Below are 60,948 nucleotides of genomic sequence, written 5' to 3'. Positions count from 1 at the left end.
CACAATATTTGGTACTGAGGTAATCCAAAAGTATTTCAATATTGTGATACTTGGATTAGGTTAACGATTTCATTTTTTTTAACAGGTCATCAGTAAAATATATTTTTAAAGTAATCCTCCTGACTCTGATAGTGAAACAACTCTATGGTTAAACTTAAGGCACCAAAAAACTGGATAAGTTTAGGTGAATTTCATGGTTTGGGTTAAATTGTGTGTTTAGTGAAGGTGGAAGGAGCTTCAGTAGTTGTGGTAAAAAGATGGTGATGTTCGTTAGAATTTGGCCGACCATGAACAAGTGCTTTGAAGCACAAGCGATGTCGGCAGATTAATCAGTCTCAGTTTTTTCCTGCTCCAAATTATCTTTACTATATGAGCCTAATTAGTTATTTCAGGCTTCGGTGGGTGCTGCTATTGTTGTGTGATGCTATACAACCTCTTCGTGAACTCGGGGTAGATGCATTTGCCGTGTAATTACGTGTAACCTTATGGATCGGGTGCACGCGACCTCAGATGACTGTAAGCAACAGCACATGAAGGGCGCTCCTGCTTCTGCTGCGCTGTGACTTCTTACAAAATGCAAACACTGAATGCAAAGGACGGTGGATCAGCCACATCAAAGGAACACTTAGATGGTGAGTCACTTAATGTGTAGGGTAATGATGAAGTTAATTTTGGCACTGTTACAGTAAGCAAACATGTTTGGCTCAGGATGATCATCTATCTGACATGAGCTCACTGGGTAAGAATAAGCGAGTGCTGCTTTCCCACAACGGTACGTTACCTTAAATGTCATCAGAAGACATTGTGTAATGTTTTGTTGATCTCAAGGAACCTGTTTTGCTCTTGTATGTTATATAAAATATGACATAGATTTCTGAGGTGCAAGATATTCAGGAAACATTAAAGCTAGACACTGTCAAAGTAAATAAGCATGTTATCTGATCTGATAAGGGATCTGAGTGACTGAAAACATCTTCAATAGACCTACAAGGCCTACAGAATAGAGATGCAGTTTCGGGGGAAGTCATGTCTACATGCAAACCATCAGGTATATTTGAATAACTACTGGAGCCCAAAGAGATGAGCCAGTCATTCACGGGAAAGAAAAAAAAAGATTAGGGTTGTTCTGGTGTGCAAAAGGTTCCAGATACTGACTATACAATCCCAGCATTCCCTCTTTCTCATTTTTTGCTATAAATATCGTGCAAAAATATCACTCCTTCTTGAGAACTGTGTTGTGAAACCGCATTTTGAGGGGTGTTTGATTTTTACTCTTTGGTTATACTGGAAAATATATTTTAAAAGATCAAACCAACCTCCTGGTGATTACACTCTTTATTAAATGTAGACATCATCTCTGTCAGATGGAAAAGCTGATGATGTTGACGTCTTATAGTTGACAAAATGTTAAATTTTTTCATTTTCAGACACTTGATAGTAGTACTGTTTGTCAGGGGTGGAAGTAATTCATTACAAATACTCAAATTACTGTAATTAAGTAGGTTTTTGGGGAGGTACTTATACTTTTATGAGGAGATTTTCAAGTCTGTACTTTTACTTGTACTTAAGTATGCATTACAAGATGTAATCTACTCAGTTACTTTTAAAATCATAGTTGAGTACAGAGTACAATTTGAATTAATATATAAAATTTTCATCTGCATTTCAGTAACCAATCAGGTGATCTGATCGCAAACAGACCAATGAAAACAAAGACAAACGGCTGAAAAACAAAACAAGATACTGCAGCAGCACACATTTGGAGTGAGGATGTTAATGATTAATGATTGATTGATTAATTGCTATTGAGAATTTAATGTAAAAATGTATAAATGGATATTTAATCAATGACTGCACCTCATCTGACATTGTGATTTGTTGTAACCTTAAACTTAAAATGAGAATGTAAAAAAAACAAAAAAAAAAACAATAATCAATCAAAATCAATAGAAAATGGAGGGAAAAAGTGTCTTGTATCTAATAAATTATAAATGATTAATCGATTATTAGTGTTTTCAACTACTGGTGAAGGAAAACACACAAAATTTGCAACCCTAGTTTGGAGAAGTGACATAAAAGTAAAAAGTAACTAATACTCTGAGTAGTTTTGCGGCGAATACTTTTACTTAAGTATAACACCAGCACTTTCACTTGTACTTGAGTAATATTTTAGCAATGTAACAGTACTTGTACTTGATTGAAGATTTCCAGTACTCTGTCCACCATTGCTGTGTGTTGAAAATAGAAAGTTTACTAGTGCTTGAGAAGTATTCCTGCTGTATTAGATATTAGACATTCATAAAAAAAAAGATTTTACAAAAAAATGATGATGATAATCATGTGTTATATACCTATGTTTATCAGTAGGTATAATTAGAATTAGATTTGGAAGTCTTGAAGATGTGAATTTTTGTCTGGGACGCGTGTTTTCTGGCACAGAGCAAGTTTAGAAATTAAACAAATAAAGCAAATCAAAACATTGCATAAATTACATATATTTCAGATGTATAAATTGTAAAAGAATACATTTTCATCAAAAATTGAAAGTGGAGTGTTGATGTTTTTGACATGATTTGTGGGTGATATATTTTTTAAAAAGAAAAAGAAACGTGTTTATTTTGTGTAGAAGAATACAGTTTTTTTTCAGTCTCCTCTCATGTTTGTCATCTTCTGGCCCCACAGTGCCTACTTTGGAAATTACTGTTCTGTTTGATGCAGATAACCAGTGAGAGTTATCACAGTACATTCCACTGACTTGATTTGGTGTGTACAGAGATGAAGCGTTCACTAGTGCTTAAAAAAAGTGTAGACAAGCTGAAAGTGCCTTGAAACGTCAGGTGGAATGTGCTCATTTTATCAACAAAACCATTATTGTTCGTTACCATTAACCACAGAGATTTTGATGTCTAAATCACAGACAGCGTAACTTCTTGTTTCTCATGTACGTGGCAACAGAAGCAACAACAAATAATGAGTCCTGCTGCAGCGCAGTTTGTCACAACCTCTGGGTGGGTCACATCACACACAGCCAGAACAAAATTACTGCCAAATTATTGTAGCGTCTGTGGGGATAAACAATTCTGGATCAAAAACACACCTTGATGGTGAGTCACTTAATACATCTGTTACGTTAATCAAGCTCAGTGCTTGATTAAATGCCAGCATTCTCTCAATATTTTGCAAGAATGAGTAAGTGTTTGTTCTACTGCTTTCCCATGATTTTAATTTCATCTTGTCCTGCTACGGATGGAGGAATGACTGGGGCTTCTTGGTTTTGGGCTTTTATCCGTGGGGTGTCTCAATTTTTCTGACACACTCGTTTGTTGTGGATGGAGAGCTGCTTTTTCCTCTGTTCTGTCTGCACTTTCTCAGCACAGTCAACTTTATTACCCTCTTTAATTATATTTTTAAAAAAAAATCCACTAAGAAATAGAGGAAAAATTACAAATGTTGAAGCGTACTCTGATCACTTGTCCAGTGAGGTAACCTCAGACTAATCATAGTAATAACAATGACAATCTCTCCTATTCATCAGGTAAGAGAGTTAGGGCCATATCTTACACTGCGAGACGCAGTGGATTTAATTTATTCAAGTTGTGTCCAAATCCACCCTTGCCATATTGAGTCTGGGGTGCAGGGGTATCCTGCCCTGTCCCGCCCCTTATGCCAGCAGCACACGGTGGGATACACCTATCAGCTGTGCCCAAGTGCCCTGATTAATTCATGGGTGCGTTTAGGCTGAATAAACCAAACAGAAAATCGGCTCGCATCACCTTTAAGAAGCAGGTGCACCAGGAGTGCAAGTGTCGGCTGCATGATGATGAAGATGGTTAATTATCATTTAATTAATCATTAATAATATTCTGTTATTACAGGGTAAGTATCATCTACTGAACAATTATCTGGACATTTGGGGTGAATTTAGAGAGAAATTCTAATGTAGTTATTCAACTTAGCTACTGGGCACCTATTTGTATTAGTATTACTATTACTACAATTATTAAGTTCTCCCCTAATTACATATACACAGTAACTGCAGGACAGGACATGCAGCCTGTAATGCAGTGTATTACCAATGATACTTAGAAGAAGAAGAAAAAGAAGAAAATTTATTTATATTATACTATATATAATAGTATTTATTCATACTTAAAGTAAATTTAAATGTCCTTAATTACTTATATCTAAATGTGAATTTGTGCATAATACCACAAGGACAAAGTGGACAGAGTAATAAACCTAACAACAAACATAAAACATTATATTGTGCTAAACAATTTCTCGATATTTGGTACTAATCCAAAAGTACTTCAATGTAGTGATACTTACTTACTTATTAGGTTACTGATTATGTGGCCTGGAGCCAATTCAAATCTATGAATTTACCCTTTAAAATACCAATAACACATAAATAGAGATTAAGAGCATTTTAAGAGCAACTAAAAGTAATTTAAAAATGTTTTAAGAGTAATTAAAAAGGCTGGCAATGACACCTAGGGATTTACAGAGCCCTGGGACTCTAAAAGGCCTAGAGGTTCTTTTAAAATCAGGGTTGAGCAGAGTTAAAAATTAAACAAAGAGTAAATGTTAGCAGATTTATTACAATGAAAACACAGAAAAAAAAACAGATTATGCCTAAAAGGTCTATTAAGTCCTTGCAGAACCCATCTGCCAGTTCTGCGAAATTGATTTATGTAATGTGGGTCTAGACCAGGGGTGTCCAAAGTTTTTTCAGTGAGGGCCAAATGCAGAAAAATAAACAAAGGGCTGGGCCACACACTATAGGTAGCATATTGACACGTGAATACTGTGTGTATTTCTAACTCACCTATACTGTGAAGAATGTTGCCCTTAGTGGGAGCAGTGATGCTGTGCTTTGGACTGAAGGATGGCTGACAAGTCAGGAGAAAGTTTGGTGGTTGAGACACAAAGGACTTCACAGAGATGGCTATCAGTCATTCTGGTTCTCAGTCTGCTTTTGTTCAGATTCAACAGAGAAAATGTTTGTTCACAAATGTATGTTGAGCCGAAAAGGCTCATCATTCTTTTTGCATGGCGTCTCATCAGAGGAAACTTGGCATTATCCAAACTCTGATAGAAGTCAGGGAGGGAGAGAAGCTGATGTTGACTCTTCAGAGAATCATCACACTGCATTTCAATAAGTTCTAACTGCAGACTCTCTTCCACTTCTTCTGCATCCACTAGGAAGGGGGTCGAGAACAGCTTGATTTCTTTCTCAATGACAGAAAAATCTTGGAAACGCTGGTTGAATTCTGTCGTGAGAGATGCAATCACAGACACATATTTCTCCTTTTTAGCAGAAAGGTCGACCTTTGGAAAAGCGGACTTGATTTCTGACAGCGCGGGGAAGTGTGCAGCATTAAAGGTTCGTAGTTGTGTCTCAAACAGAAGGCTTTCATGTGCCCATACAGGTGTGGCACCAGCTGTTCTTTGCCTTGTAGGCTTTTGTTCAGTGTATTCAGATGATGAGTAAGATCCACTAAAAATGCCAGGTCTGCCAGCCATAGAGGGTCACTCAACTCATCAAGATGCCAGCCCTTCTCTTTCAAAAACTCTTTTACTTTGGTGCGCACCATCGATGCCATTCCTTTGCGCTCGCCTGTCATAACCGGGGCTCCATCCGTTGTTACTCCACATAGCTTGTCCCATTTTAGCCCCATCTTTTCAACTTAGGCTCATCATATCAAGCAGCTCCTCCGTACAGCAAAAATTATCACCACCTCCCCGCAAAAAAATTAACAGCTGTGCGGTGTCTGTGGCATCTGTGCTCTCTCATGCAATCGAGTAAAAATCAAAAGCACAAGCTTTGTCTCTCAGCTGATCTTTCAAGTTAGCTGACAAGTCCTCGATTCGCCGCACCACTGTATTTCTGGACAAGCTCACGTTGTTGAATTCCTGCATTTTTTCTGGGCACATTATTTCTGTAACTTTGATGAGACACTGCTTTATGAAATCACCGTCTGAGAACGGTTTGCTGTGCTGGGCTATAAGTTTAGCAACTTCATAGCTTGCTGCTGTGGCGGTTTCCTGTATTTTGTTGGCATGAAAAAAAAAATTGTTGTTGAGTTTGCAGGCTAGCTGCCATTTGCTTGACTTTCTGTGTTCGTTCGGCACGGATGTACGATGTGTAGCTCTGATGTTTGGTCTCATAGTGCCGACGGACGTTATACTCTTTCATCACAGCAGCAGCTTCATTGCAAATCAAACAGACACACTTTCTGTTGATTTCTTTGAAGAAATACTAATTTTCCCACCATGTCTGAAATCTTCTGCACTCACTTGCTATTTTGCGTTTCTTCAGTTCTGCCATTTCTGGTGACTCACGGTAAAACTTTTTCTGTGCTGAATTTTGTTTAGTGGGGAAGCACGGTTGGCTCCATCTAGTGTTAAAACTGAGAAGTGCAACAGAGTTGAGCTCAAGCTTCATGTGTGGGCCATATCCAATTATATTTTCAGAATTTGCTGTGGGCCAATAATAAGCGGCCCGCGGGCCGTAGTTTGGACACCCCTGGTCTAGACAAAGTATTTAAATCATGAAGTTATTTTGAGAAGTGATGGTGTATTTTAGGACAGCCAATAGTTACTTTCCTTACTGAGGAGTTGGCAACACTGCCGGCCTTCCTCTTCCCACAGCACCTCCTCTGCTGCTCTGGTCGTCCTGGGGAAGAAGACAAATCAAAACCAGTTCTGTGGAGACACAACAGCCCCAAATCGCATCCCTTTGCCTGACCCTGCAGCTGGGCCCTTCCAGTACCCCCCGCAAACAAGGTTAAAAAATACTCAGAGTTTTCCAGGGCAGTGGCAAAACTACCGACCCAGGCTGGAGTATTCTCGCCAGATGGGTATAGGATGCTGCGCTTCAGGCTCCAGTGTCTTCGTCATCCAGGCTGTGTGTTCGGGGTGTGTTTGGGTGGCTGCAGTCTTGTCTGGCTCGGTGTGGTCGCTCTGCATTGTGCTTCCATTTTCCTCCTGTCAGCTTCCTGCACGACGCACCTGTTGCTCATCCTCTGACTGCTGCCTGGGGTTTGGTCAGTGTCCGTTGCTTTCAGGGACAATAGAAAAAAACAACACTGCAAGCAAAAATAATCACCCTATACAATAAAAACACAATCCAATAAAACTTCTGATTAAAACCATCAACACAGCAACTTAAAACACATTGGGTTAAAGTTTGTGTTTAGATAAGGTGAGGTTAGAAATCATTGACATCTAAAAGTAACCGGCATTTGACGTTGCGTAATGTTTTGTTTACCTATAAATCTGCCTTCAATGCAAATAAGGAACCTGTTTTGCATTTGTATATCGTATAAAATATAACATAGCATCCTGAGGTGTCAACAGACATGACCTGGCAAGACAAAGGACAGAGGAATGCTATGGTGTGGAAGGGAAAATACATGTGACAAGGTAATGACACATCTTAAGTTAAAAAAAAATATTCAGGGAGTGGTAAACAAACACAGCAGCAGACACAAAGATTTACAACCTGATGTTTCTGATGATGGTAAATAACCATGCTCTGCCCACAATGGATCTCATTAGAGATGAAAGCAACTGAAAATACCTTTCAGACAGAGGTGCAGTTTCGCAGCTTGTCATTTCTACTTGCAACCCATCAGGGATATTTGAATAATTATTGGTGCCAAAAGAAGTAAAAATGAGCCAGTAATAATACGGGACAAATATAAGGGCCACCCTGGTGTGCAAAGGGTTTAAGATACTGACTCTATAGTTCCAGCATTCCTGGTTTCATTTCTTTTCTAACATATCACTCATTCTTGAGTATTGGGACAAAATGGTGTTTTGATATTTACTCTTCAATTATGCTGGGAAAATATATTTTAAAAGATCAACGAGACAACCTCCTAGTGATTTTCTATTAAATCAACTCCATCGAATCTGACTAAAACATACTCCAATAATCAATGATAGGTCTTAGTGAAATGTAGACAAACCTGGATAATTTAGTGAGGTGAGCTCATCCTCGTCATGTGTTTTGGCTGATTTGGTATAAGTGCGAAATAAATTTCATAATAACCTTCGAGGATATCGTAAATCAAGTGGTCTGAGTCAGAACTTGGCTCTGTTTTCAGCCTTAAGGGAATCTGGCCCATGATGGTAGACTTAAACCAATCACAGGCCACGTAGAGACCGGGCGCTCTGGTGCAGCTACACGTGCGCGCTCACTTCGGTGAGATCATGAATCAATGAAAGCTGAAACTCCCACAGAAAAAAAGTTGCTTTAAAACAGATTTACCAGAAAGAGAATCTTAAAAAAGAGTCCAGCTAAGCCCAGGAGTTTGTCTGCTCATCTGGTTACTTTCGACTTTACCTTCAGTTGCGTTCAGTCTGTCGTGCAGCTTTTGCTGAGGGCTGAGAGGACCGGGCTGGGCCGAGACACAGAGCCGACAGACAGACAGCTGCTCAGAGCCGGGGACAGACACGTGAAGAAATCACGGACCGGCAAAGGGAGAGCTCAGAGTTTGTTTTTTAAACTTTGGGGATTAAAAAGTGGATTTATCTTCATGTATTGCAACCCAAAAGTCTGCGGTTATACAAACTTAAGTCACATGTATGCTTTGAGTAGAGATAAATTTTAAAATACTGATTGAGCCAACTCGAATATTTTCAGTAATTGCAACTTTAGTAATTTTCATTCTCCCCTCTCACTGCAATAAGTTAACAGAACTGAAAAATACATAAGTATAAAAACACATTATTTTATTTTCAGTAAACTCAGTATAGTAATAAATAAAATAGATTTTCAAAACATTTTAAAATATGTGTTTTTGGGACCTTTTTTCACTCATGAGTTTAATGAAAGAAAATTATACTGGTGCTAAAGTTTTTTAATTAATAGAACCTCTAAAGTTAATTTGAGCATTTGGATTTACAGTGTACCCAATAACTTGAGGGTGTTTCTAAAGGTCAAAGTTTAAAGTTTATCTAAAGAAGAAAAGTAAATTATCTCAAGAAAAGATTAGTCGTTGGTAAAACTTTTTAAAAAAAACTTTAGAGTTTGATTTGTGGTCAAAAGCTGCCTTGAAGTTTTTCAGTTTTACAGTGTGCAGTAGTACTCCCTGAGAACTGAAAAAGGATTATGGGTGGTGAATTATGAAACACAGGTAAAATAAAACACTGTAAGAAGTTGATAAAAACATTAGATAGCAGAGGTGAAGAGGTAAACCCATTCCAGTAAGCATTCAGAATGAGCAGAGAGGTATTTTGGCACAAGACAATTTTATTGCGGTACCTGGCAGGAAGGAGGCGTAGACTAACATCCGAGCCAATATGCAAATCTTTCTGCAATGAACGCTGTACCTTGAGAATGTATATTACGCACTGTGCCTGTTCTTTCCTGATCCTCTTCATTCCTTCAGGGTGTTATTTCTGCAGGAAACCACCCGACACGATACCGTGGCAATTACTGCCGAAAGAACAGGCTTCTCTTATGTAATGTATTGGCCTGCCCTTACGCAGATACAGGACATAAAACGCTTGTTGATCTGAAGTGTTCCATACAAAAGAGTTTATTAAAGTAAGCACACATGAGATAGAAGCTTTCCATGACACATCCCTGAGACAGGTGTTCTGACATGTCAAAATGTATTCCAGCACACTAGCATCTGCATAGTGATAAACAAACCCCTGTTTTTACAGTTGCATAGTCATTTACATGTACATATGTTTTTTATCGTTGTGAATAGCCAGAGGAAAGTAAAAGTTCAAAATAAGATCTCGTCTTTGTCTCATCTTAGCTCAAGTTCTTTTTCTGTCTCACTGCACTGATCTTAAATTTGGCTTAAATAATCAGCTCTTGAGATAACAGTGAGATCTAAAAGAAAACTTGCTTGTCTGAAATGAGATCTAGATTTAATCTCAGTGGTCAGATTAAAGTTGTGTTGCTCCAAATGGCCATCAAGGAGAAACCTCTGAGACACCTACAAGCTTTGGCAAAAGATCTGCTTTTCCTTTGTTTTGCTCCCTTTTTCTGGTGGGGGTTGGGGGTTTAGGAGAAAAAGGAGACTTCAATAAGTTCAAAATAAGAATTGCATTTATTTCTCATAAGACAACTGTGTGAAACAAAATTTTCCTCTGGGTATAGCATAATTTCACATACGATATCACAAAGCTCATTACAGTTTACGACACTGACTGTAAAAAAAGGTTTTGTCCAATATACGGAAAAATTTAATGAAGTTCATTCAAGAGTAATCAAATCTTATAAAGATAAGAACTTATAAAAAGTAGATCAAGCATGTTTAGATCAAGCAGGGTCACAAGAAACCAAAGTGCAAGTGAGCAGAAATGCATGTTTACATGTTTCCCCCCTTCTTTGAATCTTGCAACCTGTTTAACTTATCTTTAATGAGGAGTATTCATGAAACAAGCTGAAAGAAAAAGTCCATCAGTCCTCTGTGCAGTGACATATCTGAACTTGATCATCAAAAAAGGCCCAAGTCTTTGTGTGTTTCTGTCTGGAAACTTAAATATCATAACTGGATGATACCCGGACACATGACACTTAGACATCAAAACATTTTCCTCGCACACACACATATAAAAAAAAAGCAATAAAACACAGTACCAATTTCTGTACAGTCTGTTGCACAAGACACATCTCTGTAAGTCACAGGCTGCTTCATGGTGGAGTCACGAACGAACAAGTCTGCACAGGATGTTTGGTTGTTTCATTACAACAAAGGCACTTAACCTGAAATAACACGCAAACCCACCCGTGGTTGGAGCACCATTCACTCCACCTGCCTGGCTTTTCCCATGAATACACATACACAATTCATATTGAATAGAAAAAAAAAACAGAACTGATGATATTGACTGGAATGTTGTAACACATCCAAGATTTAATGTTAACATTCTTCAAATATGTTGATTTTCTATTTGGAAAGCAATTCAGTAGAAATATTGTGCGTGTAACTTGATACCCTAACATGCATCATGTCATCATAAGAACCATTTTCTCAACTTTAAGACTGCAGAAAACATAAATCAGAAAACTGAATATACATGTATCTCAATTAGGGCTGGGAACCAAACTTTCATGGCACTGTCCTTGTTCTCTCAGTCAGTGCTAACAAAATCATAAATGCTAATGCTGGTGATTGGCTGTCTAATGTTACAGGCATGCATCAAAAGCACAACGTTAACGTCATACCCAGAGACGGGGATAACACACAGATATCTAACATTAAGTGAGCTTTTTGCTGCTTCTTAGCTAGCCAGTACAGCTACACTGTTAGCTCAGTTCACCACATCGTCCCAGGTTCGTCCACTCCCTGCCATGGCAGGGAAGGATAACCTCGAGCCGAGGCAGAGAGCATTTCTGACGGCTAACGACTTGACTCCATCAGGCTAGGCTGTGTCGCATCACAGCTGAACCAGTACGACACATTGCTTGTGATTCCACCTGCACAACGGCAGCGCTACAAATATGGCCAAAGTCTATTTTTGACAGATGCCATATCAACATGAACAGGGCAGATTGAGTGGGCAGTCACACTCAGAAAAATCACAGAGAATCCTGTCAATTTTCAAAGTAAAAGACTCCATCAGTTTCTTCATTTTAGTCCAGTTGAGTGAAGTGTCTAAAGTAAAAAGAGTTTCTCCAACTGCTCCCAGGTCATTTAACGGTTTTGAAATGAGCAATTGTACCATAATTTGTGTAATATAATTTATTTTTGTTAAAAGGGATTTTGTAAAATTTTCCGGGAACGGGTGTTGAAGTCAAGATACCATATCAGTATGAACAGAAAGCTTGTTTAGGTGCATATGTTGGTGTAAAGTAGAAGCTGTAGTAAGAACAAGCATGTACATGCACTTTCATTCCTTGTCAAACTGCTGCAGCACACCCTCCACCAATTAACTGACATCCACATACACAGTGCCTCTGATGAATATACTTGGGCATTGCCTTGCCAGAAGTTTGAAGTGCATTAAAAAGTCTTGTTTCCCACATCACAATTCTGTGACTTTTTCCTCTGTCACCACCTTGTGGTAGGTTGGGGTTGTGGTTATTGTTGTGGTGGAGGAATCCCATAAGTTGCTCTGAGAGCCAGCGAGTGGGTTGCCCTGGCTGTAGAGGACTCTTGTAGATGCAGAGATATCACTTTTCTGGGATAGGCCTCCTGCCTCCTGGACAAGCTGCCCTCCATTGTTTACTGGCCCTCCGACCACCAGGACGTTCTGAGATCCTGAAAGCCCCCCTGCCGGTAGAGTGCCCCCTTTCACAAGGGTGGCCTTGCTCCCCTTCAACACTTTCACTGACCCTGCAGGGACCTTGCCTTCTACGACCATCATGGTCTGTGAGCCAGAGAAGTTTCCAGTGTGGATCAGGTTGCCTGCTGGGACACCGCCGTTCCCCAACAGCACCATGCCTGGGCCCTGAGCTTGTCCGCTGGACATCAGTGTCCGCCCCTGAACGACCATACCTTGGGCAGGTGTGGTCTGGGCGCCATTAACCAGCACCATGCCCTGCAGGTTGGTGGCTGGTGCTCCAGCCAGCAACATGGTGTTCTGAACTTGTGGCTGGACCACGTAGTGCACCGGCTGCACAGGGGTGGTGGTATAGTAGACAGGCTGCTGTTGCGGTAGCAGGAGCACCTGGCCTTGATTTGCAATCCCTTTATTCACCATATTCACTGTAGTCATCCCTTGTTTCACCGTGGCTGTGCTTTCCTTCACCATCTGAGGAAGCACAGATGTGTCCTTGACCACAGTCTCCACTTTTTTGGACACAGTCGGCTGCGGCTGGGGTGGAGGGGGTAGCTTTTGGGTAGTCACCACACTTGATACTGAGCTCTGAGTGTTGATGGAGGCAGCAGGAGGAGGAGTGAACATTGGTTTGACTGAGCTCTGAGTGTTGATGGAGACAGTAGGAGGAGTAACCACTGATTTGACTTCAGCTGTGATCTTCTTGCCTCCGCATACCTCAGCCAGGGTCTTGAACTTTGGCCCAAGGTCATCAAGGAACTGCAGGTCGTTGTCAGACTCCAGGAGGCTGCAGCAGCCGACTGAGCCAGCAGGGGAGCCCTGGCCCTCATAGTCATAAACCAAGAAACAGTCCTTCACTCCAAGGTTCTCATTTCCACTGGCCACTTTCTGTTGAAATAGAAAAAGGTGGTGTGATTAACATTTGATTAACATAACATCAAAACTATGCCCAGAATGACAAAAGCCTGCTATGGGTAACAGCAAGCTAAGAGTAAAATACTTTGAATGAACCCTCACCTGAGTGTAGTATTCTTCCAGGAAATGGTGTGGCAGAGCCATGCCGTCATAAAGGTCTGCACCTACTCCAGATTCCCTGCTCTCAAACTCAGAGTAGAAGCCACTGGCGTTCGGCTGGTTCATCATCCCCCAGGTCCCTTCTCTTGTTAAACATTCTTGATACATGGGTCCATTCATTCCATCAATGGAAGTGGCAGATTTCTGGAAATCCATACCTGCCATGGGAGCCATTGCCATCATGGACGTCATGCCCATACCTATTTTGACTGGATCACCATCCACTTGTGGCATGTTCAGCAGTGGCACCTCCTATGTAAGACCAAATGTTAGAACAGAGTAAACAGCTACCCAGCAGTCAAAACACAGCCTGCATGTAATCAGTATGTATGGCAATGTTCTTTGATGGTAGAATGTAACAGTTCAGAACAGTCCTCAATGGTGGCGTTCATTTATGTGTTGGTCTTACTGTGTTCTCTCCCTGGCCCTCAGTGCGGTAGTTAATGAGATGTGATTTGGTGTCGAAAGGCATCTCAGCAAAGCCCCCTGGCAGACCCACAGCATCCCCACATTGGCAGAAGAGCAGCAGCAGAGGAATAACTGTAAAAACAACAACAGCAAAGTTTTAAGGTGGTATTATACTTTTCGCTTCTGTCATTGTGATATTTAGTTCATCATCAGAAGGTGTACACATAGGCTCTGACTGGACATCCACTTCCACCCGATTTCTTGTGACCACACAGACCCATCTGTGATGTTGAGACCATGGGTCTGCACAGATGAATTCATTTCATACTTTTATTATGAAATGTAGGACCTCAGACCTCTCAAAATGGTGGTTGAGACCACATGCTCTTTTGTCCGCTGGATCGCCGGCTAACAAAGCACAGACTTTCTCCTTCATGGACTGGCAACGTAACAGGGTATAGCATTAATTAACAGTGCATATGACTGAGCATAGGACTCTATAACTTTTGTAAGCATGACATACATTGATTTGAGGTATTGTTGTAATGTCTGTTCATAGTTAGGTTATTGGGTAGCCACACTGCTAAATGATGTTAGTTTCCATTTTCAAAGGGTAGTGCCCGGAGGAGGATTTAATGCAAGTATAATCCTGTTATTTAATATAAATATGAATTATTTTTGATAATCAACAGTAATATTACATATTGTGGTGCCCTGTGTGAGGCTATGCACCTCTACAGCAGAATTTGTCCATGCAGCTATTGTGGAACATGTGAACAAGTGAACTCCAGAAAGATAGTGTACAGTAGAGCCCTTTGTCTAACTTAATGGCTCCAGAAGTCTGATGTGGGGACTGCAGTGATTTGTGGTCCCCCAAAAAAGGAGAAGCAGTTTCAGTTTTCTTCACACAATATAACATGATTATGTCTTCTCTTGTAATAAGAATCCTGTAGATGTTTCTTAGCAACCCTAGTTTTTATAAGCATTCCACTGTAGGTTGTAAAGGATCTGACATTTCTTTTCCTTGTCTGACAGTCAGGTCTCTTAGTGTGTTGTCACGTTTGGCTGCTGCCACCTGCTGGTCATACTCAAAATTACATCTAAAAGTCTCTAATGGGTTACAGCTAAGGACAGTAAGTGCTGAAGTATCACATTCTATTTATGCCTGTTGTGCTCAGTTCAGAGGAAAACTTGAACACAACATAGAAGTGACTCCCCTCTTTTCCCACTCCTAAGGGTGACCAGTGCCGCAGCAGATGCAGTCCAACAAAGAACATTTAATTTGTTATTCACATGTTACGTGGTAGATAGGTGTCAGGGTGATAAATTACCTGGGGATAAACTAACTGACTTACTTTCCCTCAAAACAAAATAAAAGAAAGACAGGTATCTTACCTGACTCCCTAACATAAACAAGAGAAAACGGAAATGTGGAAATGAAAGGGCTTCCCACCCCTACAGCTACCAGGACTGCTTTTTTAGAAGGTATTTACATTTTGGAAAAAGAGTGACAAGTTAATCATAACACTAGGTTTCACAAAACAGCACAGCACAGCTGGACTGGTTTGGACGGTGTGGCACGGTCAGGTTGGGAGTCAGGAAACAGAAGAGTGACCCTGATACCGGCAGGTGCCATTTTAAAGTAGACGGCCTCTGTCACCACATGGTGGGGAAAAAGCGACAGAAAAAAACAACAGAACAGCACCACCCCCTGTCATGGAGGGGAAATACCAAACACAAACATATTGCCATACAATACAAAACCCCTCTTGACCCACGTCATATCATATCACATATTTGCCTACTTTTGAAATTGAGGCTCATAACAATATTTCGGAGCAAAAAAGTCTGATATATAACATGAACATTTTTTAATTTTTCATGTGTATAGTATCAGTCTTCAAAAGGCTCTACATTCATTAGGTAACAACCTATTTATTCAGAATATTTCTTTTATGTATTGGTGCTCCATATACTAATATATCATCCTTTGTATTATTTCACACTTGAAATGATATGTACACTGTCTACAACCTAGTTTTCGTCTTGGTTCTGTCTGTTATCACGACCCTTCATCAAAATGAGCATTACTTCATACTTACGTAGCAAAAGCAGTGCGCCCAGTGCTAGCAGTCCAATGCCTGCAGGTCCTAACTCTGCTCCTCCTTTGGTGCTGATCTGACCATCAGAGCCCCGTATTCCACACTTCACTCCATCCTCACAAGTACAAACTTGAACCTTCACTTTCTGTGGTTCTGGACAGGACTGTCCCTGCTCGTCGGTCACCAAAAATTCCACCTCATAGGAACCAGGCCACATGGACTCTTCGGCCCTCAGGATAACTGCAGTGTCTGACAAGACAAACACACTCATTATGCTTTGCTGTAAAGTTAAGAGTATTCTGGATTTAAAGCTCAAGCTTAAATTCAAGTTTAATCACAAGGTTCCAGACATTTCGGCAGTCCACTGGATGCATGCCAGACATGCAGTCAAAATAATGTTAGTGCTAGTTTAAGGTCATACCATGCTTTTACTCCTGTCATTTGTGAAGCTTAAAGCAACTTGTATCAGATATAAGAAACATTTCACTTTAGCAACTTCTAGCTGTAAAAGAAACAACTTGTTGCAAATAATTGGCAGTATTCTCACCATTGTATTTCTCTACATGCCATTTGCCCCTGGTGCCCTCTGGGATGATACGAAAGTCAAAAGGAGGTCCATTAGGGTAAGCATCCTCATCTTTAGCATTCACGTAGATGGAATTATCCGAAGTACACATATTCTGGACGGTACTGGTCAGGGTGGGGCAGTGGTCATTAAAATCTTCCACCTGGATGGCTATGGTGCCGGTGGCTGTTTTACCGTTTGGGTCTGTTGGTAAAAAAAAAAAAAAAAAAACAGAAATAAGAAGAGATCATTCAACATTTATTTCCATGCTTCAGAGGCAAGTTCGGAGACTTTGCTCCCCCTGTTGCTCGACGACAGGTGCGCACAACTCCTTACACTGCTAGAGGTGGGACCTAATGGCGCTCTCAGATTGAAGATGAAGTAATTCTTCTCCTCTCTTTTTATTTACCACAGTCTACTGATGTTAGTGGTAGCTAGTCAACAACTTGCACACTAACTGTGAGTGGGTGTGCCTGGGTATATGATAATCAGGAGTGAAAGTTACTTATTACAAATACTCAAATTACTGTAATTAACTGGATTTTTTTGGGGTACTTGTACTTTCATGAATCAGTGGCCGTGGCAGTAATTGCTCCACATTTGTTGAATAAGGAAAGTTAAACTTAGACTTAAAATGAGAAAACAAGACACAAATGTTCAGTGTATATTATTGTGCATGTTAGCATTTCCAATTACTTGCACAAAATTTGCAACCCTAGTTTGTAGAGGTGACCCAAGACCCAAGCCCAAGACAAGAAGATCTTAAAATAGTCTTTTTATGTCTCACTGCACTGATCTTAAATTGTGTCTTAAATAATCAGCCAATGAGATAACAGTGCGATCTAAAACAAAACTTGATTTTCTTAAATGAGATTTTAAATTTGTTTCAGTGGTAAAGTCTTGCTGCTATATCAAGGGGAAACCTCTGAGACACCTGTGAGCTCAGAAGAAGATTCTTTCGTTTTGCTCATTTTAGGACAAACAGATGAGACTTCAGTAAGTCAAAATAAGAATTTCATCTCATAAGACAAAGAAAATATGACTGTGGGAAAATTCTCAACTATGACTACTAGTCTGACATGTAAAACAAATGCTGAAGTTGATGCATGGTGTACCTTCTGGAATGCACAGCACTTCAGCGAGATATGTCCCATTGACCAGTAACGGAGATTCTCTGTCAGGTTGCTTGTTCAGTCTGATCTCAGCTGTCTCTGGATCGATGGTTAGCCAGTTGCCAGGGTCTGAGCCCTTGGCATACCTACAGCAAAAATAAGCTGGGTCAGTTGTTGTCGAAGTCGAGGATGTAGTTTCAACTGCAGATGCTTTCGGGTGTGTTTACTGTGTGTACTGACCTGACATTCGTAGCTGGTTTCCCGGTGTCTCCATCTATTGCAGGGTATTTGTCAATGACATCATTAATGTTCACGGTGCTTCCCTCTGAGATGGGAATAGCTTTGACTTTGGGGTCAAAACGTGCCCCGTCAGGCTTGTTCTTCACGTTGATTTTGATCGGATAGGTTTTAAACTTGGTTCCGCCCTGCCATGTTGTTCCCCAGGTCCCACCTCCTGTACCAGTGCCAGTCGTTCCCGCTGTTCCCCCTCCTGTGCCGGCGCCGGTTGCTCCCGCTGCTCCCCCTCCAGTTCCCCCTCCTCCTCCTCCTCCTCCTCCTCCTCCTCCTCCACCTCCTCCGAGATTTATTCCAACATTAGTGCTTCCCACAGACCCATCAAATTGTGGAGCCTTGTTCCTCACAGCCAGTCCTAGTTCAAGGTTCTTTACATCCTCATAATCAACAGCCTGTAAAACAGCACACACAAGCACAATGAACACAGATTATTACTGTAACAACAGATATAAACATTTGTCATATTACCATAGTCACCGCTAACTGCTGCTTACTGTACTCTTTGCTTTATTTACTTTATTATTTATTTATTTATTTATTTACTACATTTGAACACAAATATCTGTGCTTTCTACTCCTTACAATTTCAAAACAGGTTTGTTGCTTCAGTTTCGATGCTGAACTATTGGCTATTTTTATTTAACATCATTGCACACTGCCCTCTCAACATCAAAACTGATTTAAACCTAAGTGGATGACATAATAACACATACAAAGAGCAATTACATTGATGTAACAAGAAGAATACAACATCAAACAAAAACAACAAAATATACGAGACAAAAAACAATGTAAAAGACGTAACAAGACAAAAATCAACATAAAAGACATAACAAGACGATAATCAGCATAAGAAATGTAACAAGACCTTCCGTGTCAGGGAGTTAAGAAATGGTCTAAACAGCAAAATCTGTTTTTCTAATAATCATGAACATTTAATTTCACTCAGATCTTTGTGGGTGCTTAACTAGATTAGACTCATATATGGATTTTACTATTTAAAGCCACATTTCCAGAAGCCTTAAGCTAATTTCTACCTGAGGTAAGTTTTCCTACACATAAAAAGTTGATTAGTAGATGGGATTACAACTTGATATAAGTTTAACGTTACAGTTTGTGTTAAGGGTAGCCATACAGTATTTGACACCCCTGATCTAAAGGGTAGGGACATCTTAATGTAGGGGAGGGGGTTGCTCAAATTCCTGGTCCTGGTTACTATTTTGCCTTGTTTGTTTTTGAGCTACTGCATTTTTTTTTTTCAGTCATGTCAACATTCACTCCTTTCATAATATGCTAGTTACTTATGTTACTTTGTTGTCAAGCATGATCACTGCATTTACCACATTTATCCCACAAAAGACTGAGGGGCACATGCATTTCTTCTGAATTAAAATCGCTCATTCAGCAGTACCTTGTCGAGCATTAGGATGCCCTCGTTGGTCTTGGGGTCTGTTTTAATGCTGAAGTACCCCGCCTCGTTGCCTCGGACGATGTCAAACACAGCTTCCCAGTTGTCTGTGCCCTTCAGATCCAGGTCCTCTGCTTTGAGTCTCATCACCTCCACGCCCTTTGCGTTCTCCTCAATGCTGCCTTCATACTGCAGGTAAAACACACAATGAGATGAAAAAGCCAGGGTTCATTTCAGCAGTATTAGTTTTAACATTTCTTTGGCTTTCATGTGGGACAAAAGCATGTCAAACTACCTCCTCTTTTTCCAGAGTGGGAAGGTTGTCATTCACATCTTGGACATTAATGGTAAAGGTGGCGGTGGAGGAGTGTCCTCCTGGTTTGCCATTTAAGTCTTGAGCTTTCACCGTCAGAATGTACTTGTCTACTCTCTGGAGGTAAAAAAAACAATGGTCACACATTACTTACAGAGACTGTATCACACATTACTGCAGGCATTGAAACGGCACTAACATGAGGTGTCAATTACCACCTATATAAGGTTTGCTGCATGGACCTCGGACACAGTAGCAACGCTCACAAATTCTAGCATTAACAGGAAATGAATTTGTTAATGTCTGGTCCGATCAAAAGTCAGAATTAAAGTGGGAAGACAGGGCCTTACTGTATGTTTTGCTCAAATTGCCAATCCCTCTGAGAATGGTGAGGTCATGTATCTTTAAGTAGTGCTGCAAAGAGTGTCACATTACTAAAATATTACTCGATTATGAGTAAAAGTACTAGTGTGAGAGAAATACTTGAGTATTGTTCTCAAAAACTCATCATATCATCAATAATTAATAAGATGCAAAACACATTTTGTTGCAATTGTTTTTCTCATTTTCAGAATTTTTCTTATTTTAAATTGAAGTTTCTTCATTTAACAAATGGCTCCATCAGACAAAACAATGTTAATTATTATATTTTTAATCTGTTAAATTCTTATCAGTGATTAATTGATTAATGATTATCCATTTTTTCATTGGCCTGTTCGTGATCAGATCACCTTACTGGCTACAAAAACGCTGATTTTAAGTAACTAAGGAGATTACATGGTGTAAAGGATACTTAAGTATGAGTAAAAGTACAGATTTGGAAAATGTACTCATAAAAGTACAAGTAGAAGTTACTTCTAGAGCTGGCTTTACTATCTAATGTAGCGTATGTGTAGAACTATGTGCTATATTTCAGTGTCAGAGACTTGTGTCAAAAGATTTAGGACAAATCAGTGTAACAGCTGGTGTTATATTTGCAGAAGTCGTCGCTGCACATGAAGGTGTCACCCCGGTGAACATCCAAGACAAAACATCTTGTGGGTAAGTCACTACAAGTTATTGTTCAAGTTACTGGGAAACAGTGTTGGGGCTGGTGCTGGTCAGGGAGCATGCAATAGGTTCTTTGCTATTTCCACCAGCCTGCTGCTGGAAACAGGATCCTTAAGAGGAGAAACCAAATCAATGAGCTGAAAGAGGCTGGAGTTGGGTGGGTTCATCACTTTCAGCAACCTTTTCACTTCACTACACATAGCCATTTGATTCATTGATATGTTAAAAGTGACTTGAAGCAGCATTTTTCACATAACAGTAGTATGTATAGGTCACCATGCTGTGTTAGCAGAAGAAGAGAGAGAAGTACACTGGTCACAGAGGGAGCTTGACTGGATTAGCTGACACTGATCAGCAGATGGAGTGCAGAATTTTAGTCCTCTGGAATTGCGATTAGCTGTGTGGATGCGTTGGTATAGTGCATACCTCTCTGTCCAGGTCAGATCCTTTGACGTAGACGTTCCCATCGTGGGCAATGTGAAACATGCCATCGGGTGGATTTTGATCTATGAGGCTGTAGGCGATTTCAGAGTTCTTATTCCCCGGTTCATCAGCATCAGTTGCAAGTAGTTTCATAACAAGGGTCCCTGTAAATAACAGAATTAAACAGAACAGTGTTTCTCGTTATAAAAAAACACCTGCAGTGTCTCAGTGAGTAAGGCCAACCCTGAGGCCAAATATACTATATGTGATTGTGACCTTAAAGACACCCTTTTTATGAGTGGTTTTATTTGTCCCGTGCCTACACGTGTCAGTGCATGTGCTTGCAGGTGATGTAACACAAACTCTTGCCAATGGTTGCGTAATGTTTCTCTGATCAACAGGTGGCAGCATTGGACTGCCAAGAAATGCAGCAAAGCACCAACAAAGGCAGCGTTTTGGTGAGTGGTATTTTATTTCATTTATTCTTTAATTAAGCCACAAATAAAAATGTGTCTGTACTACCATGTACATCATTTCTGCACTATCAGTGCATATTTTCAGGTGCTTTGATCCTTTATACTGTGCAATATTTCACACAGGTGAAATTTTGATTTTTAATTGCACTGGGCAATATTCAATTCTTATATCAGGTGTGCAATAATCAGGTGTATCATGCGATGCAATGGTGTAAATTCAACTGCTGAGTCTCTGTATTGTACATACTGTTTCTATTTCCCCTATTTATTCCCTATTTAGTTCTCATTATTTCTTTTTATTTTTCCTCTTACTCATATTTTTATATTTTATTTCTATATATATATATATATATATATATATTTTATCAATCCTTCTTTATATTTTTGCTATCCACTCTACCACTGTAAATGTCCCTGTTGTGGGACTAATGAAGAAATATCTCATCTTATATCTTTACCTTCACACAACAGGATAGACTTTTGTGAGAACTGCGGACAAGAGCAGAAACACTAACCTGGAGGACTGCGCTCATTCACGCCCACAGGTTTGATGACTCCAAACACTGGAGGGTTGTCGTTCTCATCTACAACCTTGAACAGTAAGTCAACGTTGTCCTCTACCCGCTGGCCATTTCTGTACTTGGCAATACCCGACAGCTGAAACAGAAAACGCAAATGTTTTAATCAGGTGCTGTCGCAAATATAAAAAGTCCGCATCGCAAAAGGCTAGTTAAAACTGATTCTTTAGGGTTTGTGTGTAATTTATGAAATGTTTTATTTCCTAAACATGCTCTGTGTCAGAAGACATCCTTGTCCCAGACAAGAATTTACGACTTCAAACAACATAAATATGTCTTAAAACTAACAATACCTACTGGTAACATAAGTGTAAAAATATGCCTTAATAACCATCTTTGTTTTGAAATTTCTTTTTCATGAAAATGTTGGCCCTTTAAAGTTCTCTTGGATTTCTGTCAACAACAATTTTTACAAAAGCATAAATTAATGAGGCATAAAATTTTTTTGCTATATCCTAAGGACCTTTGTTTCACTTCCTGGTTTAAAAAAGGCTGGAAAACTGTCCGAGCACTGGTAAACTTTCTATTTTTCAACAAATTCATTAAATAATATTGCTATCAGATGCGTCTCAACCATAACATGTCAACTCTGTAGCCGAAGGAATAAGAATTATGGTTTTATCAACTCTGTAAGATGTCAGCTCAGTCAGACTTTCCATCTGAGAGAGCTGATGTCTACATTTAATAAAAAATGTAATCACCAGGAGGTTGGCCTGTTACAAGGGTTAATAGCCATAAGTTTGATCTTTTAAAATACATTTTCAAGTATAATTGAAGAGTAGAAGTCAAAACTCCCTCAAAATATTGTTTTCCCCCCCAAAGTTCAAGAATTAGATAAATATTAAATGTGGTAATAGCTGAATCTGAAGAAGGGGAAAATGACACCAAAGTCAGAAGTTCTCATGAAATAGAAAAGAGTATGACTCACGTTGTACAAAGCGATCTCCTCCCTGTCAAGTTTTTGTGTCAGACGAATGACTCCAGTGTCAGGGTTACACACAAACACATGGAAGGGGGCCAGGTTTGCGCCAACGCCCTCTATAGAGTAAAGAATATTCCCTTTGCCATCATCGAAATCTGAGTGAATCTGAAAGACAAAGAAGAAAAGTTGATTTAGCCAAACACAGTTTTAGTCCTATTTATTTTGCTGATGCCCCCCCCAACAAATAAACACACACACACACACACACACACACACACACACACACACACACACACACACACACACACACAGCCTGTCAAATGACCATCTAGCCTAAGACAATGACTCACCTTGGCAACAACAGAATCATTACTGTAGTCTCTATTTTCATCCAGTTGTTTCCTCGGGGGAATCCAGAGGGCTTTCACCACTGCAGCGGCCTAAAGACATAATACAACAGATGTTGTTATTACATCACAGTGAACCCTTGTCAGTAAGGGTTGACATATCGGGTGTTATCATGAGTACAACTATGAAAAATAAATACAAAATGTTGATGATGACAACTTTTCTACATTTATAGATAATCTTCCTGAAAAAATGTTCTCAAATTTGATACCCATCATGGAAGCATAATCCTTGTGCATTTTATGTGTAGTATAGCAATATAATGTTTTTGTGGCATCTGAGTATGCTGAACTGCCAACTCCATCAAATACAAGTGCTCAGCTTCCACAGACCACAGACTGTATGGGTTTTAATGTAGCTGCTGTGGCAGTGGTCAAATCATCCGTCACTTGTGGCAAATAAAATCATACAATTTTTTTTTTTTTTTTGATACCCAGTCCTAGTCATAACCCTGTAGCTTAGTCAAGAGTCAGATTAAAGCACTGTCATGGACTGCATTATCAGGAATCCAGCGTTTTGTTTTTTTCAGGTCATATAGTAAATCTGACTGTTCATTGTTTGTTGGCCAAACTAGTCAACATCTTTGCACATACCAACAACCCCGATTATACAGTCATTTGCTACTGATTTTAAATGTGACTGTTGTTGATTTAGTCCTGTTTTTTTTATGTCTGTGCTAACAAGAGGGGGGAAGGGAACTACCTGATTGACAACTGTATGTTCACAACTGATCACTGATTTTACATATCAAAAACACACACACTAAAAAAAAATATTCTCACTATAGTCTGGACACAATATGTGATATTTTCCTTTTAAAAGACAATGTCTAATTCTTATGTTTATTAACAATTATTATTATTCCTCTTGTCATCCTGTTTAAATCTAAATTGTATCTAATATTTTATACAAATTTATCTAATTTTGTATAAACACTAGTGAATGAAATGCCAGCTTGGCCATGGCAAAGATGAGCTCTGCATGCTCACTCTTCCATACCGTAACAGAGCCGCTGTTGAGTGTGAGAGAGCTATAGATAAAAAGGACTGTTTGAGTATAGATACTGAGATTTCCGCGTTGCAGATAGTGTCAGATTAGAAGCTTTAGAGCCTGTCTAGTCATATCAGGTGCCTGTGACAGTCCGACTGGAGGCAGGGGCGTTTCCAGACTTTTTTGACTAGGATGGAAGTGGGGCGCTGGTTTATGCAGGGGTTGCATGCATGTAAGCACACATGCACGTTAATGCATCATTTCTCATATCTACTTTAATTACTAACATTAGTGTTCTTCTTTTTAAGAGATAAATAGTCTTAACAATGACAACACAACCGATTGACACCATAAAAAAACATAATATAAAGCTTTCACACTTTATTCTTTAAGTCTTTAAAAAGAAATTGTACCTTTTCATCCTTCACACTCAATGATGAAAAGTACTTTTATTTTTATGATTTATTATTTAAGCACATTAAAAGTAGGGAACATACAAAATAAAACATTGAAAAACATTCATCAAACATTGGTTCAAACTTACTGGGCAGATAACCAATCATACATGGGGTTAAAAAGCTTATTTTGGAAGTTAAAAAGAGGAAGTTCAGCCTATTCTTTGCTGATATCCTTGGTAGGAACAAATCAGGTAACACCTCTGGACGGTGTCCCAAACCCTTTGCAGCAGGAAGGCAGCATACCACACCTCCATTGCACCCTGTGGCCCTAGTGCCCCCATGTCTGACAAATTGCAGCAAAATCCTCATTTGGATGATTAAGGGTCCTCCAGGTTTCCAATCCACTGGAGAAAACATGATGCAGCACCATAGAGGCTGCCCTACATGCTACAAAATTGGTTAGACTCAACGTGCTTCTAAATAGTTAAATAGTGATGTGGTAACCTAAAATAGGACTTAAATAAAACAACTGGGATTAGAACTGTTTCACCATAAATACGTTACAACTTTCAGTGTGCTGCCCCGTCACATACAGCTGTGCCTTTTTTATTTTTTGCCCCTCAGACAGCCTGAGTCTGCCAATGCTGGAATCTAATCTAATCTAATCTAAGTTAATCATGCCAGAGGGTCCACAATCTCATGTGATTTCATGAAGAACACGATCTTGCATGATTTCATGACCGGTGTAAACAAGCAGCATGTCTATTTTTCAGCAAGAACTGGAGGTGAGATTTTAACTGTCAGCTTTATTCAACAGTAGTATGCAATGTCATCTTCTGTGTTTATATTGTTAAATGTAGTGGATTGTTCGTGTCAAGTCGGTAAGACTATGTCGGTAACTGCCTCAAACTAGAGGATTATTTGGGCAGATATTCTGGTCAGACCAGCCTCGAATCGAGAACATCCCATGCGATTGTTGGGAGTGGCGAATCGGACCCAAAAAGCTGACTTTAAAACATAAATGATGATGATAACACATTTTTACACTTATGTTTATCAGTATGTGTTGATAGTTTTGGATTTTGAAGGATTTTTAACACATTCTTTAAACCATGTCACTGGAACAATAGAATTTGCCTGTGTTTTAGTAAAGTGAAGCCTGGTGGACAGCCTGGACTAGCAGGCAGTTTGCAGGTTAAACCCCACAAACTTGAGAGGGCTATGCAGCTTATTGAGCTGCATCATGTTATATTGAATTGTATATTCACTAAACTGTTAACAGTGGAAGAGTTAGAGTGTTTTTAGCCTCAGGTTGCTTTATTTCTCTGCCAAGTTGGAGAGATCACAGCTGTCAGATATTCAATTCATCTTGTTATTAAAGGTAGGAGGTTGACAAGAGCATTTTCTTCCATTGGAATGCTCATAATTATGTCTGTGTACAATACAAACACGGTACGAAGTGAGATATTGTCAGGGCCTGCGTGTAAAAGCATCCACCTGTGTTCAGAGGGCAGGGCGACACACCCTGCGCACCACTCCCATGAGATTTAACTAGGCCCCGTGTGCTCAATCAGTGTATGGGCATGTCAGGATGACAGAAGCAGTGTGATGAGAAAATAAGAAGGGCGTAACCTCACATCTTATAGTGAGAAAGAAGAACTGAAAAACCGCAGAACACAAAGGATATATTAAGTCAACCCTAACTATCGGAACTATTTGTCCTCACAATGCATTTGAGAGAACATCTTGCTATTTGTTGCTCGCTTGAATATGTTATTGCATGGTGTGTTAGAGTCTGCACAACTAATACTAAAGAGTGTTAAACGCAACAAGAAAACAAAATAAGTGACATTCCACCAGTGGTTCCGAAATGGTGTGATGAGTCTCACTGTTGTCCAGGTGTGCTGTGGGATTTTATTGACAACCATACATTATTATTGCAATATACAACTATACACACATTTACGTTACTGTGGCATGTGAACGTGGCAGTGAATGGATTTATCTAAAGGTGGCGATGAAAGCAGTAACTTTATTTTCCAATCTTCATCTTCAACATATTTCCAAATACCTGTCTTTTTCCATTGAACATAAGCCCACCTAAAATGTGACAGGATCAGATCATTAAATTATATGCACTAGAGCGTAATATCTTGCTACATTCACTTGCACTCAGACTTCAAAGTTTCAATCTTGTACATTTAAATCCAGCCCAACTTTTCATATATACTTTTTAATAAAGAACTGTCAAAAACTTCTAGATCCACCCCTAAGACTAAACATTAAATTATGATTAAGTTATAATCTACTGTATGAGTACTTAGTACACACTCATTTTCCAATAGCAAGGCAATTGCTTACACACTAAAATGAATAATAACACACAGTAAGTGAAACCTGCTATTCAAGGAGCAGAGACTCAGCCCAGATAGGCTTTGACCAAGGCTTAGAAATAACAGATAGACAGATGTATGAATTCATCTGTTGCGTAAAGCAGTTTACTTCTTGACTATCTTAAACAGGACTATGGCACAATGAATTCTGGGTAAATTACAACCTTTTTCAAAAATAGCCTACAGAGTGGCCGCATCCAACCACTTAGCTCTGTTTACCCCAACAGAAAATATGTCTTTTGGAGGAAGTCAACAGTTATGAGGACATTTGTTTGAACCTGTTTTCCTCTGTTTTTGTTGTTGGGTGCTATTGATCAGATGGTGGCTTTGACTGTTACCATGGTAACTGTGTCAGCCTGGGGGTAAGGTTTACTCTAACAATACCTGACTATTGTCATTAGAAAAGTAGAAATGTTCAAAGTGTTTCAGATTGAGCACAGTAGTGTGTTGGCAAAATGAGTCCTGTTTTCAAAACTATACTTACGCAATTAGAAAAAAACTGTAAAAAAAAAAAAAAAAAAACCTTCTGTCATTGCAAACCTCCACCCATGCTCATAGGCATAGGCATTGTTGCCTCTGTTGGTAAGGTTGGCTGTAGATGTTCTTTTGCATGTGTGTTCCTTGGTATTTTGGAGCATCCCTTGTTGTGCTTTGAGCACAAAAAGTGAAAAGAAACACTGCATTGTGCAACAGAATTGCTGTGTTAACTTGTTCTGATTGAAATCATCCTCTGGATTCCTGATAAATGGTGTTGACTAATCTGGAGCCAAAAAAAAGCCTCAGTCTCTAATAACACTGGAATTTCATCATGGATTACTGCTGAATTATATTTGTGGTACAATCCAAATGAAAGTTACTTATTGAGAACCACAGAAATTATGTGCAGTAAATGTTCAGCGTGTGATCGATGCATGAAGCTGAATTAGGCACAAATATATGTTGAGTCATCTGTAGTCCACTCTCTCCTGTAAGGTTTTCGATGCATCATAAGACATCATGAGGTGTTTTCATGTTGTGTCTTCTGTTGATATGATGACTAAGGGTTTATACATGACTCAAATTATATGAAACTGTCATGAATCTGTTGTCATCAAAACTGTTTTTGATCATTAAAAATAAGATTTACTGCAGTGTTTTGGGCCTTCACTTCTTCTAGAGCAGTGGTTCTCAACTTTGGCATAGGGACCCCCAAGAGGGTTGTGAGATGGTTTGCAGAATAGAATAAAGTATTGTGGCAAACAGCATGGAAGGAGAGCCAGGCAATAGGTCTCAGTGACATGAAGTCAGCCTCTTAATCATATTCAAGCACTCAAAACTATGCAAAATACAGCCTCAAGAAATGAACAGCCTCCTCACTGACAGCTGAAACTATGAACCAGCTCAAAAATGACATACCAACATAAACAACCACATTCTGAACAAACAAAACTTATATTTTATAACATAAAATAGCAAACTTAACCAACTACTCAGCCCAGAAAGCATGATGGGAAATGGGTAATTCTTTTTATGTTATACCTCAAGGTGGAAAAGTGTCCGAAACAACATTTTTTTTTGCGTTGGCTGTGTAACCTGATCATTCTGCAGGGTCGAGATCCACTGCTCTGGATTGTTGAATTAACATATTTGTCCAGCTCTTTGTTCACATGAGACAGTACCAAGTTGATGGATGAAAAGTGTTGCAATCTCTCTGTCTGACAGCACAGCCGAAACCTGTGTTGCCATGGCAGCCAGGTAAGTCAACATGGACAAGATAATTGATGTGAGGGAGAGAGCACACCTAACCTCCATGTTTCATCAAGAGAGTGTGATCTGGTCAGGGATTTAATCTGCTAAACGGCATTTGAAATAATTATCTACAAGCTGATTTATTACAAAAATGTAATTTTTTTAAAGGTAGACTCAACAGGATTTGTCTGGACTGTTCCTAAAAGCATCAGGACGTCAAATATCAATGTCATGGGCTGGTGAAACATCTAGAGCATACTTAAACAATGACAAAATAGATGTAAAAGGCAGATACAGACACTAACACACACCTCCACTGGGTCTATACATTGTTTTTCTTAGGGAATGTTGCATATTATACCTTTAAGAATTTCTGAAAACATCAGTAGATTCTTGCACAAAAAAGTGGATGAAACAGCCTATTTGTCTACAGGCAGCCTATACATAATAAGCAGCCTGCCCTTGCTGAGTTGGATTCACGTTACAGCTAGTACACCCAGTACCAGGTAAGTTCAAACCACCATAAGAACCGAATAAGACTATAAGGAAGCATTGACAATAAACAGTAGAAAAACACAGGGCTGTACTCACCGCAAAAAGAAGCAGCAGAAACACGGGCAGAGAAACCCGGGTCATGACTGGAGAAAATTCCCCTGTGGACGTCTCTGTATCAAATGAAGCGATAAAGTCCTGGTGGTGCAGACAAAAGATCCCGACAGACTGAGCTGATGGAGGCGAGGAGGAGGCTTATGAAAGAGGGGGAGTACCCCTCAACACACACGCCCTCAGGACAAGAACACAGAGAGGTGTGTGTGTGTGTGTCAGCAGAGATGTTGTACCACTACTCTCAACTTTTCCACTGTCAACTATAGTACACATATATAATTGTCTGTATATATATATATTAGGGCTGCCCCCTGATAGTCGATGAATCAAATCATTAGTCGAAGTTCCTGTGGTCGACTGAGATTCCAGCATTCATTTCCTTCTCTGACAGTCAGTGTGCATTACAGTTACAGGATGAAACAGATAGAAGCTTACAAAAATGTACGTGGAGAATATTTCATGATTAAAGGGAATCATAAATATACTTTTATATTAGCATGGTGCACACATGTTGTTGGAAAACAATGATGAGAGTGAAAGTAGTGGTTGGTAAACGAACTGAGCTCTCGTATTTTTAACTGCGTTGTTGTGTCAGTGTAATAGCCTGACAGGTTATAAAATGTACATGTCTCAAAATCACCACAAACCACAATGGCAGCGGAGAAGAATGACAGAAACGCACTGTCAGCTCATTAAGGCGCACCCACACAGACAACGTTACAGAAAGGATCACTGAAGTTTTGTTTAACCAGAAACAGCTTTTAATTGTTCTGCAACATCCTCCGCTTCATTCAAACTTCATAGAAACTAAATAAAATGCATAACTTGTTGTTTCTGAGTAATGACCTCACCAACTCTGGTTTGGTTCAAATAAATCCTTAATTCATGGCGTAAAAGAGCGCTCAGTGCACAGGTGATGCTGGACAGCATCTGTAGCCTTCGAAGAGAGAAGCTCCATGGGTGCCCTGAATTTATACCTGAACAACAGAGGGACACACACTTTTAATTTCTCTGACTGTGTGAAAATCTGATGTCTTCACATCACAGATGACGAAGAAGGGCCTTAACACTAACTGGTAAAACATACTCACGTAGGCTCATATAGGAATTAAGTCTGACACACTGCACTGTAAAAAAAAGGACAAATTGTTTAGTATTCATATAGGATGGCCAAATCTGATTCAACTAAAGAAAAGCTGAGGACGGCCCTAATTAACACACACATGTATTCTTTATTTGTAAATGCCATCATTTGAAGAGTACATGGGAGGTGTCCTTCTTGGATCCAAACCCCTTAAATTCAACTCATGAAAATGATCCTAAAATAATTTCCATTTCTGAGTTTTGAATATGATGATGAAAAAATGTACTTTTTTCTTTTGTATTTTCTATGTAAATCATGAATCCTTATGTAAAAAAATATTTGCCTTGCATTGTCATGTCACTACCGAAGTCCACGGACTGAGACACGTTTGATCAGGAACACCTACTTTCATGCAATTAAAGAAACTTTTTTGGTTGTTATTACAGAAAACTTTTTATATTTGTTTTGAAAAGTGTGAAGCTGTTCAGAACTGGGTTAGGGAACCAAGTGCTGACCAGCATGTTTGAGATTGGCTCAAAATTGTCTGAGATTGTCACTACCGAAACAGTCACACCCAGAACATGATGATGTTTCGGTTTTGACAAATTAATCCTTTACTGCCAATCAGAGATAGATAGATAGATAGATAGATAGATAGATAGATAGATAGATAGATAGATAGTCACGGTGCATAGTATCAAAGGGTTGGTACTCTTAATCGAAACGTAGCCATCATTAATGAGTTACACCCATTTTACAAGTGACCCAGGTGTCGTTGTCATCATTATATGGACACTCAACAGTTTATAGTTTAGACACGTCACCCACACATCATCATTTTGTGTTGCTTTTAGTTCTGATCTGTGTCTGACCCTCAAACATATAGGCTAGTAAATATGAAGGTCACTGGTTGAACAGTTTTCAGTGTCACTCTGCATCATCAGCACTACACTGACTCAGTGTCTTATTTTATCTATTTGGCACATAAATGAGACACAGGTGTAACACAACACACCTGCAACACAGGTGTCCTTAGTCTGTTTGGCAATGGATTAGAGATTAAGCAATATGAAAACATGAGATCATGATTGTAGTGAGAAAAACTATCAGGATTGTCAGTATTATTGTGGTCCTGTTAAAATGTGCTGGAAATGTTCCCTGAAATCATTTCACTAAGCTTTGCATTGAAAACCTCTCACTGATTTGAATCAACATGTTGCTGCAATGTCAGCGTGTTCATTTAGACAAAATACAATCACATTGCTGCCGCACGTGTTGTTTTTACCTCAAGACTGTTCTGCCACACTTTTACCCTACTGTGCTGTGATTGGCTGCTACTACTGTGCCCTGATTGGCTGCAAGCGTGAGTGTAAACTGGTACTTGGGAGAAGTTTAGCAAGGTGATTGTGGTGGATGATCAAAAAGAAGGATTTTCACATATGAGATTAGTCTTTGTGTCCTGTATGAAGCTATATTCATTCTTTTGACACTAAGTTTATTTATTATCTTATTATTAGGTTTTCAATCACTGTTTGGTTAGGTAGGCACAAACAAATAATTATAGGCAGAAAAACTTGGGTAGGTTTAGGAACAAAAAGTACTTAGGTAGGTTTAGGCACAAAAAAAATGTAGTTAGGTTTGGTCAAGAAAACATTTGGGTAGGTTTTTAGACCAAAAACTACTTTGGTAGGTTTGAGAACAAAAACTACTTTGATAGGTTTAGGCAAAAAAGGTGGTTAGGTTTAGGCACAAAAACTTGGGTAGGTTTGGGAACAAAAAGTACTTGAATAGATTCAGGAATAAAAACTACTTGGGTAGGTTTAAGCAAACAAAAAAATCATGGTTTATGTTTAATATAGACCCTTTTACAACAGTTGAAAGGCTCTGTGGCAATCAGACGGTCATGTCGTCGCAGCCACAAAAACAACACAATAACAGTAATCGTAGTAATAGTAACAGTAGCCAATCACAACACAGTAGGGTGGGCCTAGGTGGCACGGTCTTAGGGTAAAACAGTAACACCTGCTGAGCCTGCATCTGTGAGACTTTTGCTAAAATTGGTTGGTGCTGTGTTTATCAGGATCAAATTTGAAACAGTAATACTAAACATCAGGAATTTTCCTGCAGTTTATCATGAAACCTGTAAGTGTTTCATCCCTACAAAGGACCAGGCACACAGCTAGCTAGCACATAGCAAGCTAATACCGTGTCACTTTTGAGTTTTCAAGACTTATTGAGATGACACTGAAACTGAAGATTAAATTTTGTCTTTTACTGCAATACTTAGAGATTGTGTAAAGCGACAATAAATGAGTGTTCTGAGATTTTCACACCACAGAAACATGTTTTACTAATTTGAATGATTAAAAAATTGCTAAGTATATCAAATTATGTCTCAAAATTCTGAAAAAATAAGTAGTTTTCTCTACTCTGACACACTGGGGTGTGTCCACTCATCTGTCTCAGTGTCGAACACCACTATGACCTGAAAACGACCTGAAACATGGACACACTGTCTAGAATCTTTATTGGACATGTTCAAGCCACCACAGCCATAGGACGGTGACAGGTTGGTATTTTTTTTTCCTTCTGTGTCGGGTTGTTGGAACTGAAGCGAGCTGAAATGAACTGCTGGGCTGATTTGGACTAAGAGAGTCACTGAAGGTACGTGTGGAACTGAGGGTGAGGTAGTGTCATCAGTGTGTCAGTTCATGGGGCTTACATGGCACGTCCAAGTCCACCAAAAAAAATTAATTCCTACATGTTTTCAGCAACTATGTTCTAATGTGTTTAGAAGAAAAATTCTCCTTTTCTTTACTCAGACTTTATAATTTATTTTCTTCATTAGTACTGGGCTATGTAGATGTAGTAGTGTAGTAAATACGTGGTGGATTGATTGAACAGGTTTTTAACTGTCACTCTGTATCATCAGCACCCTTCAGTGACTCAGTGTCTCATTTTATGTGTCAAATACGCTACAGGCTACAATACAGCATGTGAATGGAAACACAGCTCTGGATTTGTTTGATGACGTAACACGTTTCCCATCTCTCTGAGAGGACTTGGCAGAGTTGAACATATCACACGTTTCATGCCCCTACAAGCATCCACAGCCTCACACACCTCTAGAGACAATGTGAAAGTTGTACCCAACATAGTGAAGGTAGTAAAGATAAATACAGGTGACTGTCATTCGTAATTATCCCGATCTCATACGGTGTCATAATTGTGTCACACCCAGAGAAAATGATGAGTAATTATGAATTCAGTCCTCATAAACAATGTTCTGTTGGGTTACTCTTGGGTTACTCTTGGGTTACTCTTGGGTTACACTTCCTGATATTCTTTTAATCAGGATATGGTTTGTATAGTTTGCAGTGTGTGTGCAGCACTTCAGCAGCATCATATCTGAGTGTCCTGTTTTGTGTTGAGACCTTTCACCTGCAGCAACTCGCTAAACCTTGCGGCAAAGCGTTTGCCTGTGCCTGTGCTACAGGACCAGAGGCAAGGATACACAGTCAGTACTTGTGCAGGTACAAGTCTAGCTAATTTTATGGAGAGGTGAGGACCACCATCTCTTCTTAGACAGGAGAGATCAGGTCATTCAGTTTTCAGTCATCTGTTTTTTATGTCCTCTAAATTGCTGTTTGGTCCATAAAATGTCAGAAAACTGTGAGAAATGCCCAAAAGTCACCCCCAAGGTGATGTCTTCAAACAGTTCAACAATAGTAAAGTAAACCCAGATTCAGTTTACTGTCACAGTAGATAAACAGCAAATACTTATCCTAGAATTTATCCACCAAGGGGACTGTTTGGTATTTTTGCTTGTAAGAAAAATTATTCGAGCACTTATTCAGCTATAGACGAATCTGGCAAAATCCTGGAACTTAACAAGCCACCATTGCTACAGAGGTGTCTCCCTACAGTTTGAGGGTGAATTAATCTAAGCTGCCATTAGAAGTTTACAATTTTCTACTTTTACATCTACATTATATGTAACGTTACTTTTGACAACTATGTCTAGGAAGTTCAGCTGCTCCAACAGACTTCAACTTTTGACAAAAACCAAATACAAAATACAGGAAAAGTCATGAAGTGAGAAATGTAGGGATTTTATTTCCGTGAGTTAAATGGTTCAAAATGCTGTTTATTAAGCATTCCACAACTTTCCTAGTCTTGTGTCGCCCATGTTGCAACTTTTTTGAAATGTGTTGCAGGCATCAAATTCAATCAGGCATCAAATAGTTTGATCATTAAATGCCTTGTCTTTGTACTACATTCAATTGAATTCAGGTTGAAAGGTATTTGCAAATCATTGGATCCTTTTTGGACTTGAGGTTGGAAATTTTTTGGTGATGACCAAGTCTCTGTAACTTTTTAATTTAATTTAATTAATTTTTAAACAAGCCCCAATCTGTGCAACTCTAATAGCCCTGAAGACATCAGATGAACTCCTCCGATCTGACTCTAAACCAAACCTTGTTAGTGCAATATCAGAACTTTTTTGTTTTGATTTCAAGATTATTTATGTTCTCATGTTGTTTAGGAGAATGTAGGTTATGATATCATCTGGGATATTTACAGATACATAATGATGATTACCATGACGATCCTATCAATGAACAACAGAAACCTGATGGTTAGTTTTAAAGATGAAACCCCAAAGTTAGGAGGGAGTTTTAGTGAGTGCCTCACAAAGGATGAGAACTGACAGATTATTACAATGGATGTGGCAATTCACTGCCTGTTTGCCTTCTCCTAATTTTCAGCTAATTCCATGCATCCATTCACCACGGACACTCAGAGGGAAATCCTACAAGACCTCCAGGCCTGACTCTGGGATACACTCCAAATGATCAATGGGTTTTTTAATCATCTAGTGAATCTTGGAGCGTGTAAAATAAAAAGGGAAAAATATCTGATCTTACCCCCTATAAAAACAGCTGTAAAAGGCTGCGCTCTACAGTTGCAACAAACCAGTTTGCCTAGCAATGCCCATTGTTTATTCAAAATGTCTTATTCATGTCAAGACTGCATGCAACCTTTGCTTACAGAAGGCTACACATAAAAGGAAACATAAATGTCTGAGAGGCTCTGACAGCTTCAAGACATTTTCACCTGATGAACTATCTTCATCTGAGGAGGAGGAGAGGCTCCACCAAGTTAAAGAAAAAGGCCAGGACAGGTAGGCTCCCACCTACAATGTAAACCTGACATCACAATATAATGCAGCCTGTAATTAGTCTCAACGGAGCGAGCACCCGCCCAGCACATATTGCCACCATGGCACATTCCTGCAGTGCGCAGTGAAAGTCTGTGGAGTGGGTGGTGTTTGTGAGGTGTGTGTGTGCGTGACTGTGTGAGAGAGAGAAAGGGAGAGAGGTGTGTCTTTTCCTGCTGAAGATCCGATTCCATTTAGTCTTAACTTCTTCCGTCTGCAGCTAAATAAAGCATAGATGTAAATGATAAACTTCATAAAATTCTTATTTTTCACAGATAACAACTCCTATAAATGATTCCTTTTACGATTGCAGATGCTGTTGCTTGTTAGGGAGTAAAAATTATCCTGCCCTGTTCTAGTGATCTAGACTGAAAACCAACATTGAATGCCTGTGACCTTTGACCCCCTCAGGCAGCACTGCATTAAAAAGGATACTACATGGGCTCAAGAACACTTTAGAAAACTGTTTTCAGTGAACACAGTTTGTCGCTGCATCTAGAAATACAAGTTAAGACTCTACCATGCAAAGAGACAGACATATATCAACAACATCCAGAGACACTGCAGACTTCTCTGGACCCGAGCTCATCTCAGATGGACTGATGCAAAGTGGAAAAGTGCGCTGTGGTCTGACGAGTCCACATGTCAGATTGTTTTCACAAATCATGGACGTCGTGTCCTCCGGGCTAAAGAAGGAGACGGCCATCCAGATCATTACCAGCGCTTCAACTTCAAAAGGCAGCATCTGTGATGGTATGGGGGTGTGTTGGTGTCCATGGCATCATGGGTAACTGTCACATCTGCGAAGGCCCCATTAATTCTGAAAGGTACATACAGACTTTAGAGCGATATATGCTGCTATCCAGATAACATCTATTTGCAGAGATGTCTCTGCTTATTTCTGCGCATGTTCCAACAGTGTGGCTTCGCAGTAACAGAGTTCAGGTACTGGACATAAATGTCAGAAAATGGTAAAAATGTTGATCAAAGCTCAAGATGACGTCCTCAAATGTCTTTTTTTGTCCACAACTCAAAAACATTGAGTTCATGATTGATTAACCCATCTTGTCCATCTGTGTGCTCCACATGTTTGGACCTATTTTTCAAGTCTTTCCTGTAATGATTATTTTCATTATTGATTATTCTGTCAACCATTTTCTCCATTGATCAATTAGTTATTGGACAGTAAAATGAAGATGGTGAAAAATGTTGATTAAAGATGACGTCCTCAACTGCTTGTTTTATCCACAGCTCAGAAGTATTCAGTTTACTGTCAGAGAGGAGTAAAGAAACCAGAAAATATTCACATTTAAGAAACTGAAATCAGAGAATTTAAAAAAAAAATGATGCTTAATTAATTAACAAAATAGATGCAGATTAAATTATTAGTCCATTAATAATAAATTAATCATTGCAGCTCTGAGTGTTTTTTCCCTTATTATGCATAATTTACTGATTGATTGATTGATTGATTGATTGATTGATTGATTGATTGGTTGAGGTGAAGCATTCTTTTCACTACAGGTCATGATAATGAATTGACAGCTGTGTTCTTTATTTTAAAATTTTAATCCTATTAATAATCCCCATTTTTTCACTGCAGTAGTAATGGAATACAGTCATCTTTTTTTTAACCTAGATTACGTAATCCTGTTACATGTAATCCATTACTCCCCAAGCCTGGTCGTCACATTCTCCTGTGGCAGCTGGGATGGGTCACTTGCTCTCTATCTTCAAAGTGTGCAGTAAAACTCCAGGCACGACCTTGAATGACCGTCCACATCTGTACAAGGTTAGAAGATGGCCCGGTCAGTTTTGCCTGATCCTAGACACCCCCTGTCCAGAGAGCTTAAGTGGCTTCTGTCTTGATCCCTGATTGAAGCTGGAACCACAGTGCCAGTGCGAACTGAGAGGGGAAAACGAGCTGTGTAATTAGTGAAAACAGACGGACAGGGTGTGGTGATACCGGCAGGTGTGACTCATGGTTCTGAGTGAGGTGCACTGTGGCAAAAATAAAATGTTTGTGATGTGTCAGTGCATGTCTGTTGATGCCTTCAGCTATTTGGCACATGAACTTTCAAAGAGATTTCACTGGATATAACGTAAATGGCGCCTGGGTGGTGCAGATAAAAGCACCCAAAAGTTCGGCCTTGGCCACGATCACACTCTTCACAGTATTTGTTTCACTGGAAATAAAACTTTTATAGATTTCCCAGAAACTTTGATTCCTGTTAAATTTGAGGAATCAAACAAAAAGAAACTTGAAACTCCATGACTTTCAAAGAACTTTGTCAACAGGGCATTAATAAGATCAGCCTCTTCTTTATCTTTGGTTAAACATACAGTCAGGACACAGTCAGGACATGAGTAACATCTGACAGTCTATTAAAGGCAATCAAGTGAAACAAGGAACTCAAACAGCGGTGCATTTATCCAAAGAGAAGTGTTTAATTCATTGCGTGTGCACTAAAGTTACTCTATTTTATTCAGTTGGCAATTCAATTATTCCACACCACTGAAGCTTTTTCTCTGCTGTCCTATGAAAAACACCCTCATACTATCATCAAAAGGGAAGTGTCCGACAGGAATAACTGCATGAATGTAGCTGCTGTGTTCTGACTGGAAGACCACAGAGGATGATAAACAGCTGCTGATGCCATCCAAAATCTAATTTAAAAAATTAAAGTGTATGAATGATACAAAAAACTGAACAAGGTTCAAGAGAATCTAAAACGCTGTTTATACACAGTGAGGCCTTTTCCGCTAGCATGGAACTGGCCTAGGACTGGAACATTTCTGAGAATTTCCACCGCAAATAAACTAGTTCAGGACCTGGAAAAATTGCTTCCCAGCTACAAGCCCCCCCCCAAAATAGCAGGTTTTCCTTAGGAACCAGAACAGGGTGTGTGATACTGTAGCTTCACTATATAGTACCACGGTTCCAAGATTCTTGAACGGAACCAGTTCAAGAGCCACAGCTGTTTGGGTGGAAAAAAGCCTAGGGGAGGGTCCTGTTAGGAACCACTGCATCATGGAAGGGTTCTCTGTACAACATGTCATAGTAGGTTGTAGGTGAAACCTTTCACAGATGGTTCTACATATAACCCTTTATGTTGGGATCTAGGTAGAACTCTCTGAGGGCCCTTTTCTACCAAATAAGCGCTGGTTCTTCAACGGTTCCATTCAAGGTCCTAGGGACCTTGGCGCTATCAGGTGAACCAGCCTGTGTTTTCACCAGTTTTGAGTGCAGCTGTTGTTACCAAGGATGTCATCAACATGGGGTGTTGCGCAATGCACAAGAACCTGTGGAATCTGACACACCCACTTTGGTTCCCAAAGAAAACCTGCAGTTTTTTGGTTCCAGCTGGGAACCAAATTGTCAGGGTCAGAACCAGTTTATTTATGGTGGAAATGCTCAGGATGGTTCTTGAACTGGAACGGGACCAGGTCCAAGTTGGTGGAAAGGGCCCAGTGGTGCTTTGAGCTAAATGTTGACTTTTAAGAGTTATAATGTTTACACTGTTCAACATCGTAGTTTAGCATGTTAGCAGGCTAACACTGGCTAATTGGCAGTTAATACAAAGTACCACTGAGGCTGATGGATCATACGTTTTACAGGTATTTGGTTACAAATTAAAGTACTGAACAAATTTAAATTTGATTACTGATGGCGCTAGATGAAAAGTCAGAAGATCACCAAAGTTATTATCTCTGCCAGATTCTCAGCTAACTGCTGATAAGATAAACTCCAATAACAGTTACACAAATTGACTAGTTTGGGATATGTAACAATAGTGTCAACAGTAAACACAGATCGAACAGGTAAAAACGTAAATGTTTTTTTTTACCAGGTTTTAGAGGTCGGGGTCTCTAAGGCTTCTGAAACACGTCATCACTTCAAAATTCTGTTTATAAGATAAGATTGATCATTAATTTAGAAAAAACAATTCTTCTTTTTGCTCTTACAACTAGTCTGTCCACCCCTGGCTGCACTGATTGACCACAGTTGTAATGGATTATGAAATGTTAAAGTTAGACGTGTCCTGCAGAGTTTCATTGTAAAGAAACAAAAATATTTCACCCATTCTTGAGAACTGTTTATATATGAAATATTTGTAATTTCTGGAATTGTTTGGTTCACTTTAATTTTTTCAGATTTTAAGCTGTGCCAGAAAACACCTCTGGCCTCGACACGAATTCACAATGTCAATCAATTTGAAAACGCGTTAAAAGCCTTCAAAATCTAATAATACCTACAAATAACATATAAAAATGTGCATCTTTGTTATAATTTTTTAAAACATGATTTAATCAGGCAAATAAGAATTACGGTTTGAAAATGTGTATCTTAATTAGCAATAAGAGAACTCTGAGCAACTTCAAAAACTAAAATGACAAAAAAAAGTTCAGTGTTTCTCACCAAAGCCACATTGTACATATTGTTGGGGTCTTACAAACATGTTCAATACATTCTGATGGAAAGAGATCAATGAAATTTTATTGAGAAATGATACAAAACACACACATAGAATAAGGGGCAATTGTTGCATAACATGATACACGTGTTGGTGAGTATGAATTCTACCAAACATTTGTGTCAGTGTAATTTTAAGTCCAAAAACCCCAAATGTATGATGATCATGTTAAGACAGGAAAGAAACAGAAGTGTTCCAGTGGGAGAATAACACTGTTGCTTGCAGTTCTCTGTGGCAGTGAACCAGCGGAACATGAAGAACAGAGCTTCCTTTTATCTTTTTTTATGTTTAACGTGTTTGGTCAGTCTGTCTCTTTCAGCTCTGATGACTCCGAGGGTGGAGTGTCTCTATTCAGTGTTCTCAGGATGAAAACAGGTTCTACAGGAAACCTGATACTGCCATTCTGACACATCAGCACTAGCAATGATACACACACACACACACACACACAAGACAGACAAAAACAAATGCAGACAGATAAAGCAGCTTAAACATGTCCAGTGATGTTTATTGAGCAACCAGTCTGCCCTGAGGGACAATCAGAAACACACCCTGAGCATCATACTTATGTTATGCGGTCATGTGCTTATTAATGTGGTGTACTCTGGGCACCCTAGTCGTCCTTATATAACTTTTATCTAATCAGGATACATTTCAAAGCATGAATTGTCTTTTTCAGGAGTCCCCACCACCACACCTACAATACTACTGCTGTTATTTACATCAAAATTAGCACGTATTAGCAGGGGATTTAACGCAGGTATATCCACTAAAAAATAGGCGGTTGACTGTTTTCCCATCACCAGCAGACAAGTTTTCTGCTCTGTTTCTTCTGTGATTTACTTATGTCTCCATTTCCAACTCAAAACCAACTAATTTAGAGCGATGTTTGAGCGCTGCTTAAACAGAAATGAATTGAGATTGACTCACAGAAGTTACTAGATGAAGCAACAAGCCTTCATAGCATTGCAGAGGAAAAAGGGGCAACAATTTGTGCCAACGGCTGGGTGTCACGTTTCCATCACTGCTGAGCAGAGCTGGAGCTGATAAATACCCGTGACAACAGCAGAGTCATTTGACCCGGGGATGAATACTGATTTACCCTTTTCCAGTAAGGACTGAAGTCAGATGTTAATGGGTTTTAGTAGTTTTTTTTGTCCAGTGTAAAAGGGACTTCAGTCTCTCACCTGAATACACCACTGGTTAAGATGGAACTGTAATAGTTTTATACTCACTTTTTTCATTACTATGATGACTTATTACCAGTAGAATTACCATTCCAGTTATTATACAAGTTACCCATAAATCATATAATGAAGACCAATTGTTTTCCATACCCACGATCAGGTGAGCTATAAGAGAGATCAAGAGATCAAGTGATCTAAAAAATATACAGATTCCTCCAGAAAGGGAAATTGTACAACCCCATTACACCTCGATCCACTCTTTTATTAAATTTGATTGCATGAGTTTTATGTTGCTTCCCAGTCCAGATAAAATTTGTTATATGGGTAGTAAGATATAAGAAATGTATAAAGAACAATCATGTTATCAACTTAACCCTGCATTGTCAAATACAAGAAAGATCTCCTGTCAGTATCTGAACTGAAGTCTTAAAGAAGGAGTTTTAGATTCGCTTTACAGATAACGCAGGATAGAAAGTATTACTGATGTATTTTCATTGTCATTTTGGACAGCTGATGCGAACACCAAGAAAATTAATATTCTGATATTACATGCTGATAGCTACAGCGAGAGGTTCCATATAACTAGCGACTGTGAGTCTCCTTATTGCAGTAGTCACCAGTGTCACACAGTTTTTGGGCATACACCAATTACATGTCTTGCCCACTGTCCTCGCAGCCTAGTGTGTTATCAATATTTGGTTGGACAATGGATGCTACAATTACAAACCGAAGACTTGTAATGGGGTGCGTAGGAGTGAGCATTCTGTGCTAACTTGTCTAAACTGAGGCTAACTTGACTAAATCATGCGAGCCTTGATACAGAGCTAACATGGAGCTAATACATCGTGGCCATATTGGACCAAGCGAGACTGACCTATAAACAAATAAAAGTAAACAGGCAAGTGGTAATTTGGATAAAAAGCACTGTAATGTTTACATTTCTAAACCAATGTCAATAAGGCATCTTTATATTCAATGGTTCATAATCTATGTGGAGTAAATATAGCATAAATATAGCAGGAGTCATTGAAAACGTAAATGTTATAGTGCTTTTTATACAAAATCTGGTACAATATGGCAGTGATGTCGGCATTATTGCATGTTATATATGTCTATGTTGCAACTGGCAGGTGCTAAACATTAGTATCACTTTACAACTCATCTGTGGACATCAGTTAGCAGTTAGCTAGCAGTTGTTGAGCTCAGTGTGGGGGACAAATACTTAATAATGAATCAACTTTATAAGCATTTGTTTTGTTCAAGTAAATGGGCAATCCAAAAATCTAATGTTAGATCAAAATAAGCATTCTAACTTTACAGACATTGAGTGTCATCACTCAAGTTTATTGACCAGTTTCTTCACTGTGGCTTCCTTAGCCACTGTTTGAAATAAGAGAATATTAGCCCATTACTGATGACTGCTATAGGTGATATATAACAACTTAATCATCACAAAAATGATCTACCAAATCCAGTATTTTCCAAAAACAAGTATTTTTTGTCTTTTATTGATGAAAAACCACATACACTTTTACTGAAGACTGAAACATTACCGGTATACTGAACATGATTGTGCATCATTTCAGAGAGATGTGAAGAAAGAGAAGGCAAAAGTGCACAAAAAAAGTGTTTCTATACAAGACATTTTTTTAAAAAAAGTAGAGGGAGGGGGACATCTGTACATAGCTATACTGCAGTGCTTTGTGCCCAAGCCAGCTCCATAGCAGTAGACATAGGGGTAGGGTAAAGTCACTAGATAAGTCAGCTGAGATAATTCCGGACTGTTCGCTGACCGTTCACTTTTTCTGTTTACATTTAATTAATTTATCTTCCCCTTCCTTGTTTGGACTACAGTAATGTCCTTTTCAAGGGCATTGTTTGAAGAGAGCCTGGGATTGACAAGCTTTTTTTTAAAAAAGGTATTGTCTTTTGAAGGAACGAGTATGGGAAACCTATCTCCATTAGCTGCATTAGTTGAGTCCCACAAGCATCCCATCACCACATGGACCAGACCACAGTAACGGTTTCATTCGCATTGCTGAAAAGTTTATGTATTTTTCTTTTGCTGTCCTTAGAATCCCTTAAGAGGAAATTTGTCTTGACTCCTGTGCCACCACCTTGCGGTAGGTGGGGGTTGTGCTCACTGTGGTGGTAGATGAACTCACCACGCTCCTAGAGCCAACAGATGTGTTGCCCTTGCTAGAGAGGACTCTTTGAGATCCAGAGATATCATTTTTCTGGGATAGGCCTCCTGCCTCCTGGACAAGCTGCCCATTGCTTACTGGCCCTCCGACAACCAGGACTTTCTGAGATCCTGAAAGTCCCCTTGCCGGTAGAGTGCCTCCTTTCACAAGGGTGGCGTTGCTCCCCTTCAGCACTTTCAGTGATCCTGGTGGGACGTTGCCCTCCACAACCATCATGGTCTGAGAGCCAGAGATGTTTCCAGCGTGGATCAGGTTGCTCCCCTGAATACCACTATTTCCCACCAGCATCATGCCTGGGCCCTGAGCTTGTCCGCTGGACATCAGTGTCTGCCCCTGAATGACCACACCTTGGGCAGGTGTGGTCTGGGTGCCATTAACCAGCACCATGCCCTGCAGGTTGGTGGCTGGTGCCTCAGCCAGCAGCATGGTATTCTGAACTTGTGGCTGGACTATGTAGTGCGCTGGCTGCATCACAGGGGTGGTGGTATAGTAGACAGGCTGCTGTTGCGGTAGCAGGAGCACCTGGCCTTGATTTACCATCCCTGTATTCATCGTATTCACTGTAGTCATCCCTTGTTTCATTGTGGCCATGCTTTCATTCACCATCTGAGAATGCTCAGATGTCTCCTTGACCACAGTCTCCACTTTTTTGTCCATGGTCATCTGCAGCTGGGATGGAGGGGGTAGCTTTTGGGTAGTCACCACACTTGATGTTGAGCTCTGAGAGTTGATGGAGGCAGCAGGAGGAGGAGTGAACACTGGTTTGATGGAGCTCTGAGTGTTGATGGAGACAGAGGGAGGAGTGAACGTTTTTTTGACTTCAGTTGTGATCTTCTTGCCTCCACATACCTCAGCCAGGGTCTTGAACTTTGGCCCGAGGTCATCCAGAAACTGCAGGTCGTTGTCAGACTCCAGGAGGCTGCAGCAGCCGACTGAGCCAGCAGGGGAGCCCTGGCCCTCATTGTCATAAACCAAAAGACTGTCCTTCACTCCAAGGTTCTCATTTCCACTGGCCGCTTTCTGTTGAAATAGAAAAGGGAATCATTACCAAGGTTACCGCTTTGTTGACTGAGTAATTTTTTGGGCATGTTTAATTATTTCCAGAGCCTGCTATGTGTCACAGAAAACAAAGAGTAGAATTATTTGAATGACTCCTCACCTGAGTGTAGTACTGTCCCAAGAAATGGTCTGGCAGAGCCATGCCATCAAAAAGACTTCCACCTACTCTTGATTCTCTGCCCTCAAACTGAGAGTACATGCCTCTGCCGAATGAGCGGTTTATTGTCCCCCATGTCCCTTCTCCTTGGGCAACTGAAAAACCATCTTGATAAATAGCCCCATTCATCCCATCAATGGAAGTGGTGGAATTCTTTACATAGTCCATAGCTCCGATGGGTACCATTTCTACCATGCGCGCCATGCCCATATCCACCTGTTGTGTTGGCATGTTAATTATTGGCACCTCCTGTCACAGACCAATGATCCAAATGTTAGAGCAGAGTCAATGATTATTCTTCTGCCCAGCAGTCAAAAATAATGCATGATAGTATTTATGGCAACTTTCCGCAACAGTGGTGGTCATACTTAAAAAGTAAATATCTTACCGTGTTCTCTCCCTGACCCTCAGTGTGGTAGTTAATGAGGTGTGATTTGGTGTCGAAGGGCATCTCAGCAAAGTTCCCCGGCATACCCGCAAGCCCCCCACATTGGCAGAAGAGCAGTAACAGAGGGATGACTGTAAAAACAACACCATGGTTTTAGTCAAATGTAATGTCTCCCAAAGTGTGATGTGAGGACTGCAGTGGTGGTGGGGTCCTCCAAAAAAGGAGGGCCAGTTTCAATTTATTTGGTACAATAAAGTGTGGTTATGTCTTCTCCTGTAACAGGCAACCATGTACTTCTTTGTTAGCAACACTGGACATTTCTAAAACCACTCTGATGTAAGTTGTGTAACTTTTTTGACTTATCTAACAGGCTGGCCTCCTGAGAGTGTTGACACATTGGACAACTGCCACGTGCTGGTCAGACCCACAATCAAATCTAAAACTTAAGAGTTCTCAGACTTTGCCTTAAATGAAACTAGGGCAATTTAAAGATTGGGATTTTATTTAATTTGATTTCCCACCACAACTACTGTTTCCTTGTGTCACAGCAGCTTGGTTAATGCCCCTATGTTTCAAACTATGACCCTGTAGGTAGCCCTGTAGCATCATTTTTGAAGGCACCTCTATAGCATTGTGCCGTCAGTCAGGGGACATAGAATGAAGAGTAAGAAAGTCCTGGTATGAAGGAGGTTGGGATGAGTGGATGGATCAAACAAACGTTCACCCAGGAGATCGGGGTTCATCTCCCATGTGAAACCAAAAGTTTATGTGGATTTCCTAATAAGTTACATAATGTTCATCAGTTATGTTACATAGGTGAACTTTAAAGCCAAACCATGATCTTTTACTTAACCTCACCAAGCACGTTTATTGCCTAACCCTAACCAAAATGAGCATCATATCATACTTACGCAGTAAAAGCAGTGCACCCAGTAGTAGCAGTCCAATGCCTGCAGGTCCAAGCTCTGCTTTTCTGGAGTCAGTCTGACCAGCGGGGCCAAATCTTCCACACTTCACTCCATCCTCACAGGTACAAATGTGAACTGTCACTTTCTGTGGTTCTGAACAGAATTCTCCCTGCTGGTCTTTCACCACAAGTACCACCTCATAGAGCCCAGGCCACATGGATTCCTCAGCCCTCAGGACAGCTGCAGTCTCTGCCAGCAACAAGACAAAGATATGAAAATTGTAGACAATCAATATGCTTTAGTCTTAACTTAATAGTATTCTGGATTTAAGATAAAACTTCTATCTATCTATCTATCTATCTATCTATCTATCTATCTATCTATCTATCTATCTATCTATCTATCTATCTCCCATAACTCTTAAATAATTAACAGGATTCTCCTCACCACTGACACGCTCCACACGCCATTTGCCCTTGGTGCCCTCTGGGATGATCTCATAGTTAAAAGGAGCTCCGTTGGGGTAAGCATCCTCATCTGTGGCATTCACAACCACAGAACCTTGCTCGGTACACATATGCTGGACCTTACTGATCAGGGTTGGGCAGTGGTCATTGAAGTCTTCCACCTGGATGGCTATGGTGCCAGTGGCTGTTTTACCAGGCATGTCTGTTGGAAAAACAGATACAAGAACAGATCATTCAGCATTTCCTTTTGTTTCTATTTCTACTCTTAACATACAAATTCAGAGACACACCCGCTCCCCCTGCTGGTGGACGACAAGTCTACACAGCTGTTTTCCTTGATAGTGGCGGGATCTCATGACACTCTCAGGGCCCTATCTTAAACCCGGTGCAAAGCCCTTGGGCCTCCAGAGCAAGTAGTTTTGCTATCTTACACCAGTGCAAGTGCCATTTTTGCCATGTGTGTAAAATAGCAAATGCACTTGCGCTGGGTCTGTGCCGCTGTGGGCGGGAGGTCTAACCATGAAGAAAAAAAAGAAGGCGTGGCCGGTGTAATTTTGCATGCTTCAAACTTCAGAAACTCTCTCTGAGGAGCGAGGATGGGAGGAGGAGATGAGGATTACGTGGGAGAGGGGTAGAAGAACTGCTCCTCCACGTGGCTCAGGTGGGCCAGCGGAACCGGGAACCTTCTCAGCTAGACTGGATCGGTTCGCCTCCCCTCTCTACTGCACCATCTCTCTCCCTGCTCCTCAGCCAGCAGAGCTGCATAATCCACGTAATCCTCATCTCCTCCTCCCATCCTCGCTCCTCAGAGAGAGTTTCTGAAGTTTGAAGCATGCAAAATTACACCGGCCACGCCTTCTTTTTTTTATGATGATGATAATTCAGTCATTCTAAAATACAACACAATTTCAAGGAGATGGAGACGTCCTGCTGTCTCCATATATTGTGTGCTCTCATGCTTTCACTCCTTGAAACAGGAGATCTGTCTCCTCACTTTAAAAATCTTTTCTCTTTGTTTCCTCCTGGTAAATCCGCCATCATGCTGCCTCTGCTTGCGCTGCTTCCACTTTCCTCTTAAAGGTGATGAGAGCTGACTTTCTGATTGGTTTATTGCATGTTCAGTCTAAACTCGCCTGTGAATTAATGAGGGCACTTGGGCACATCTGATAGGTCTATCCTGCTTTGCGCTGGTGGCGCAAAGGGCGGGGCAGGGCGAAATATCACTCCCGCCCCTGGCACAAGACAGCAAATATGGATTTGGACACACCTTGAATAATCCATCCAAATCCATTGCGCTTCGCACTTGCCACTTGTGCTTTAGATCAGCGTAAGATAGGGCCCACTGATTTAAGGCGAATCTAATTTTCTTCAATTTTTTATGTAAATTTGACCTCTGGACATTTGTGCAGTCTGTTTGCAGTCTGCAAGTCATACAACCTTAACATGGGTGCATATAGATTATTTCACCTTACCTTGTCCTGCCCTTAGCAAATTAGAATTTTTACATTTACTCTATATCCAGCTCATTGATAACCCAATTTTCCCCTCTGCTGTACACAAGATACTGAAAATCAGCATCTATATTTCCACTGCATTTGTGGCAGATGTTGATGGTCACTAGCAGGTAAACTCTTGGGTAAAAAAAAAAAAAAAAAAAAATCTCATAACCTTGAGGCTTGAGAAGATACATAAGGGAAAACTGTACCTTCAGACATGCACAGCACTTTAGCGAAATATGTCCCATTGACCAGGAATGGAGATTCTCTGTCAGGTTGCTTGTTCAGTCTGATCTCAGCTGTATCTGGATCGATGATTAGCCAGTTGCCAGGGTCTGAACCCTTGGCGTACCTGCAGCAGAAATAAGCTTGGGTCAGTTGATATCATTAAAGTTAAGATGACACTAGTTTTAACTGCAGAGACTTTCATGTAAGTGTGTTTGTGTACTGACTTGACATTCTTAGCTGTTTCTCCAGTGTCTCCATCTATTGCAGGGTATTTGGAAATAACCGTCTGAATGTCGATGGTGTCTCCCTCTGAGATGGGAATAGCTTTGACTTTAGGGTCAAACTTTGGCCCCTCAGGTTGATTCTTCACGTTGATTTTGACTGGATAGGTTTTGATTTTGGGATTGTGCCACGGTGATCCTCCAGTTCCACTGCCTGCACCGGTGGCACCGGTGGCACCGGTGGCACCGGTGGCACCAGTGGCACCACTGGTACCGGTTGCACCACCGGCACCGCTTGAACCACTTGTACCACTTGCACCACTTGCACTGCTTGAACCACTTGCACTGCCTGCACCAGTGGCTCCACCCACTCCTCCTCCCAAACCTATATCAGCTGCACTAATTCCGTCAGATCCATCATATAGTGGAACCTTGTTTCGCACAATTATTCCGAGATCGAGTTCCTTCACATCTTCATAATCCACCTCCTGTAAAATAGCACATACAAATAATGAACACAGTTAAATGATGGACTGAAAGGCAGACACTGTGTTTAATATATGCTACTCGGGGGGAGACGGTGAGCTAGATGTTTGCATATGTTTGTTATGTAATGCTGTTTTTTCTGAATGCCTTGTTTTTGTTTCTGTCTATCCTTCAATAAATTCCTTATAATTCCTGTTGGACATCCCATTGTAGAACCATGGGCATTACTACAGAGTTGGATAACCCTGTGTGGTTATAACAGAGACTTTTCTGGGAAGGCTTTTCACAAGATTCTGGATTGTGTCTGTGGGAATTTTTGCCCATTTAGCCAAAATAGAATTTGTGACATCAGTCAGATGCTGGACAAGAAGACCTGTATCGGGATCAGTGTTCTAATGTCTCCTCAGTGGGATTAAGGTCAGGCCAATCACGTTCATCCTCAGACTAAGTAATAATGTCTGCATGGACCTTGCTTTGTATACAGGGGCACAGTCACAAGGAACAAAGTACAAAGCACCATATTGGCTAAAATATATCCTGTCACAATAATAGGATCGTTCACTGGAACTAAGAGGCCTTGCCCAAACCCTGAAAAACAGCCCCAATGCAGAGATCATGTGCTAATGTCACTTCCAGAGGCATACGTGTAAAGTGAGTTATGCAACGAATGAGGCACTTGATGGCATCTGCACTGGGAGTTTGCATGGTCTACCATTTTGTGACTGAACTATTATTGCTCCCTGACACCTGTGGGTACAGCGTCACTTACTGTCCACTTTATGTCTGGTCATGCCTACACCCATTCCTTTCATGATGGTCAAGTTACTTTTTTAATTTTTGTGATCATGTTTTCCACAAAATACTGGGAGACCAACACATACAGTATATTTCTTCTCACTTAGAATTGTAGAAACACTTCCATGTTGCTCATTCAGCAGTACCTTGTCGAGCATTAGGATGCCCTCGTTGGTCTTGGGGTCTGTTTTAATGCTGAAGTACCCCGCCTCGTTGCCTCTGATGATGTCAAACACAACCTTCCAGTTGTCTGTGCCCTTCAGGTCCAGGTCCTTTGTTTTGAGTCTCATCACCTCCACATCCTTTGTGTTCTCCTCAATGCTGCCCTCATACTGCAAATAAAAAACAACACATGAATCAATTAGCGTTTGACTTTAATGGGTCATCTGTAACATGAGCCTTTTTTTTCTCATTGAAACGAAACTTTTAAATCATGCAAACCCTCAGGGAAACCATTTCTACATGCAGCAATATGATGAAAGGAAACTACCTCTGTTTTTTCCAAGGTGGGAGCGTGGTCGTTCACATCTAGGACATTGATGATAACAGTGCCGGTTCCGGTGTTTCCGCCTTCTCTGCCGTCTAAGTCTTTACCTTGAACTATCAGAGTGTACTTATCTGTTGTCTGTAAGCAGAAAACAGCAGAAAAACAGAAATGAAAAGGTTAGTAATATTTGCTGTATGGGTGCATGCTGGACAAGATTTACAGCTACCGAATGACTGTCTCAGCTGTCAAAAGTCACCCAGATTTAAAGCAGGGACTCAAGGCTGTGCTGTATCTTTCAGACAAATATCTAAAGTGATTGAATAGGCAAGTTATTAGGAGGGTCAAGACTCCACCCTGTTGTTATCAACTTGTCAGCATCTTCTTGACTGAATGTGACTGGTGATTGGGTTAGCTGATGAATTTAATGGTGAATTTTCCTCACACACATCCACCACGATTTGATCCAGTGGAAAAGGTCTTATATATACCTCTCTATCCAGGTCAGGACTTCTGACGTAGACGGTCCCATCTCTGTGGATACTGAACATGTTATGAGCCGGATTCTGGCTCACAATGGAATAGACAATCTTAGAGTTGTCATTCCCTGGTTCATCAGCATCAGTTGCAGTTACTTTCATAACTGCAGTCACTGTAAATGAAACAGTCATTAAGAGTTTATTAATGTTAATGTATGTACATGCTATGCACATGTATGTACAAACTCTAAAGGTCTGCCGTTTCCAACCAGACAGCAAACCCGCTACACCGAGCCAGACTTCCTAAGGAGAATTTCTCTTTCTTAAGAAAGGTTTTCAAGGAAAGAAATTGAAAAAAATTGCTCCGTCAATTTTCTTTTGGGGACAGGGGAAAAAAAAAAAATGAATTAAAAAGAACTTTAGGCCACAGCAAGGTCACACTAGAGGGGCAAATTGCTCCGTACTCTTTCCTGAGAGAAAAATGAAAAGTATTTAAAATAAAAGTGTTATTGCAATGTACTTATTGGTTTGTTACTTTCATTCTTTAAGAGTCGCCAGAATACAGGAAACAAAGTCTCTGATGCTCAGATTTATTGGTGTGGAAATCCTCTCAAGGTTGTCAAGTATGAAAATAATCCTGTGTTTTTTTTATGTTTCTTTGAGATTTTTTTTATAGGGGCGGCTGACTTAAGTACCATGTACAAACCACAAACTGAAAAGCCACCGACATTTGTCAAATAACACTGAACTGAAAAAAAGAAGGGAAAAAAACGGAAAGAAAGAAGCAGGAAAGAAACGTGCAGCAAAAAGAAAACAATTTAACAGACACGAATGAGCGTTTTAAAGCAACATTGGAGAGGTTTCTCTTGTTAGGTTGTGTGTGTTTGTGCATATTGGCGAGCGTGTGGTCTAGGGCATTTTTACATTTTGTTTGATTTTACCTAAGAACAAATGGGAAGTACACAAGTACTAATGAATGGCTCAAAAGTTCCTAAACTGTTCACATGCACAATCTAAATCTGCCCGTGTCCTCCCCTACACATGCTGACTGTGTCCTTAAGCAGCAAACATTGATAGAGGCAACAACTAGATAACTTTGCATACACGAAACAACAATGTTTTATATATTTGAGAGAATTGTGAACAAAAGAATAATACTAACTTGTAGCACTGCGCTCATTCACTTCCCCGATCTGGGTGACTCCAAACACTGGAGGGTTGTCATTTTCGTCCACAACCTTGATTCGTATTTCAATTTTTTTCTCTACCTCCTTGCCATCTTTCCTTGTAGCAATACCTGACAGCTAAAACAGAAAATTCAGGATCATCAACAATTACTAAATCATAGCAAGAGAAAAATAACAACAAAGTAAGAAAAAAAAGGTACAGTAGAATAGAACAGAGTCTGTCATGTATCACTCACATTGTACATAGCAATTTCCTCCCTGTCAAGGACTTTGGTCACACGAATTAGTCCAGTTTTACGATCAACTACAAACACGTGGAAGGGCGGCTGGTTTGCGCCAGGGCCTTCAAGAGAGTAGTCGATTTCATAGTCATCCTCAAAGTCTGATCGAATCTGAAACAGAAAACAGAAGATATGATCAGTTCACTGCACCAAAACAAAACACAAAATAAGAAATATTTGCATCAGATACCGAGGGGCTGTGACATTTCGTGGTTATGTGACGAGCTGGGATGAGAACACACTGGACATGTCAAATTAGACAAAACTAGAAATACTATGTTCTTTATTAGTCAGTATTTCTATGAGAATACAAGTGTGGAGGGGACCAGGGGCAGAGCCGAGGCACAGAGCCGACATACGCCTCCTGAGAGCTAGGGAGTTTTGGGGGAGAGAGCCAGGGGCAGACCGAAGCTCAAAACACCAAAAACATATATTTAAAAAATTCAAAACCAGTATTAGACCCTTTGTCAGCCTCTTAATAGACTAAATTAGAGAGTAGTTAGGGACACGTCACAATGGAACTGTATTGTAAAATAAAGTGAAATCACATATCAGCTACTTGAGACACTCTGTCCTGCTTGTAATATTTTCAGCCTCCCAAATGATTCCTCAGTCCACAGTAAGACCTGACCATCTATCATCTATAGGTTTAAAGTGAATTAAAGATCAGCAACTCACCTTGGCAATAAATTTGTATCCAGTGTAGTCTTCATTTTCATTCAGTGGCCTTGGAGGGACGATCCATTCTCTTCTTTTTCGTACCAGAGTGTCTACAGACTTGGCCTTCACCTCAGTGACAGCCAGGAGCTGTAATGCAACAGATGTAATTAATTCACATTGAACCCTTGCCTGACACTCTGATCTACAGTCATCTGCATGTCATTAAAGGATTGACATCCCAGATCCCAGCAAAGCATACAGCCGTGCCAGAAAGTACAAAAATAGTGCATCAGGATCATTTTACAGTGCAGAAATGTTTATTTAGTAGAACTGGTACAGTTTTCACTTAAAGGTGGGGTGAGCATTTTGGAGAAAGACAGTTGATATTTGAACACAATAAGCCAAACAAACAACCGTTAGAGGTCTTTCAGAAGCTCTGCTGCTTAAATTCACAAATATTTACCGCCAAGGAAATGACTGAGCAATATGGCGGAATCCGTCGCGTCTGCGGCCCGAGGTTACCGGAAGCCTCAATGAGGGAAAGTAATATTTTATAGTGACGAGACAAGGTATAGAACGTGTTGACCTATATCATACTTTCAGACAGGTTGATCTTTGTACGTGCAGAGCAGAACAACCTTGTGATTTTAAAGAAGTGTGTGTAAAAGCCTCCACCTATCAGGTGCTGCGTAGCTGATAGTGTTCACAGGACTCTCACTAGGCCTTACCTGTTCAGTCAGTGCACAGACATGTCACGGTGAGAGAGAGGGTAAGATGGGAAAAACAGAAGGGAGTGGCCTCACATCTCTGACGAATCAGAGGTGAGCAGAAAGTCTTACTCATCAGACGCATGACATGTATGAAAAACTGAACACTGACTGAACACAAAGAAGACACACATGATCTGAATGACTCATCTCAGATGTTATCTCTACAGTCAACCCTAAAGAATGCAAATCTTTGATGGCTGAGAGAACTGCAGTATTTTAAACTTGATAACTCTTTAGATACACTGTCAAAAAGAGGGGGGAAAAGTTCTATCTTACTATAAGCTACCTTACAAAGATAAGTGAAAAACATCTTCCAATTGTTTGTCCAACGCAAAGAAACACAAATTCAAAGAATATTTGAGAACCTAAAATTCTTATTTATAATAATAGTAATTATTATTTAGATATAAATATTTGTTAGAATTAATTAAAATGTTAATGGATCCAGTTTATCAATATATATATATATATATATATATATATATATATATATATATATCAATATAATAACACAAATCAGCATATGGACACACAATTATAAACCCTCATCTTCAGCTCCACCTGCTGGTGGTGACATCAGTGCTCCCAAACCCTCTCCATAATGCAACAGCCAACACTTCTAAATATTGGTCACAAAATATTTATTTTGTTATGTTTGCATGTATTTTCATGTATTATTTATTTCTTATTTTTCTTATTCTTATTCTATTAGTTGTAGTAGTAGTGGTATTTTTTAAAGCAGGTAATTGCCTAATATAATGTGATTCTTATAATTACCATCACACATGCCTTTTAAAGCTTTACAATATCATTTATAATTTATTTTTTATTTGAATTTTATTTTTTCTCTGTCTTTTTCTGTTTTGTTTTGTTCTGTACTAGTCTGTCCTATAATAATAATAATAATAATAATAATAATAATAATAATAATAATAATAATAATTAGTTAACGGTGTTATATTTTACAGGTCTTCCTACATTATATCTATTTCCTGCTTCACAAACACTTTAACCTTTTTTCTTATCATAGTGAACAAACCAGTCCACCATAGTAGACAAAACCAGTCATTTGAAGACGTCTGTGGAGCCCATAAACTGATGTACTGTCATAAAAAGTTACCAAAGTATCGCTCAAAAACATAATTAAATGTATAACTTAATAAATGATACTTCTGTGAAATATTTCAAATAAAAGTGTGCTCCAATCAGGTGGTCAGAAATAAGAAAATCATTTAATGACTTCTCCTTTACCACCAATCATTTGCTAATAAAACTCTTACTAAACTTATGTTTATTTAACTGCATTCCTCTGTCACTTTAGTATCTCAGTGTGTAAAGGTGTGGTGTTCACTCCTGCTTTAGTTCTTCTTCTCAGTCTTTTATTATGGTGTCTCAGGGTGTTTGTACATGGCAGGACACACGTCCTCATAGTGTGTGTTACCTATGCAAAATAATAAAAAAAAAACAAAAAGCTGCCACACCCTTCCACCAGGGAAGTCAGACAGCTCTCCTGTCTTGCACTGTCAACAAAGCTCTTTGATTTGACATGTTCAGGTCCTTCACTGCCATCTTGTGGCCATGGTTGTCAAAGCAGCTTCATTAGAAATTAATTTTTTTTTAATTTCATCAGCACCAGAACCTCAGTCCTGCTCCTCCTCACTGTGGGATGTGCAAGATTTTAACCATCAGAGCTGAAGTTATCTCTTTATCATTACGATGTTTGATTTTACCACCTCTGGATATTTCTGCTCTAATAATGACTACATGATAATAATTAAAACCACAGGCAATCTTGCAACACTGTTGTCAGGACAGTAAAGGTTCACATCCACCATAAACACTAGATCTCCTCACAAACCATCAAAACTCTGTGAGGTCCTGTGAGCTGTGGTCACTTTACAGAGTCACAAACCATGACAAGTGTTTCGTGTGTGATTTTTTCTAAATGCGGCCGATGTGTTGATTGATTAGGATATTTTCTTCATTTGTTTTGTCTGTTTTTCTGTGTTTCAGTGCGTTGGGCTCTTTCAGCCGCAGTATAAAACAGTTAAAGGGATAGTTCACCCCAAAAGCAAAAATGCAAGTGCTATTTATCCATCTAGATGTTTTGGTGTGAGTTTTGAGCAGATTTTTGGAGACACTGGCTGTAGAGATGTCTGCCTTCTCTCAAGTATAATTAGGTGAAATGGCGCTCGGCTTTGGTGCTCAAAGCACTGAAGAAATACATTTGAAAAATTCAAAAACCAGAGTCTCTTTCCAAAAATCATAACCTGATTACTCAAGATAATCTGTAGATCTTGTTGTAAGCAGGAAAGAGACGCTGGTTGTAAATTTTTAAAGGTATCTTTTAGTGCTTCGAGCACCACAAGCCGAGTGCAGACATCTCTAAAACTCTAGTCTTGGTTTCAGTCAGCAACATAAAAAAAAAGCATGGTAATAAACTGAAAGATGAAAAACATCACTGTAATCAGTCAGTCAAATTAGAGATGGATTAGTCCATCATAACACCTGTAGCACGGGGGGGGCCTCGCCAGTGGGCCTCCAAACATTCACGGTAGGCTCAGTGGATGGAAGTGAAAAATATTCCTTCAGTTATTACTTTAGGGATCAAAATGAGTCTGATCATGGACCATGTTATTTGATCTCATAGACATCCAGAATCTGAGCAAAACTAAGCAAATAGATTGAACTGGAGTCTGTGCACAGTGTCACAGAAAAACTTTAATTCATTTCATATTGAAGGTGATAAACTGATCCACAGAGTCAGCAGATTATTCTTAGAGCTTATTTCTAATACAAATAAACTTTTGTTCATAAGTTTGTGACCATTTTTTTTAACTCTTACTGCTTCTCCTGGCATGAGATTTTATCAAGATATTAACACATCACTTACTGACTTGGTTTTTAAGAAACCGCCTTTGCAACAGTGCATACATTATAATCATTCTTTAGAAATGAGGCAAATCATGTCTTACCAAAAAAAAAAGCTTTTAAAATAATAATATTTGTTCTTGAAGGATTTATGGATATGAAATATTTAATGGTGATTTTTCTTTCATTTCTAAACTTGCTCTGTGCTAGAAAACAGCCTTGTCCCAGACAAGAATTCACAACTTTTAATAATCTAAAAATGTGTTAAAAGACTTCAAAATCTAAAACTAACAATACCTACTGATAACATAGGTATAAACATGCTATTATAATCATCTTTGTCTTTAAAATCGATTATTTATGAAAATGTTGGCCCTTTAAAGTTAGTTTAATCTGCTACAAAATGGTTTAGCTACACCTTGTCTCACTTCTTGGTTTAAAAAAGTCAGGAATTTTGCAGTAAACTTTCTATTTCTCGACAAATTCATTAAATTATATCGCTGTTGGATGTGTCTCAAACATAACAAGGCAACTCTGCAGACCTTCTAAATCAAACTCCGACTCCTCCTGAGCTCTTACATGTTCGTTTCTGTTATGTGCAAACCAAGAATAACCAATTAACTGGATTAAGGGGCCGTAATAATAAAGTTCTGAGCTACCAGTTTGAAATAATCTATTAATTTAAGTTCCAGTGAACCAAAGACAAGAAGAATCAACTGTATTTTTATGTTTATCGAGACTGGAATGTCTATATGACTGTGACATCTTGCCCCTGACCAATATCTCCCCATATTGTATATATAAAAAAAAAAAATTCTGAAACTAATAAAACTAAAGTGAAACTAAACCTTTTAAAAGAATAATAACTAAACTGAAACAAACCCACTCAGGAAACTAAACTGAACCAAAAGCAAAAAAATTTAACATCATTTTAAAAAATTACAAACTAAATAAAAACTCAGAGTAAAATTTAGTTTCTCACAATCATCTTGTCTTTGTCTTGTGCAAAATAAACAAGCTTCTTATTCTGAGCTTTTGAAGTCTCATCTGTTTCTCCTCGACAACTGTATGGAGCAACAAGACTTTCATTTGACCACTGAGACAAACTTAAGACTGCGCTCCTATTAGTCTCAGGCTGAGACGAGACAAAGGCTGTTTCTCATGAGCCGAATTTAAGAAGTAAGAGAAAATTATCAAAGTCTCATATTGGTCTTAAATTGAGCTCATTCATGTCAAGACGACACAGGATAGACAAAGATTTTATTTTGAAGATTTTCTGGTGGTCTTTACTCTTGAGGACATCACCTTGGGCTTTGATCAACACTTTTGACCATTTTCTGACATTTTATGGACCAAACAACAAATTGATTATTTGAGAAAATAATTGACTGATTAATCAATGATTCAAATAATTTTTTAATGGATTTCAGTTACATATTTTTTATATCTTGATTAGTTAAGCCTGGATTTAACCCTCCTGAACCTTCCCGACTTTAACTCCAAATAAGTCCCTTTTACTTATTATCTTGTATTTCTTTTTATCCACGTAAACCCTCACAATATCCACCTATTTCACTTCTATTATTTTTACTTTCTTTCTCCTTTTCCTCTTGTTGTCTTCCTGTATTGTTGTGTGTCTGCTCTATATGTTCCAAAAAAGCCAATTAAAATTTCAGACACTCCATAAATCTCCACACTGCAGACATACTTGGATTGCATGTGCAAAATTAAAGCATCATCTCATTTTGCGTTGATACTGAAGACTTTCAGATATTATCGTGCTTTCCTATAATGCATTTTTATGATCCATAAAATAGAAACCTATTGATCAATTCATAATTATAATAAGACCACGATTTCATGCAAAGCAAAGGAATCTGTGCACAGTGTATTTAAGTGTAATAAAATTATGTAAAATCATCTGTCATTCCCATCGGATTCATTTCTGGTTTACAGGTTTTAGATTTGACAAAGTTCATCAGCTCATGTAAAGAAGTTCTTAAAGTTATGATGACACCAGGTTTTTGGATGAGAAATGTAACGCCATGCCTCTGCACAGCCCACCTGTGTGTTGCCATGGCAGCCAGCTATTTGTTAGGATCCACACAAATAAGGTAACCCTCCTGTGATGTGAGGAAGGAAACACAACTAAACATAATGTTTTATTTGAAGAACAGGACGGGTGATCTGTCCAATGAAATCTGTCATTTAACTAGGAACTATTTTGTCTGGAAACGGAAGAGATTCTTTATCAGTATGGTTGTTGAGAGAAACAGGTGGCAGGTACTTCAAGTGAAAGCTTTAATGCTGATGGTGGCAGAAGTAAACACATCCTGAACTCAAGTAGAAGTAGAAATAGAAGTACTGATTCAACTTCTTTACTCAAGTAGAAGTGAAGTACAGGTTCTGAAATGTACTCAAAGTGTAAAAATAAAAAGTAGAGACTGTTTCGTCTCTTACGTCATTTTCATCTTATTATGTTATTTTTTATCTTCTTACATCAGTTTTATCTCTTTACATCTTGGTATGTGGTTTTTTATCTTGTTAGGTTGTTTTTGTCTTTTCAGCCAATTTTGTCTTATTACATTTTATTATGTAAGTTTTGTCTTGTTATGTCTTTTTCACCTTGTTATGTCTTTGAAGTAGTTTTTTGTCTTGTTATGTCTTTTTTCATCTTGTTCTGTCTTTTTTGTCTTTTTTATATTTTTTCCTTAATCACAGTTTTTGGTCTTGCCGTGTCTTTTTCATACTGTTATGTCATTTACCTGGCTTTTTGTCTTATTCTGTCTTTTTGTGCTGTTGCATTGTTTTCTTGTTGCCACATCTTCCATGTTGTTGTCGTCTCGTTATGTCTTGTTACATTTTTTCATCTTTACCTCTTTTACATCATTTTCGTCTTGTTACATCTAGCCAAGAAATCATCTTTTCTGTGTTACTGTCTCATCCATTTAGATTCAAATCAGTCTTGATGTTGGAAAGGCCGCGCGCAATGATGCTAAATTAAAATAATAAATAAGTCCCCTCAAATGCATCCAAACTGAAGTAACAACCTTGTTTTATTAAATATAAGGAGTATAAAGTACAGATATTTAAAAGTAAAATGTCAGAAAAACAAATTCTCAAGTACAGATACCTGAATAATCTACTTAAGCGCAGTAAATATTGTACTTAGTTACTATTAACACTAATTTAATAAATAATTTAACTTTAGAGTTCAGACTTAGATAGAAAGTGAATAGACTGTCCAGTAGTGATGAGAATTAGCAAATCAGATCAAAAAACTATTCAGAAAGAAAAACACAGCATTTTGTAAAGACAGGAAATACTCACTGCGAATAACAGCAACACAAACGTGGGCAGAGAAACCCGGATCATGACTGGAGAAAAGTCCTCTATCTGTATCTGTATCTGTATAGTCCAAGTGGCAATGACAGAAGTCCAAGAAATACTGAGCTGGTGGAGGCGAGCAGGAGGTTTATGAAAGACGCTCACACCCTCGGGGCAGGAAGCAGTGAGAGAAGGGGGAGTTACCACCTGCTCTGTGGCTGACTACAGGCTGAAACTGATACTGTAGGTCTGCTCAGAGAGCACCTGAGCCTTCCTCAACATCAGTGAGTCTGTTAGTCGTGTGAAATGTTTTAGACGTAATAAATGTTTAGAATGTGGATCTGTATGTCGACTCATCCTGAATGAGATGATTGACACGGCAGAAGTATTGACTTACCTGCAGACATAACACTTAAACATTAGTGGCTGTTTCACAATTAGAGTCCCGGTGTGTCAGGATGTGCAAGTATGTTACCTGAGGCTGTTAGCACCTGAGCTAATTCAGATGTTATTGATCTAATTACGTGTGTAATCTAATTCGTGTGAGTCAAGTAAACCGTGTCCAGACTGGTCCACGAGACTGGGGATTAATACTAGAATCACCTTCCACACACTACCACAGTTCACACACAGCTGCCAAATCATTATTACGGCCTCTAGTGCTTCACTGGGTGGAAATTTCAACATTTTTTTGTCTTTAAATCAATTAATCAATAAATAAAGTTTGCACAACAAAGGAAGGAACCGCTGGCAAACTAATATACCTAACAATGAACATAAAACACTTATAGTGACAATGATGAATCTATTGCTAATCAACTGTTAAATTAATATGCACCTATTTTGATAATTGGTTAACTGTTTTGAGACATTATTTAATAAAACGTAAATATTCTCTAATTTTAGCTTCTTAAATGTGAATAATTTCTGGTTTCTTTACTCCTCTGACAATAAACTGAATATTTTTGGGTTGTGGACAAAACAAGACATTCGAGGACGTTATCTTGGATTGT

General features: G+C 39.4%; 2 protein-coding genes across 2 annotated transcripts; both read right to left on the bottom strand.

The window, feature by feature from the left end:
- Positions 1–11,511: 11,511 nt before the first annotated feature.
- On the bottom strand, positions 11,512–29,602 carry LOC146323481 (desmoglein-2.1-like). The gene is made up of 14 exons (XM_084722460.1): positions 29,486–29,602; positions 23,328–23,417; positions 22,984–23,142; positions 21,993–22,134; positions 21,005–21,165; positions 19,511–19,645; positions 19,219–19,404; positions 17,754–18,199; positions 17,517–17,659; positions 16,384–16,605; positions 15,837–16,085; positions 13,736–13,866; positions 13,270–13,578; positions 11,512–13,140 (listed from the first exon to the last, which is right to left on the bottom strand). Exons 1-14 carry the CDS (start codon positions 29,528–29,530, stop codon positions 11,998–12,000), a joined length of 3,561 nt encoding a protein of 1,186 aa, XP_084578586.1. The 5' UTR covers positions 29,531–29,602; the 3' UTR covers positions 11,512–11,997.
- A 13,919-nt stretch (positions 29,603–43,521) lies between these two features.
- On the bottom strand, positions 43,522–60,039 carry LOC146323480 (desmoglein-2.1-like). The gene is made up of 14 exons (XM_084722461.1): positions 59,939–60,039; positions 52,986–53,114; positions 52,263–52,418; positions 52,002–52,143; positions 50,852–51,012; positions 50,367–50,501; positions 50,023–50,208; positions 48,599–49,083; positions 48,356–48,498; positions 46,631–46,852; positions 46,187–46,432; positions 45,276–45,406; positions 44,831–45,136; positions 43,522–44,691 (listed from the first exon to the last, which is right to left on the bottom strand). The coding sequence occupies exons 1-14, from the start codon at positions 59,981–59,983 to the stop codon at positions 43,549–43,551; spliced, it is 3,630 nt and encodes a 1,209-aa protein (XP_084578587.1). The 5' UTR covers positions 59,984–60,039; the 3' UTR covers positions 43,522–43,548.
- Between the last annotated feature and the right edge of the window lie 909 nt (positions 60,040–60,948).

This window comes from Lutjanus erythropterus, chromosome 7 (assembly GCF_056507025.1).
Source record: "Lutjanus erythropterus isolate fLutEry1 chromosome 7, fLutEry1.hap2, whole genome shotgun sequence".
NCBI classification, from domain to species: domain Eukaryota; kingdom Metazoa; phylum Chordata; class Actinopteri; order Lutjaniformes; family Lutjanidae; genus Lutjanus; species Lutjanus erythropterus.
Note: the sequence above shows the minus strand (reverse complement) of the source record. Positions and strands in the feature narration are given on the sequence as shown.

Coding starts and splice junctions, on each gene's coding strand:
- LOC146323481 (XM_084722460.1), bottom strand. CDS start 29,530: ATGACCCGGGTTTCTCTGCCCGTGTTTCTGCTGCTTCTTTTTGCG. Junction 16,606..17,516: donor AGTGCTGTGCATTCCAGAAG/GTACACCATGCA, acceptor TTTTACCAACAG/ACCCAAACGGTAAAACAGCC. Junction 16,086..16,383: donor GCATGTAGAGAAATACAATG/GTGAGAATACTG, acceptor TTGTCTTGTCAG/ACACTGCAGTTATCCTGAGG.
- LOC146323480 (XM_084722461.1), bottom strand. CDS start 59,983: ATGATCCGGGTTTCTCTGCCCACGTTTGTGTTGCTGTTATTCGCA. Junction 48,499..48,598: donor GAAACAGCTAAGAATGTCAA/GTCAGTACACAA, acceptor TTTCTGCTGCAG/GTACGCCAAGGGTTCAGACC. Junction 46,433..46,630: donor GCGTGTGGAGCGTGTCAGTG/GTGAGGAGAATC, acceptor TGTTGCTGGCAG/AGACTGCAGCTGTCCTGAGG.